Here is a 60,948-nt window from a genome sequence, read left to right on the forward strand (position 1 = left end):
AGGACAAGCAAAATGGTAAGTCTAGGAGAGTTAATATACCATGGATTTTACCCACTTTTAGCTATGGTATATAGGTGTTTTAGGAATTATTTATTAGATATTGGAGTCTTTTTAGCACATTTATAGGTTCAAGAGTGATTTGGAGAAAAGTAATGATTTATGTGCATTTTGGAGATAAAATGAGAGAATCCCGTAGCTGACCATCGAACCAGTCAGAAAGGTCGACATTCAGAGTCAAACATCGATCGATTCACACACTGTGCCATCAATCGACAGCGAAGCGCGCAAAGCCCAATCGGCTTAAAACCCAAGTCAAGACATATTTATAGAAATGCCCTTGGCCGCTTTTAACCTAATATTTATGTGCTATGCCATTGTTCTAGGCAATAAACGCTTTCCAGACGCTTTTTCTACTTTCTAGTTTTACACAATAAACTATTCTTAAGGTTTTTAGTAGATTTGGAGAGAAGATCCAAGACTCCTTCAGATATTTGTATTGGAACTCCAATATTTCTAACATTAATCTATTTATGCATTCTTTTATGTTTATTGTTATAAATTGCTTTGCTATGTCTGATTAGTTCACCTTGTTAGGTTTAGGGTTCAAATAGGATTATGAAGGATTAGCCTCAAATATAAAATTGCTGAGGTGTTTGTGATATCCATCTGTTGAATTGATCTTAATGCTTGTGTTTTAGATTAGCTAACTATAACCCTGATATTAGGATAATTAGGCGCAAACGGAAGCCTGGTCTTTTACCTGAACTGATTCATATTGTTCTAGGATGGCTAGAAATAAACGGAAGTTGATCTAGGAAACCTAGTGAACTACCTGCTCAGTAAAGCTTGCTGGAAGGAACATCGATCTACAACCCTATAGGTGTATTGAACGATGGTGAAAGATATATCGATCGATTATCCATCGATAGCATCGATCGACACTTTCTCCAGATCAACAAACGACAGTTGAGATCTGAGATCCAGACAATAGATAATCTAAACAAACGGAAGTTGATAAAATATTACTTAGTTTGAGTTCTAAAATATCCAATATACAACCCTAACTTGTATACTATTATAATCCTGATTACCTAAATAGAAACCCTAAGTCTAACGTTTTTTCATATTGCTTACAAACCTCAAAACAAACCAACCGAACAACTGCATTGTTCACCCTGCAATTTACTATTTACATTATTTACCTAACTTAATCTTAAACTGTTTAGATTTATTGTGTACCATAGCTCCCTGTAGATTCGATCCCTAAGTACTACAACTGAACCTCTTATTTGAGAGAGTAAAATCACTTATTAGGATAGTTTGAGTGATATCAGATGGGGATGGTCGATGAAAATGATGGATGATGGGGATTAGAGTTTAGAAGGCTGATTGTGCAATACCCTCCTCCTGTTTCAGCGGGTGATTGCTAAGTTTGAGATGGTATGATGGGTTCTGGCTGATTGGTTATTGAACACTCTTCAGTCAATAACGATGGGCGGATAATAGATAGATGGGTGAAATAAATGATGCCAAAAGTCTCTTGGACAGAATTTTGAAAATCCAAGTGATTTTGGCGGTTTTACACACACACACAAAAAGAATTAAACAAAATTACTTTTCTTAGGCAAAAACTCGGTTTGTTTATTGAATTAGGGTAAAAGATATATAGCTGCCACAATACCTTATTTAATGGTCATGTAGTTTTCCCTTCTTGGGGTCTTTGAATCAAGTTACTTTAATTATAAATCTATAATCTAGGAGTAAAGTGGCTAAACATACGCCTTATTCCAAAGAAAAAAATCATAGAAACATGCATAAACATGGGAACAACAAAAATGTTAGTAAAAATAATTGAAAAAGAAATCATAATATTTCTTACTTTGCTCAGGTATTTTGCGTAGGTTGACATTGCCAAGAATTCTGGCTCCTTGTATCTAGACAAGCTGAGAGAGGTTAAATAAGAAAAGTATATACATGCCTTTGATGATCGGCCATATTTTCATGTTTTCATGTGGATAGACTTGCAGATCATATGGTCCTTGGCCAGTTGGATTTTGGCTGAGAATGTCTTTTGGGCCGATTGTTTTCATATTGAGGCTGAGCTTGGTTGGTAAGGCCTTGAAGGTTGAGTTGGGCAGTGGGTTAGGTGAGGAGAACCTATACGGCTTGGTTGAAATTTTCTCACATATCTCTTGTTCCGGACCAAGTCCGGGGAGGCTACTTTATGGTTGGAACTTGGTTGGCCAGCTCGTTTATAGTTTCTAATCTTGCATCATTCTCTCCCTGCTTCATAATAGAACAAGTTAGAACATTGAAAGTAGATGATATCTTAAAATCACTGGGAAGATCGATTTAGTAGGTATTATCATTGATTTTTTTAGGACTTTGAATGGGCCATCTATGCTTGGTGCAAGCTTGGTTTTTCTTTTCTCATCAAAATTTTCCTCTCATGTGGAGCCAAACCCAATTGTTTGTTCAAAGGTGACCTCATTTCTCTTTGATTAGTGTTTTTCTTGGCCTTCACATTCTTCTTCTTAAATTTTCTTGATCTTCTAGTGCAGCTTATGGATCAGCTCAGCCTTAGTTTTCCATCTTGACTGCTCATCTGGTCTTTGTTGGGAATGATGGCCAAGTTTAAGGCTCTTACTTGTGGTACGCAAAGTCGTATGTACGTGCACAATAGACTAAATACGTACTTGTGGTATGCAAGGTGGTTTAATTGGGATTAAATGCTTGAAATAATTCAACTTAAGTGAGTACATTTAAAATGGAAACAGGTGTTTTGGATTATTTAAGCCTATTTTAGAACCGTATCCGAAATTCTTTTGGGTTTCACACAATTTACGAAAGCTAAATCGAACCTGAGTAAATTTGAACTGGAGATTCAAAATTCTATAATACTGAGCTGGGTTAAAATTGTGCTCCCAAAACCTCAACCCGAATTGAATCTATACCAAATCCGATAAAGACATCAAACTGTCTGTAATAACCCTCCCTTCAGGATAAAATGGTCGAAAGAGCAAAACACAGAATCTGGAGCCGAGCGTTTGGAAGTCTAAGTATCAGGAGGAATGTTGAGTTTCGATCACATAAAACTTGACATGATTCGAAGAAAAGAGAAAGTTGGTAGAGGATCAACTTGGTGGTCGAATCGCGGGCGATAAGGATCGATCGGGAAGTTTTGAAGTACGAGGTGGTCGAAGAAGTCATCGTGAGTGAAAAATGACTCGATTAAGCTGCTCGACCACAATTAGAAGATGTCTCAGATTGATCAGACGGACGTTTTGGAAGCATAACATTTTTGGAAGCACGACAGAAGCCGACGGTTTAGAAGCACGACGTTTCTTAACCACGAAGTAATCCGCAAAACTTCGTATCATCGGAATATTAATTCAGAGACAGCATAAGTGGGAAGCAGGATGGGACTTAAGCAGGACGAGAAGTAAGCACGACGGGATTGAAGCACGGCGGGATTGAAGCACGACGGGAAAACCCAAAATCGGGCAAAAACCCTAATTTCGGTATGATGAAATTTTCCGAAGAAACTGGAGACTCTGGAAATACTTTTCATCAAGGTCAGAAATATTTTGGAGTCTATTAAAAAATTTTAGCTCATCAGAACGGGAGCGGAAAAATATTCGGGATTGATCACGGGTCAAAAATATGTCGGAAGGGTTAAAAATCGCGTAAACCGACCAAGAAGCTCGAGGTGTCTCTACGCCTATGGCCAGGACGTGATATCTAGCATCTAAGAAGCTGAGTGTCAACTCAAGGACGAGGTGTAGACGTTCATGGGTGCTAAACATGCTGCTTGACAAGTCGTAGCTCGAGGTGCCGCAGTATCTGCGAACTATGCATGCGGACTGACATGCAGAGGCCGGTGTGTCGCAACGCATGAAGGTTGTGCATGCTGAGGAACATGTGGACGTGGTTGTGTCTCCCTGCATGTGTCTGAGACATGCATCACGACATGTGTGTGCCCGTGTGTCGCCGCGCATGTAACCGGAAGCATGCAGGCTGACACATGAGCGCTCGTGTGGCTCGATGTTACTCGCTGAAGATATCTATAAATACCCACGACCCCCACTTCATTTCTCCATAACCAGACCTGTTCAAAAAAACATAAAAACGTGAGAGAAAGAGTAGGAAAAGAAAGCAAGAGATTCCGAGCTGTTACAAGAGTTTTAGAGAGTTTCTGAGGACCGAAATTCTGCCGGGAAGTTCCGAAATACTATCCAGAAGCTCGAGGAGGCTCTGTCCGACTTCTGATCAGTCCAGTCCAGTCCAATCAAGACATTGACGTTTGGTTTTGGCTAAACACTCTCCGATCAACCAGCTGCTCACCGGCGTAGAACACTGTGAGTTGGATTGTTTGAGTTCCACTTGGAACTTAGGTTAGATCGAGTGTTCATATAGAGTAGAATGCTCACACTGTTGCATGATAGAGTCCTTAAGGTTATTTAATAAACCGGACTCAGTTTAGCACGGGCTAAGCTGAGATGAATGGAATTAAGACTGAGTTAATAACCGGACTAGGACTAAGATGAATGATTATAGTTATTGATGAATCGGTATATTATGATGAATTATGACCTAGTTGAATTGGCTTAAGGATGATATGCATTTCTTGATTATTTATTACTTGGTTGATTAGTTATGATTTAGACATGCCTTAGGGATGTTAGGATGATTGCTGGTTGAGATTGTTTTTTGTGCAGGGATTATGTTAGGAGATTTTCGGCCATATAGGCCGATATCCTAGTTTGTATTGTTTAGTACTACGGGTCCTATGCCACATAGGCCGGGCTACTAGTGCTGGTGGTTAATGTCATAGACTCTTTAAGGTGTTGTTTAGTTTTGGAAAAGATTCTTGTCTCTTAGGTCTTTCCTATAGATAGTGTGTGTTGCCGACAGTATGTGCGTAACCCGCCCATGCTAGGCATGTTGAGTGGTGATTAGTGTTTCTTAACCCTCGTACCTAGCGGGTTCAAGGAAACTCCTTGTTCGCTGGATCGGGAAGACTCAGACGAATGTGGTCATGTCCTATGGCTGAGTATTACACGACGGTGTAATGTGGCATTGACCCGAAAGACTGTGGGCGGTCGCGTGGTGACCCGAAGGACTGTGGGCCGCGGTCGGTTGAAAGTTCCTTCTTCTGGCCTCTGTGGTAGGAAGATAGGATATTGTCGATAGAGAGGATGAACACGAAGTCACCAGGGCCCAAGTTAGAGTGTTGTGTCATCTTAGTGTATTGTGTCGAGTTAGTCTTATTAAGTTATCTTGAGAGTTATGGAACCCTCGAGTTAATGTTAGCACCAAGATACGGTGTTGTCTTTAATCGAGTCTTGATTATTAGACTTGTAAGGGATCCGTTTTAGTAGTTGGCCGTGTAGCCAAGGATTGTTATTATTAGATTAAGGTTGAGCATACCTTAGTCGGTGTGTTTATGGATTAGCCTTAAGCTTTGTTTATTGCACTTAGGCTAGATTGATTGTTATTTTGGGTTGTCGGGCTAGCTATTAGGTTTTGGATAGAGGTAGCCAGCTCACTGAGTGACCTTGCGTTACTCACCCAACTCTCGTTGTCCTTTTTGCAGGAGCCCAGTTTGTAGAGGATTGGACGCATAGGTCACCGGAGTAGATTTGCAGTGCATTTGGCTACGGTTTGATTCTTAAACATTTTATGTTTCCGTTGCGTTTTATTTGGATTTGGGATCCCTAAAATATTTAAATGTTCTTAAAAGACATATAATTGAATTTAAAAAATTATCGGGTCCAATATGATATTAGTTTAGTCCAAACCAACACAACGTTAGGTCTTCGTACGGATTGAAAAGCCGTAGGCCTCGATCTAACGGAACCGTTAACTTTGGGTAAGGGTTGCAAAGCCTTCAGCCTTGAGTCAGCGGGACGTGTTAGTGGACGAACTGGTCTAGGTCGTAGAGTAAATTTTATGACTCTGACCGGATCGTCCCTAGCCCGTCATGTAGCGCTTCCGGACCATGGTGTTGGGTTGGACGGTCAGTCATGTTCTTATTTGATTGTTGGCTGGCCGGTTGGCCTTTCATCTCCAACCCTTGGTGTGGATCGTCCGTCGGTCATGTTTTTGTTTGATTGTTGGTCGGTGGGTCGACCTATGCCTAGAACGGTTCGGGGGTGTTACATTGCATGTGTGCTTAATTCATGGGTCGAGATGTATGACAAGTGTTTTTCCAAATTCACCAGTAATTTATTGTATTACCTAAATAATAAATAATTTGCTTTGAACTATTTTATTTTCTTTGCATAACATAAGAAAAATTACTAAATCATATAGACCCTAGGGCGTAATCACTAATATATAAGAAGTACAAAATCATGGTTCAGGTATATGATCCATTCATGCTGCTGGAGCATAATCATAGATAATGTCGTCTTCGTTGTCGCTATTTTCTTTAGAAATAGATTGAGCATACTCAAATGTCTTATCAATAGCGGATCCATGATGTTTTATAACATGGATCAAATAATTTTTAAATCACTAATAAAAAATGGTAAAAAGAGTGTCAGGTGGGTGTCGAACGCGAATTTAGTGGTGCCACCTTTGAAAATTTTGCCAACATCTATCGAATCTATACAACTTCCCTTTAACAAATTAGAATTTTATTATTTAAGATGTATCAGCTGACTCACCATTATTAACACATGTGGATCCGCCTCTGTGCCTGATCACTGTTGGCGACTTCGGCTCCAACTCCAGTGGAATTTTCATCAATGCACATAACAAATTTCGTGACATAAATCATAGTTCTTTTTTTAATAAAGGGAAAGAGAATATTATATCACTAAAATGTCTATAAGAGCAAATGCTAAACACAGAAGTTTGATGAGAGGACATGAGTTCGCTGGCCTCTTTATAGGTAAGGGCAAAAAAGTTGATGGAGGTTTAGACTCGCTCCCGTCTTACACTGACTTCAGTCAGGAGTGTGACATGTTTATACAAATTGTCGAATAGCACAATTTAAATTATGAATCACAATCAACTTTTTTTACACAGGATTTTGAAATGCCACATACGCTGCACGTATTAATTTACATTTCTTTATCTAGAAATGATATGGAGGAGTACTATTTCCAAGCAATAAAGCAAGAAAAGGTTTAGCCTTTATATCTGATGGGAATATTATTTGTATGCGTGACATAGTGGTGTAAAAGTACTTTTGTCTGTATTTTGTTAAATTATACAGAGGTCTGATTCTTATATAGATAACTGAACATAATAAAATAGAGAGAAAAAGTTATTCGAACTTACTATAATAGAGTAGATTTTTTCTTCGTTGCATTTACTTTAGATTTTCAGTCTCTTTTAGAGTTTAACTCCGAGTTTCACTTAAATTTGATTCTTTTTTATTTACTCCAAATAAATTAATTTTTTTTTTACTTAAATCGATAGCTTTAGTGAAGTTCTTCACTTTTATTTTAGACTGTGTTCTTTACTTTATTTACACTTTTCATTATATTTTTAGTGAATCTTAATTTTTAGATTGGGATTGATATGCCAGCACATAATAATCCCATTTTTTATTAATATAGATATGTATGCGAATTACATTTAGAGAAAAAGACAAAAATAGCACTAAATCAAGTTTTTGTTCCCAAACTAGCACTCAAGGTCAAAAGTCACAAAAATAGCACTTAATGTTTTATCAATAGTCACAAACTTAGGGTTTAGAGTTAAAGGGTGGGGTTTAGGATTTAGGGTTTAGGGTTTAGAGTTTAGGGTTTAGGGTTTAGATTTTAAGGTTAAGGGTTTAGGGTTTAGGGTTTAGGGTTTAGAGTTTAGGGTTTAGGGTTTAGAGTTTAGGGTTTAGGGTTTAGAGTTAAGAAATGAGGTTTTGGGGATAAGATTTCAAATTTTGAAAAATAAAAAAATTAAAATTTTCAAAGTTCAAAGGATAAACTTAAAAATGTGCTATTTTGGTCATTTTAATTTTTAAGTGCTATTTTTGTGATATAAACTTAGAAATGTGCTATTTTGGAGATTTGTCCTTACATTTATAATCAATGAACACAGACAAATATCTTTTGTACCATTATGTCGCCACTACAAATAATATTCCAGTGAAGGCAAAAAACATTCTCTTGCCTATCCTGCTTTGAAAAGGAAATGCAAACCGATGTGTCGCAGACGTGTCACTATAAATTCCCAAGTGTCAAAAAGTTAACAGCGATTCGTAATCTGTATTGTGCGATTCCACGTTTCTTACGAGCATATCACACTCCTTGGCGAGGTCAGTAGAAGGCGGAAACGAGTCCAAAATCTCATCAATTTTGTTCCCACACCTATAAAAAACCAACGATCTCTCGTTCCCTTATCAAACTCAAATCAATCTTCTGTGTTTTTCATTTGCCCTTCTACGCTTGATTGAGCGGTTTATTTGAAAAAAAATGATTAATGTCTGCGATTTTTTCCCAACAATAATATTTCTGAAACGTGCATTATTGGAGGCGTCATGGCTAGTAACGATCAAGCATTTGAGTATGCTCAAGTTCAAGCTACCTATGTCGAAAATGGTGACAACGATGATGACATTATATATGATTATGCTCCAGCAGCCTGAATGGTTATATATATGTTTATGAACAATGATTTTGCATTTTTTTTATTAATGATTTGATGCCCTAGGGTTTGTTTTAAGTTTCTCGACTTAATATATAGTCGAATAAATGGTTTTTTTTTTTCAACCTCACTTTTTCTCCCACTTTATCTTTGAATAAAATAGATAAACCAGATCATGAATTGTTACAAATAAGACCGTTAATGATTTTCGAAATGTTATGGTAATGGTCCTATCCTCGTTTTGGGTATTCGAAAAATCCCCGATAATTTCTAAGGGTTGTCTGCCACACCGAACATCCTCTGCTTCCTAATTAACATACTAACGATAGTATATATGAACTTCTAACAAATCTATCACTAAATGTCGTACATTTCAGTTCAGACAAAAATGCCGTACAGTTACCAAAAGAAGTATACAAACATGCTTTATGTGAGGCGGTTCAGTGATGAACAATGTAAGCCCCCGACCGTCTACAGGCCTCCAACGTCCGCTCACTCCGCCCTTCGGCTCCATCCTGTAAGATGGGTAGTGCGATAATTTTCTTCGGAGGTTTAAAAGTATTGTTTGCTGACCTTACAAACATCAAATGATTACTTCTCGTGCGTAGGCTCGCACGATATCGCAAATGTTTTCTTGATATACCACCCATCATTCTACTACTGCAGCTCAAACATGTTTGATTCTGGAGTTCTAAACGAATGTGTGCCCGAAAAAAGTAAGCGCATTTTGGTGTTATTGGAGCCAAATCAATTATGTTAAGCTTTTCCATATACCACAAATCGGGATGTTATACTATTCACCCCCTCTAACAGAGCGCAACATCCTATTTGCGCACTACAACAAGTCTCAAGACGCCTCTCGAGATGAATAACCAGCTCTGATATCACTTGTAGCACTCCCGACAACCCATGGCTAATGGGCCTCCCGCGCCCGCTCACTCAGCCCGTAGGCTCCGTCCCGTGCTACAGGTGGTGCGTTAATTTTCTGGAGGCTCAAAATTCTTGGTTACTGACCTTGCATTCACCTCATGAGTTTTCTCCGATCTTTGGCCTCACTAGCACGATATCGCGAATTTCTTGCTGGTATGTTATCCACCCTTCTACTACTCCAGCTCAAGCACGCTTAACTCTGCAGTTCTAAGCGAATGTGTTCCCGAAAAGGTAGGTGCACGTTGGTGACATAAGTAGCCAAATCAATTCTCTTAAGCCTTTCCATATACCACAAACCAGGATGTTACAAAAAAAATTCAGTATATTTTAAAGTAGCAGCGTACTAGTAATTTTTCTGTGATCTTAAATACAGTTTACTATGAAACTGTTGACCATAAATAGTACTCATTTTCTTCTACATAAATACAAGACTAATAGCAAGTATCACTGTTACAAAAAAAATAGCGAGTATCATTTGCGCATTCTACATTTTTATACACAGTATATAGAAGGATAGATCACAATATTATAGTAAATTGACTGAGGCTAAAATACATAAAAGCCATCTGTTTGACATGAAAAGACTATTCTATCACTAAACTAGAGGTGGTCATTGAATCCAGATCGGAATAAAACAACCAACAAAAACTAAACTCTTATAAAAGCTCGGGTTGTCTTAGCTAAAGTACATGTAGTTCGATTCTCTGCCCTTGATACGTGAATGATCTTGAAGTCTTGAAACCTACCTTGAATATCTGCTAGCTATGCTAGTTCCGTATAAAAATTTGGTCATGCTTCCGAATCCTTGATCGTTGAGATTATATTCTTGTAGTTTGTTCCGAATTGCTGACATGTTGTATGTTGAATCATATCCTCCAGTGACCAAATATGAGCATCTAATTTTGAGTATAGCGGGATAATTGTCTCTCTTTGTTTTGCAACCGTAGGAATTGATTATTTCCAGCAACATCCAGTCATACCCAACTATATCCACTATAATGTGGTTCCGAAGTCCATGATCCATCTACCAAACAAATACTTTGCAACCATAAGGCTTGTGTATTCTGTGTCTGGTGTGGTGGATGTGCATCATCATTGGTCTTTGAGTTCACGTGAAAGCAAGCATGACATTCACTTTGAGCATGTCTAATTAGCTCTAATGGGTCTCGTGTAATTCCTCTGAACAGTTTATCATTCCTGGCTTTCTAGTAATACCATATAATCTATTGATATGGGTCTCTGTCCAACTCCGGATGTTCTATTTCATTCTTCCTCCAAAATAAATAATCCAGATTTGAATACACACTCGATATAGAAAAAAGGTTCGAACACGATGGTGTCGAAGAAAGGCCCAAGATTGTAAAGCGGGTGGACATTCAAGAATCGCATGATTTACTAATTCATTAGCTTCTCCACATCTTGGACAATGGTTATCACATCGCATATGACGACGAGTTAGGTTTCTTGTTACCGCTAAGTAACCAGAAGCCATTTGCCAAATTAGGTGATGTATTTTTAGGGAGCCTTGATTTTCCAACCGAAAGCTCGTCATTTTGCGATATTGGGCTCAGATACCATAACATCGGAAGTCTGGGAGAGGATATTCCTTGACACCCAATATCCAGATTTTACGGTATACAACCCACTCTTCGTATCAAGTCTTTAGAAGGCTAACGAGAGACAAAGAATCTCCTTGTCGTAAACCTCTATGTGGGACAATGTTTCCTCTAGGTTGACTGTTTAGAAGAACTTGATACTTAACAGAAGAGACGCGTCACATAATCCATTTGATCCACGTTTCTGAGAAACTCATCTTCTCCATTACTTTCTGTTTCAGAGACTCTTGAATGGGCGTATTGTACTATAACCGGTTTAGTAGACATGACCGACATGGTCTAATTTCTTTTGTTTAACCTTGTGTATAAATATTGATTTGTAACAAAATTTGGTAAATTAATTAATTCAAATCATTCATTCAATATTAATTGTATTTATTGTCATCCTGGTCTAAGTTTTCACATATGCAGCTTGAGTGTAGTCAAGTCCGTGATCATTATCCATGGTGTCGTCCCTAATGCAAGCTTCACAATCACAAACATGGTCGTAAGTGCGAGAAAAAATTAGACAGAAAACATCTTCTTTTCTTGTATGATTAATGAACAAGAAAAAAATTGCTAAACAAAGCAAATCGTAAACAAAAGGGCGCTATTTGCGTTTGCTGAAGAGAATAAGGGTTCGTTTTAATATTTCTATCTTCAAGAAAAATAAAAGTTAACAAAGCGTGAGCACAATCTTTCTTCAGTTCACCCAAAGGTCAAGCTCACTACAGAGAGTACGGTAAACTTAAAGTGACAAGTGTGCTTGGTGTTTATAACAAAACTGACTTTTCTCAACACTTTCGATTTGCTTAATTACACAGATTTGACGAAAACATTATGTGGCACCATACGTCGTCTGAGGATCGACCACAGCACTGGATGCATGTTTTGTTACTGTTGTGATAATGCATGTTTCGGTTAATAAACCCTTATAATAACTCTGATTTCTAAACACATGTGTGGCTTACTGCTTGCGAGTCTAATTTCAAATTTTGAATTTTCTCACAACTTTATGAATAAACCAAAAGTTTAAACTTTAAATTCGAGTTTTGAAAAAATTGAATATTGCGTGAATAAGTAAATTCAATAAAACCGCAAACACAAAATCTGTGAAAACAAAAAAAAAGACAAATTCAAATTCTTATAGTACAATATTTATATAGTTAAATAAGTGTTAGATAACTTAATAGATAAAAAATGCGACAGTGACTTTAAATGAACGTTAACTTGACATCCAAAATGAATAGAAAATGTGACACAGTTGAAGAAGAGATGATTTTGTACATTATAGAAGGCTCCTTACATTTTCAGTACATACTTGGCCTACCTAGAGATATAAACTCTCTTTTTATTCTAAATTACATTTTATGTATGAGATGAATCATGCAGGCATAACCATGGCCAATGTCATCGTCATCTCCACCCTTCTCAATAAATGCTCCTATAGAACTGTCCCCTATATCTTCAACACACACTGCAGAAGAACGGTCAAAATTCATGATGACCAAGTTTGCGGCATACATAACTGATTTGTTGTTGATTATGAAAGAAAGAGATGAAAGAAATCAAGATGCCTAAAGAGAGAGAAACAAAGTGTGATGAGCTTTTAAGTTGACGAGGGTTTGGTAGAGAAATAAGAGAGACTAATGAGTCTTTTTATAGATGGATAAAAAGGTAAAGCAAGTGCTGAACTCACTCTGTAGTCAGACTTCCTTGATAGGGATTGTGATTTGCTCATGGAGTGATGTGTTTGGCACACCAAATTTTACCTTTTTTCTCACACATAAGATTGTCTTATGACACATCAGATGGAGAGCTTAGCATGTAGACATACTTTGAGCTATACATCTTTCACTTGGACATACTTGCAGCTTGTGCTGCCTTTGGGCCTTTGCTGGCTTCATTTTGTGACGAAATTGCCCCTTTGGCGGAAGTTGTACGTTTAGTTTTTTTCTTAACGCTGATTTATTAATATCTTACAATTATGATATGAGAAAGATTACATAGACGATTCGACAACCGACAATACTACCTGCTTTATGAAGACCTACGCCTAACTCCATTACTTGAGCCGTCCTATGAAGATCCACGTCTGACCAGATTTACTTGCACCACGTTGAAGATCTCTTGTAAGCCTTTCTTCCGTAGTTTGCATAATTGTTAATAAATCGCTCACTCCGGGACTAGAAACCTGGATTTCCTGTAATCTGCAATAAATTGCATAGTCTGGGATTCGAACCCAGACCTGGGTGTAGAAGCCTTTAAACCTTAACCAGTAACTGCATTAGTTGTTTAATAAGTTGTACGTTTAGTTACTATATCTTTTACTTTTAAAACACTAGTTAGGCTGTTTCTTTGGAATTAATCGTTGGCAGGTTTATTGTTTTTCGAGCTGTTTCCCTAACCGTTAGATTGTTTTATTTTTAGATTAATCTGATGGCTGGTGTTTGTAGAGGCTGAAGTTACATGGTCAGGAGAAATATTGATGTGGACAGGGTTGTAGGTGTTGTGGTAAGGTGACACAGTGTTTTGGTGGTTATTGTGGTCAAGGTTGTTGTAGATTGAAGGGTCCATATGCATATAGTTTGGATTAAAAGTTTTGTGGTCAGGGTTGTTGTAGATAGAAAGGTCTGTATCCATATAGTTTGGATTAGAAGTTTTGGTCAGGGTTTAAAGTTATGTGGTCAGGAGGAGTAGTGATGTGGTCGAGAAGAGGATATACGATTGATCATTACCCATTCTCATCACAAATTCTCTTCATAAATTTCAATGAAACTCCCCAGACATGAAAAAGATATGTGCTAGTTTGAAGAACTTCAGTCCTTAAAGAAGTGATGTGTACCCAAGTGAACAGTCCAAGAGGACCGGAGATTTTGACAACGGCCACAGCGATTGATGAGCATGAAGATAAACCACCAAAAATCCCATGAAATTATGTAGATAAAATTGGATGTGGTTTGTGGTATAAGTATAAGAGTAAAATCCTCCTAAGAGACAATCGAAGCCTACGAAAAATATACGGAAGAACATAAAATGAAGAAGGATAAGAATGGTGAAAGTGGAAAGAGAAATTCCATTGGATAACCTTTTTTAATTTATTTTCACAAAATAGCCTATCAAGGAGGAAAATGACCAAAAATATTTTATTAAGGGTAAAATATGCATTTATACCCCTTGGGTTAAATAATCTTGACTTAGGGTTTAGAGTTAATGAGTGGGTTTTGGGGATGAGTTTCAAATTTCAAAAAATTAAAAATTAAAATTTTTAAAACAAAAAGAGGCTATTTTGGTCATTTTATTTTTTGAGTGCTATTTTGTGATAAAAACTTTAAAATGGCTAATTGAGAGAATTGCCCAAGTGAAAATGAGAATGAGAATTGAATCAAGAGAAGAAATTAGAATTTTATCACATCAGCTTTATTGGAGGACATGGTAAAGCTTGTAAGTATCAACCATGGAAAATTAGTTTCAAAATGCATAGAAAGAGAGAGAAGAAACTAATAATGTAAAAGATGTTTGTGAAAGTTGAGATATTAAGAAAGAATGATTGAATGTGACCAAACCACACATTTTTAACTTATTTAAATTAGAAGGGTTTTTTAGAGAATTCACAAGGAGAAAGTACTATACATGCTGGAAGCATGTCGAGGTGTAAATAGACAAGTTAGAAGTATCTCTAGAAGTAATTTTTTTCCATCAGACGTTAGTTAGTCGATCCATATTCCTTCATAATATTACTCTTTGTCCATTTTAAGTAACTAGGTTAGGTTTCAATCGCAGAATTTATAATTTAATATTTATAACTTGTAAAAAGGAAAAAATTACCTTAAACCACAAATTATTTTAGCATCCATCTCTATAGTTTTATGATCATTTGTATATTTTTATAAAAAAATCTTAAATTATTGATAACAAAATTTTCTGTGTAAGACTATTAATAGTTATAAAATTTATAGTCGTCCTTGGAAATTTTCTGCAAATTATATATTATATATATAATTATTGAATATATATATATATAAATATATATATATATATATGTATCTTATTCTGAATATCTATTAAATAATGTTTTTTACTCATATGGTTTTATGATCATTTGTATCTTGTTATAGAAAAATTGACACAAATACCACATTCATAGTATCAATTTTCATGTTTACACTAATCACTTTTACCTTCAATTTTAATGAAGGGTAAGAGACATTTATATCCTTAGGGTTAACTAATCTAGACTTAGGGTTTAGAGTTGAGGGGTGGAGTAGGTTTTTTGGAATGTGAAATTTAGGATTCTAATAAATATATAAATAAATACTTAAAATATAAAAAAAATTAAAAAAATAGTTTCAAACATAATTTTCGATTTTCAAAAAAAATTTGAAAAAAAATTGGAAAAATAGATTTATTATTTCGAATTTGAAAAAGCATAATTCGAAAATATAAAAAAAACTATTATTTTTTTATTTAAATAATTATTTATTATAATAGAGAACAAGAGTATAAGAGTCTTTTCTCACTTAATGAAGAAAGTATTTTTGAAAATATCTCTTTAGTGGTGGTAAAGATGAATATTGGTACCATGAAAGTGGGTAAACATGAAATTCCCCCCTTGTTATACTAAAAAAATGTAAAGCATTGATCAAAAAAATTTAATGTTGGATTTTTAATAGTTTTAGGAATTTATAGTCATTTTAAAAATTAAAAATGTAACATATATGAAAAAATATTTTTTATTATATGGTTAATGTGATTATTTAATTTATTCTAATAATATAAAAAAATTAAAAAAATATGGAGGATATACAAATCATTATCAAATATTTATTCTTAAAATCATTAATTGTTATATATATTTTAATCATATTTGGTAATTCCGTGTATTTATTTAAAAAGAATGAAAATATTAATAGAAATTAATTTTTATGATTAGTTTAATAGAAATTATAATATATATTCAGATGGACCAACATATTTCATTAGGGACTTTGAGAAGTATTCAGTAATTACACGTGTCATAGTTAAAATGTTGCAATACTTTGCAAATATAGTTGATTATACTAAGAGACATTTTTTTACTTTCTATTACACCTAGAGACACTTCTTACATGTGACACACTTTGTTGTGGGCCAGCAACAGATTGTGGACAATTTTGCCCTTAATGGAAAGGACACTTGTGGATGGGTGATTTGTGGACGAGTGATGCGTGGCTGAGTGATTTGTGGACGGGTGATGTGTGGATGAGTGATGAGTAATGTGTAGATATGTAATGTTAATGTGTTTACAGTAGATAACGTGGACAAACTCTCTGTTTTGATTCCATAAAACTATACAACAATACGTGGACATGGACTCATGTGACTAAAATTATACCATAAAACGTGGACACGGACTCTGTTATCTCCAATACAAACACTTGGCTTCGTCAGCTCAATTGATAAATTATCTGCAATTAAACTTCAATCAAGATGAGAAAGAGATGATATTGTGAGTATGAGCGGTGAGAAAAATCGAAGAAGTGTTTACCTTTTGTCGAAAAGTAATAGATCTTGCATGTCAGAGATTTCTGATCTAAGGAATTTGCCATTTGTCATGATGTGGATGGATGTAATTTTGATTAGAGTTGAATTTAGATCCCGAGATGATGAATGGAATCGAAGGAATATTGTTCAGCTCCACAACTAGTTTATAATTCTGTTAAGATGGTCATGTCCACAACTAATTTATAATTATGTTATCCACGCTTTGGTGTCTACGTCCACATTTTGTTTACACATTAATATATATAATATATATATGAACATGGATCTTAAAAGATAGAAAATTTTATATATAGTTTATTATGACAATTATTTTTGTTTAATATATTTTAGAACTTGAGATAAAAGTAAATAAATACATAATGTAGAATAAGAAAAATAATAAAATGAAATAAGAAAATGAGAGAGATTTTCTTTAGTTTAGGGTCATAAGAGTCTTTTTGACAAAATAAAGTGTGTCTCAAGTGATAAGTGTCTTGTAGTGTAATTGGAATGTGAGAAAGTGTCTCTAGATGTAAAAAATTCATAATATATAAGGTATATCTTCTTGTGTTCTAATCAAAAGATTTTTTTTTAAGTATGCGGTCTTTGTTCTTTAATTTAAAAAAATAAAAGATATGAATTGTTGCCTCTCTTTAGTTTTATCCATTTTTAGTATAAATCAAAGAATTGGAGATTTGGTTCCATGTCTTTCTGATTTTTCTTCGAGTTTAGTTTATATAATTTTATTGAAAGACATTTTCTGGATTATTTTCATTCATAAAATAATCTTGAAAGAGACTTATCATTTGTTTCGAAATGTTATTTGAAATATCCCAAATGCAAAATCCCTAAGAATTTATTCTTGCTATACCAAATCGAAAGGATAAATTTCGAATTTACCACATTGGTTGTACCTTATTTATTAAAAAAACAAAAGACCCTTATACCTTTGATATAAAATATATAAATATAGACAATTAACTAAATAAATAATAATAAAATAGAAAATATTTTTTATAATTTTTGAATTATATGTTTTCAATTTTATCTTTCAAAAAAAATTTGAATTCGAATTTTATGAATTTTTTTTTTCAAATTTTCTTTTTGAAATTCAAAATTATTTTTGAAGCTATTATAAAATTATTGATTTTAATTTTTAGTATTTTTTTTAATCCTAAAACTCCATCCTCCAAAATCCCCCCCCCCCCCCCCCCCCCCCCCCGTCTTACACTGACTTCAGTCAGGAGTGTGACATGTTTATACAAATTGTCGAATAGCACAATTTAAATTATGAATCACAATCAACTTTTTTTACACAGGATTTTGAACATACGCTGCACGTATTAATTTACATTTCTTTATCTAGAAATGATATGGAGGAGTACTATTTCCAAGCAATAAAGCAAGAAAAGGTTTAGCCTTTATATCTGATGGGAATATTATTTGTATGCGTGACATAGTGGTGTAAAAGTACTTTTGTCTGTATTTTGTTAAATTATACAGAGGTCTGATTCTTATATAGATAACTGAACATAATAAAATAGAGAGAAAAAGTTATTCGAACTTACTATAATAGAGTAGATTTTTTCTTCGTTGCATTTACTTTAGATTTTCAGTCTCTTTTAGAGTTTAACTCCGAGTTTCACTTAAATTTGATTCTTTTTTATTTACTCCAAATAAATTAATTTTTTTTTTTACTTAAATCGATAGCTTTAGTGAAGTTCTTCACTTTTATTTTAGACTGTGTTCTTTACTTTATTTACACTTTTCATTATATTTTTAGTGAATCTTAATTTTTAGATTGGGATTGATATGCCAGCACATAATAATCCCATTTTTTATTAATATAGATATGTATGCGAATTACATTTAGAGAAAAAGACAAAAATAGCACTAAATCAAGTTTTTGTTCCCAAACTAGCACTCAAGGTCAAAAGTCACAAAAATAGCACTTAATGTTTTATCAAAAGTCACAAACTTAGGGTTTAGAGTTAAAGGGTGGGGTTTAGGATTTAGGGTTTAGGGTTTAGAGTTTAGGGTTTAGGGTTTAGATTTTAAGGTTAAGGGTTTAGGGTTTAGGGTTTAGGGTTTAGAGTTTAGGGTTTAGGGTTTAGAGTTAAGAAATGAGGTTTTGGGGATAAGATTTCAAATTTTGAAAAATAAAAAAATTAAAATTTTCAAAGTTCAAAGGATAAACTTAAAAATGTGCTATTTTGGTCATTTTAGTTTTTAAGTGCTATTTTTGTGATATAAACTTAGAAATGTGATATTTTGGAGATTTGTCCTTACATTTATAATCAATGAACACAGACAAATATCTTTTGTACCATTATGTCGCCACTACAAATAATATTCCAGTGAAGGCAAAAAACATTCTCTTGCCTATCCTGCTTTGAAAAGGAAATGCAAACCGATGTGTCGCAGACGTGTCACTATAAATTCCCAAGTGTCAAAAAGTTAACAGCGATTCGAAATCTGTATTGTGCGATTCCACGTTTCTTACGAGCATATCACACTCCTTGGCGAGGTCAGTAGAAGGCGGAAACGAGTCCAAAATCTCATCAATTTTGTTCCCACACCTATAAAAAACCAACGATCTCTCGTTCCCTTATCAAACTCAAATCAATCTTCTGTGTTTTTCATTTGCCCTTCTACGCTTGATTGAGCGGTTTATTTGAAAAAAAATGATTAATGTCTGCGATTTTTTTCCCAACAATAATATTTCTGAAACGTGCATTATTGGAGGCGTCATGGCTAGTAACGATCAAGCATTTGAGTATGCTCAAGTTCAAGCTACCTATGTCGAAAATGGTGACAACGATGATGACATTATATATGATTATGCTCCAGCAGCCTGAATGGTTATATATATGTTTATGAACAATGATTTTGCATTTTTTTTATTAATGATTTGATGCCCTAGGGTTTGTTTTAAGTTTCTCGACTTAATATATAGTCGAATAAATGGTTTTTTTTTTTCAACCTCACTTTTTCTCCCACTTTATCTTTGAATAAAATAGATAAAACCAGATCATGAATTGTTACAAATAAGACCGTTAATGATTTTCGAAATGTTATGGTAATGGTCCTATCCTCGTTTTGGGTATTCGAAAAATCCCCGATAATTTCTAAGGGTTGTCTGCCACACCGAACATCCTCTGCTTCCTAATTAACATACTAACGATAGTATATATGAACTTCTAACAAATCTATCACTAAATGTCGTACATTTCAGTTCAGACAAAAATGCCGTACAGTTACCAAAAGAAGTATACAAACATGCTTTATGTGAGGCGGTTCAGTGATGAACAATGTAAGCCCCCGACCGTCTACAGGCCTCCAACGTCCGCTCACTCCGCCCTTGGGCTCCATCCTGTAAGATGGGTAGTGCGATAATTTTCTTCGGAGGTTTAAAAGTATTGTTTGCTGACCTTACAAACATCAAATGATTACTTCTCGTGCGTAGGCTCGCACGATATCGCAAATGTTTTCTTGATATACCACCCATCATTCTACTACTGCAGCTCAAACATGTTTGACTCTGGAGTTCTAAACGAATGTGTGCCCGAAAAAAGTAAGCGCATTTTGGTGTTATTGGAGCCAAATCAATTATGTTAAGCTTTTCCATATACCACAAATCGGGATGTTATACTATTCACCCCCTCTAACAGAGCGCAACATCCTATTTGCGCACTACAACAAGTCTCAAGACGCCTCTCGAGATGAATAACCAGCTCTGATATCACTTGTAGCACCCCCGACAACCCATGGCTAATGGGCCTCCCGCGCCCGCTCACTCAGCCCGTAGGCTCCGTCCCGTGCTACAGGTGGTGCGTTAATTTTCTGGAGGCTCAAAATTCTTGGTTACTGACCTTGCATTCACCTCATGAGTTTTCCCCGATCTTTGGCCTCACTAGCACGATATCGCGAATTTCTTGCTGGTATGTTATCCACCCTTCTACTACTCCAGCTCAAGCACGCTTAACTCTGCAGTTCTAAGCGAATGTGTTCCCGAAAAGGTAGGTGCACGTTGGTGACATAAGTAGCCAAATCAATTCTCTTAAGCCTTTCCATATACCACAAACCAGGATGTTACAAAAAAAATTCAGTATATTTTAAAGTAGCAGCGTACTAGTAATTTTTCTGTGATCTTAAATACAGTTTACTATGAAACTGTTGACCATAAATAGTACTCATTTTCTTCTACATAAATACAAGACTAATAGCAAGTATCACTGTTACAAAAAAAAATAGCGAGTATCATTTGCGCATTCTACATTTTTATACACAGTATATAGAAGGATAGATCACAATATTATAGTAAATTGACTGAGGCTAAAATACATAAAAGCCATCTGTTTGACATGAAAAGACTATTCTATCACTAAACTAGAGGTGGTCATTGAATCCAGATCGGAATAAAACAACCAACAAAAACTAAACTCTTATAAAAGCTCGGGTTGTCTTAGCTAAAGTACATGTAGTTCGATTCTCTGCCCTTGATACGTGAATGATCTTGAAGTCTTGAAACCTACCTTGAATATCTGCTAGCTATGCTAGTTCCGTATAAAAATTTGGTCATGCTTCCGAATCCTTGATCGTTGAGATTATATTCTTGTAGTTTGTTCCGAATTGCTGACATGTTGTATGTTGAATCATATCCTCCAGTGACCAAATATGAGCATCTAATTTTGAGTATAGCGGGATAATTGTCTCTCTTTGTTTTGCAACCGTAGGAATTGATTATTTCCAGCAACATCCAGTCATACCCAACGATATCCACTATAATGTGGTTCCGAAGTCCATGATCCATCTACCAAACAAATACTTTGCAACCATAAGGCTTGTGTATTCTGTGTCTGGTGTGGTGGATGTGCATCATCATTGGTCTTTGAGTTCACGTGAAAGCAAGCATGACATTCACTTTGAGCATGTCTAATTAGCTCTAATGGGTCTCGTGTAATTCCTCTGAACAGTTTATCATTCCTGGCTTTCTAGTAATACCATATAATCTATTGATATGGGTCTCTGTCCAACTCCGGATGTTCTATTTCATTCTTCCTCCAAAATAAATAATCCAGATTTGAATACACACTCGATATAGAAAAAAGGTTCGAACACGATGGTGTCGAAGAAAGGCCCAAGATTGTAAAGCGGGTGGACATTCAAGAATCGCATGATTTACTAATTCATTAGCTTCTCCACATCTTGGACAATGGTTATCACATCGCATATGACGACGAGTTAGGTTTCTTGTTACCGCTAAGTAACCAGAAGCCATTTGCCAAATTAGGTGATGTATTTTTAGGGAGCCTTGATTTTCCAACCGAAAGCTCGTCATTTTGCGATATTGGGCTCAGATACCATAACATCGGAAGTCTGGGAGAGGATATTCCTTGACACCCAATATCCAGATTTTACGGTATACAACCCACTCTTCGTATCAAGTCTTTAGAAGGCTAACGAGAGACAAAGAATCTCCTTGTCGTAAACCTCTATGTGGGACAATGTTTCCTCTAGGTTGACTGTTTAGAAGAACTTGATACTTAACAGAAGAGACGCGTCACATAATCCATTTGATCCACGTTTCTGAGAAACTCATCTTCTCCATTACTTTCTGCATAAATATCCACTCAATGGATCATACGATTTACTCATATCAGTTTTGATGGTCATTCTCTTGTGCCGCCCACCTGGTTTTGTTTTAAGAGTATGAAAAGTCTCTTGAGCAATCATTATGTTATTAGTAATTGTCCTACCCGCAACGAAAGCTTATTGGGTTTCCGACATGCGATCTGGTAGAACTTTCTTTAGCCTTTGGCATAAGTACTATCTTATAACTCACATTGCACAAACTGATAGGTTCAGATTAATTCATAAATTTAATCTAGCTTTATTGGCAAAACAACTGTGGATACAATTCCCATATTCTCTTCTTGCAAGAGTTCTTCGCCGAAAGTATCATTGTATATGCTCGCCTTTGCGAGCAACAAGATCTGTATCATCTTCTTACGTCTTGACAAGCTTGATGGCAACAAGACCTTTATTGACACTAGGGATCAGACAAATTGTACATTTGGGTTAGCAGACACAAGTTTGGAAAGACCCTTGGATCCCTACAATTCCTACTAGGCCAGCTAGACCGGCTGTACCAGTAGCTCAATCACGTTTGACAGTGGCTGAGCTCATCCATGCTTCCATATATAAAAGTATAGAACGTTGAAATGTTAGAGCAATTTGTGGCTTAAGAAGATATATCATGTACCTAAGCATGATGTAGTTTTGACTGGCCAAATGGAAATGGTTATATAGTTCTCTGCTTGAGAGGAAGTGATCATGGACATGATCTACGAAGCGATTCCTCAATCAGGAACCACTAAACTACAACCTTTTTGGTAGTTACAAAAAAAAAATATTGAGAGAATAATTTGTTGCTATTACAAAAAAAAAAGAGAATAATTTGTTGTACATGCATTATACAACGAAATTAATTAGATAAACGAGATAAAAACCTGAGGCACAAAATCATTCAAAGAAATGCAATTTTTTCATTTTTTTGTATTTTAATTAAGCCAATTATCTACACCTATGATGCACTCATGCTACTGGAGGAAAGTCATTGATATTGTGTATATACCGGTTTAGTAGACTAGATAACCGACATGGTTTAAGTTTCCTTTTGCTTAACCGTGTGTATATATATTGATTGTAACAAACTTTGGTAAATTAATTCATTCAATTCATTTCGTTCAATATGGTAGCTACATGGTTAATTAATGAACTGTGTTTCGAAGAAGATAGGTCAAAGTCTCCTGTTTATTTCGACTGCTGAATCAATCTAGAAGAACATATTATCACGTTTTAAACAGGAATATGCTCCGCATGTGTATGAGATTGAACATCAATTAAGTCGCTTACAAAAAGGTTCCATGGATATTAGGGCCTATTATACTGTGTTGGTTACATTGTGGGAGGAATACAAGAATTATGTTGAGTTCCCAGTTTGCACTTGTGGCCGTTGTGAATGCAATGCAGCAGTGTTATGGGAAAGTCTTCAACAGAGGAGTCATGTGACCAAATTCTTGATGGGACTCAATGAAGTGTATCAGCCTACTCGTTGCCACATCTTGATGATCAAAGCAATACCATCGATTGAAGACGTTTTCAATCATTTAATTCAAGATGAGAGGCAGAAGTCTATGAAGCCATCTTCAACACCAGCTAATGCAGTGTTTCAGAGATAGGGTCCTACTGAGTCTTTCTACCTTGATGCTTCTCAGACTGAAAACCCTGTGCTTGTTGCTACTCATTCAAATGGTGGTTTTCGTCCAAAGTCCAGACCTCTTTGTACTTACTGTGATCAACTCGGTCACGTTGTTGCTAAATGTTTCAAACTTCATGGCTATCCTCCTGGCCAAAGAAACAACAAGTCTTCTGGTCCTTCGACTGGATATCCTCCATCATTTGGCTTTGCACCAAGAGGACAAAACAACTATCAACAACCGAGACCGTACAGGCTCAGAATAACTTCGTACCTCAGCAATAATAATACAACAATCCTAATGTTGCTGTGAATGTTCTCACTGAGCAAACAATATAAGCTTCGGGTCAAATGGATAGAGGACAGCTACAATCTCTTATTCATCAGCTACAGGTTTTCATGACACCAATTGTGAATGTTGTGACTACTCAATAATCTACGGTCAGTGAAAATGGATACATGGCTGCTCAATCTTCAGCTGGTAATGTCTCTTTTACATCTCATTCTCTTTTTCCATCAAACATTGTCGTTTCTTTTCCATCCACTAGCCTTCGCTTTGATAACAATATCCTCACCTTCCAACATCAATGTTTTTCTTCTCTTTTTAAAGCAATGCCTAATGGTACTTGGATAATTGACAGTGGAGCAACAACACATGTATGCTCAGATTTGTCACTGTTTACTCAGACTTCTTTAGTATCTAGTGTTACAGTCTCTCTCCCTAATGGCATTAGGGAATCCATATCTCGTACTGAAACTGTGAAACTGTCATCATCTCTTATATTGAATAATTTCCTGCATGTTCTATTTTTTTTAGGTTCAATCTTATTAGTGTGTATACTCTCTTGCGTGATAATCATTTGTCTGCTCATTTCTATCCTGATCATTGTTTGATACAGGAGTCTACTCGGGGGTTGATGATTGGTAGATGGAGTTTATTGCACAATCTCTATGTCCCTGAACCTGCTGTTGGCTCTTCTATAAAATTCTGTGGATCCTTGCAAGTAGATGGGAACCTATGTCACTAGCGCCTTGGACATCCATCAACTTTCAAGTTAAAGTCTTTTATTGGTGCATTACCTATTACTACGTCTAGTTTACATAAGTCTGATGTCTGTCATGTCTGTTTGTTAGCTAAACAAAATAGATTACCATTTGTTTCAAATAATATGTCAAAATCTGCTTTTGATTTGGTCACCTAGATGTATGGGGACATTTAGCTATTGAATCGGTAGAAGGATACAAATATTTTGTTACATTGGTTGACGATTGTACACGAGCTACTTAGTTTATATGATGAAAAAAAAATCTGATGTTTTGACTGTTTTCCAATTTTTCTTAAGCATGTCAAGACTCAATATAACTATGTTGTCAAAACCATTCGTAGTGCCAATGCACCAGAACTTGCATTTACAAAACTTCTTCAAGAACATGGCATTTTTCATCAATTATCGTGTGCTTATATTCCCCAACAGAGCTCTGTTGTAGAAAGAAAACATCAACACATCCTTAATGTTGCTAGGGATTTGTTATTTCAGTCTAACATACCGCTAGTATACTGGAGTGATTGCATATGTACTGCTGTCTTTCTTATTAATAGAACACCTTCTGCTTTGTTAGCGAAAAAATCGCCATATGAAGTCTTGATTAAGAAAGCTCATGATTTTTCGTTTCTCAAAATTTTTGGTTGTCTGTGTTATGTGTCAACACTTCTTAAAGATAGAAAAAAATTCTCTGCTAGAGCTGATAGGTGTGTCTTCTTAGGTCATACGAGTGGTTATAAAGGGTATAAGGTTTTGCATCTTGATTCCAATTACATCACTATTACACGGAACATTTTTTTCATGAAAACACATTTCCATTTGTTGATACATCTTTTTCTATTCCGCCTTCTGTGGATTTCTTTGATAAGACTATCTTGCATGCACTTATACCTGTTGCACTTGATTCTGTGGTTCCAACACCTATAGTCCCTAATGCCACGAATACACATAGAGAGACTGTTCAAGTGGCTACGGAGCAAGGACAACTACTCGGTGACAGACCTAAGCGTCATCATACAAGAGCTCCTGGTTACTTATCTCAGTAATATTGTGCTCTTGCTTAGAGTAATCTTGCTCTTACCCCTTCAACTTCATCTTCTCCTCCTGTTTCTTATCCTATTTTTACTGTTTTAGCCTATGATAAACTTCAATCCCTCTATAAATCCTATGTTATTTCATACTCCCTTGAGACAGAGCCAACATCTTTTAAGCAGGCCATGTTATCTATTAATTTTCGCAAAGCCACGATTGAAGAGTTGCAAGCTATGGAAGCAAATAAGACATGGACAGTTGAGTCTTTACATCCTGGTAAAAATGTGGTAGGTTGTAAATGGGTTTATACAATTAAGTACAACGCAGATGGCATTGTGGAGCGTTACAAAGCTCGCTTGGTGGCTAAGGGGTTCACACAGCAGGAAGGAGTTGATTTAACTGATACATTTTCTCTGGTTGCAAAACTTGCTAGTGTCAAACTTCTCCTTGGTCTTGCAGCTATACAAGGATGGAGTATATCTCAGATGGACTTCTCCTTGCTAGTGTCAAACTTGATAGTGATTTTAATTAGGAAACTTTTATGAGCATTTCTCAGGGTTATGTACCCGCTTATGGCTATCTTTCTCCAAACCCAGTCTGTCTTCTTCATAAGTCGCTCTATGGTTTGAAGCAAGCCTCACGTAAATGGTACCAATGTCTATATGTGGTCTTCCTATCTGCTGGTTACACTCAATCTCCAGCGGATAACACATTATTTTTCAAGCAACATATCTTCACTGCAGCTCTTGTGTATGTGGATGATATAATGATTGTTGGAAATAATGATGCAGAGGTTGCTCTCCTCAAAAAGACTCTTAGCTCCCATTTCAAGATAAAGGACTTAGGACCATTGCGGTTCTTTCTTGGTTTTGAGATAGCTAGATCATCTGAAGGTATTTCTATATCCCAACGGAAATATGCATTGAGTCTTCTAGCTGATGCTGGTCTTCTCGTATGTAAGCTGAGTTCGGTGCCAATGGATCGTTTGGTTAAGTTGAGTAAAGACTCTGGTGCTAAGCTTACAGATCCGAGTAGCTATTGAGCTCTGATTGGTCGTCTTCTATATTTGACAATCACTCGTCCTGACATCCCCTTTGCGGTGCACTGTCTCAGTCAATTCATGGCTTCTCCTACAGATGTTCATCTTGAAGCTGCACATAAGATTCTTCGATACATCAAGAATAAACCGGGACATGGACTCTTCTACTCTGCTTCATCTCGACTGTGTCTCAATGCATTTGCTGATGCTAATGGGCAACATGCCCTGATAGTAGACACTCTCTTACTGGTTATTGTGTCTACATTGGGAACTCCTTGATTACATGGAAATCGAAGAAGCATGATGTGGTTAGCCGCAGTAGTACCGAAGCTGAGTATCTAAGCATGGCGCATGCTACTTGGGAGTCACTCTGGCTACAACAACTTCTCACGAGTCTTCACATCAAGGTTTCAACGAATGCAAAGCTTTTCTGTGATAATAAGTCTGTAATGCATATCACAATCAATCCCATCTTTCACGAACAGACAAAGCAAGTGGAAATAGTTTGTCACACCGTTCGTGATCAGATTAAGAAAGGCTTCATTACCCTGATGCATGTTTCAAGTGCAAACCAGCATGGAGAAATCATGACGAAGCCTCTACACTTTGGACCGTTTCATTCCATTCTCAACCGTTTGTCCATATCAAGTCTCTTCCTTCCCCCTGATGGCTCAGTTTCAGAGACTTGACTGGGCGTATTGTGTATATACCGATTTAGTAGACTAGATGACCGACATGGTCTAAGTTTCCTTTTGTTTAACCTTGTGTATAAATATTGATTGTAACAAACTTTGGTAAATTAATTAATTCAAATCATTTCATTCAATATTAATTGATATTTATTGTCATCCTGGTCTAAGTTTTCTACATATGCAGCTTGAGTGTAGTCAAGTCCGTGATCATTATCCATGGTGTCGTCCCTAATGCAAGCTTCACAATCACAAACATGGTCGTAAGTGCAGAAAAAATTAGACAGAAAACATTTTTCTTTGTATGATTAATGAACAAGAAAAAATTGCTAAACAAGCAAATCGTAAACAAAAGGGCGCTATTTGCGTTTGCTGAAGAGAATAAGGGTTCGTTTTAATATTTCTATCTTCAAGAAAAATAAAAGTTAACAAAAGCGTGAGCACAATCTTTCTTCAGTTCACCCAAAGGTCAAGCTCACTACAGAGAGTACGGTAAACTTAAAGTGACAAGTGTGCTTGGTGTTTATAACAAAACTGACTTTTCTCAACACTTTCGATTTGCTTAATTACACAGATTTGACGAAAACATTATGTGGCACCATACGTCGTCTGAGGATCGACCACAGCACTGGATGCATGTTTTGTTACTGTTGTGATAATGCATGTTTCGGTTAATAAACCCTTATAATAACTCTGATTTCTAAACACATGTGTGGCTTACTGCTTGCGAGTCTAATTTCAAATTTTGAATTTTCTCACAACTTTATGAATAAACCAAAAGTTTAAACTTTAAATTCGAGTTTTGAAAAAATTGAATATTGCGTGAATAAGTAAATTCAATACTAAACCGCAAACACAAAATCTGTGAAAACAAAAAAAAAGACAAATTCAAATTCTTATAGTACAATATTTATATAGTTAAATAAGTGTTAGATAACTTAATAGATAAAAAATGCGACAGTGACTTTAAATGAACGTTAACTTGACATCCAAAATGAATAGAAAATGTGACACAGTTGAAGAAGAGATGATTTTGTACATTATAGAAGGCTCCTTACATTTTCAGTACATACTTGGCCTACCTAGAGATATAAACTCTCTTTTTATTCTAAATTACATTTTATGTATGAGATGAATCATGCAGGCATAACCATGGCCAATGTCATCGTCATCTCCACCCTTCTCAATAAATGCTCCTATAGAACTGTCCCCTATATCTTCAACACACACTGCAGAAGAACGGTCAAAATTCATGATGACCAAGTTTGCGGCATACATAACTGATTTGTTGTTGATTATGAAAGAAAAGAGATGAAAGAAATCAAGATGCCTAAAGAGAGAGAAACAAAGTGTGATGAGCTTTTAAGTTGACGAGGGTTTGGTAGAGAAATAAGAGAGACTAATGAGTCTTTTTATAGATGGATAAAAAGGTAAAGCAAGTGCTGAACTCACTCTGTAGTCAGACTTCCTTGATAGGGATTGTGATTTGCTCATGGAGTGATGTGTTTGGCACACCAAATTTTACCTTTTTTCTCACACATAAGATTGTCTTATGACACATCAGATGGAGAGCTTAGCATGTAAACATACTTTGAGCTATACATCTTTCACTTGGACATACTTGCAGCTTGTGCTGCCTTTGGGCCTTTGCTGGCTTCATTTTGTGACGAAATTGCCCCTTTGGCGGAAGTTGTACGTTTAGTTTTTTTCTTAACGCTGATTTATTAATATCTTACAATTATGATATGAGAAAGATTACATAGACGATTCGACAACCGACAATACTACCTGCTTTATGAAGACCTACGCCTAACTCCATTACTTGAGCCGTCCTATGAAGATCCACGTCTGACCAGATTTACTTGCACCACGTTGAAGATCTCTTGTAAGCCTTTCTTCCGTAGTTTGCATAATTGTTTAATAAATCGCTCACTCCGGGACTAGAAACCTGGATTTCCTGTAATCTGTAATAAATTGCATAGTCTGGGATTCGAACCCAGACCTGGGTGTAGAAGCCTTTAAACCTTAACCAGTAACTGCATTAGTTGTTTAATAAGTTGTACGTTTAGTTACTATATCTTTTACTTTTAAAACACTAGTTAGGCTGTTTCTTTGGAATTAATCGTTGGCAGGTTTATTGTTTTTCGAGCTGTTTCCCTAACCGTTAGATTGTTTTATTTTTAGATTAATCTGATGGCTGGTGTTTGTAGAGGCTGAAGTTACATGGTCAGGAGAAATATTGATGTGGACAGGGTTGTAGGTGTTGTGGTAAGGTGACACAGTGTTTTGGTGGTTATTGTGGTCAAGGTTGTTGTAGATTGAAGGGTCCATATGCATATAGTTTGGATTAAAAGTTTTGTGGTCAGGGTTGTTGTAGATAGAAGGGTCTGTATCCATATAGTTTGGATTAGAAGTTTTGGTCAGGGTTTAAAGTTATGTGGTCAGGAGGAGTAGTGATGTGGTCGAGAAGAGGATATACGATTGATCATTACCCATTCTCATCACAAATTCTCTTCATAAATTTCAATGAAACTCCCCAGACATGAAAAAGATATGTGCTAGTTTGAAGAACTTCAGTCCTTAAAGAAGTGATGTGTACCCAAGTGAACAGTCCAAGAGGACCGGAGATTTTTGACAACGGCCACAGCGATTGATGAGCATGAAGATAAACCACCAAAAATCCCATGAAATTATGTAGATAAAATTGGATGTGGTTTGTGGTATAAGTATAAGAGTAAAATCCTCCTAAGAGACAATCGAAGCCTACGAAAAATATACGGAAGAACATAAAATGAAGAAGGATAAGAATGGTGAAAGTGGAAAGAGAAATTCCATTGGATAACCTTTTTTAATTTATTTTCACAAAATAGCCTATCAAGGAGGAAAATGACCAAAAAATATTTTATTAAAGGGTAAAATATGCATTTATACCCCTTGGGTTAAATAATCTTGACTTAGGGTTTAGAGTTAATGAGTGGGTTTTGGGGATGAGTTTCAAATTTCAAAAAATTAAAAATTAAAATTTTTAAAACAAAAAGAGGCTATTTTGGTCATTTTATTTTTTGAGTGCTATTTTGTGATAAAAACTTTAAAATGGCTAATTGAGAGAATTGCCCAAGTGAAAATGAGAATGAGAATTGAATCAAGAGAAGAAATTAGAATTTTATCACATCAGCTTTATTGGAGGACATGGTAAAGCTTGTAAGTATCAACCATGGAAAATTAGTTTCAAAATGCATAGAAAGAGAGAGAAGAAACTAATAATGTAAAAGATGTTTGTGACAGTTGAGATATTAAGAAAGAATGATTGAATGTGACCAAACCACACATTTTTAACTTATTTAAATTAGAAGGGTTTTTTAGAGAATTCACAAGGAGAAAGTACTATACATGCTGGAAGCATGTCGAGGTGTAAATAGACAAGTTAGAAGTATCTCTAGAAGTAATTTTTTTCCATCAGACGTTAGTTAGTCGATCCATATTCCTTCATAATATTACTCTTTGTCCATTTTAAGTAACTAGGTTAGGTTTCAATCGCAGAATTTATAATTTAATATTTATAACTTGTAAAAAGGAAAAAATTACCTTAAACCACAAATTATTTTAGCATCCATCTCTATAGTTTTATGATCATTTGTATATTTTTATAAAAAAATCTTAAATTATTGATAACAAAATTTTCTGTGTAAGACTATTAATAGTTATAAAATTTATAGTCGTCCTTGGAAATTTTCTGCAAATTATATATTATATATATAATTATTGAATATATATATATAAATATATATATATATATATATATATGTATCTTATTCTGAATATCTATTAAATAATGTTTTTTACTCATATGGTTTTATGATCATTTGTATCTTGTTATAGAAAAATTGACACAAATACCACATTCATAGTATCAATTTTCATGTTTACACTAATCACTTTTACCTTCAATTTTAATGAAGGGTAAGAGACATTTATATCCTTAGGGTTAACTAATCTAGACTTAGGGTTTAGAGTTGAGGGGTGGAGTAGGTTTTTTGGAATGTGAAATTTAGGATTCTAATAAATATATAAATAAATACTTAAAATATAAAAAAAACTAAAAAAATAGTTTCAAACATAATTTTCGATTTTCAAAAAAAATTTGAAAAAAAATTGGAAAAATAGATTTATTATTTCGAATTTGAAAAAGCATAATTCGAAAATATAAAAAAAACTATTATTTTTTATTTAAATAATTATTTATTATAATAGAGAACAAGAGTATAAGAGTCTTTTCTCACTTAATGAAGAAAGTATTTTTGAAAATATCTCTTTAGTGGTGGTAAAGATGAATATTGGTACCATGAAAGTGGGTAAACATGAAATTCCCCCCTTGTTATACTAAAAAAATGTAAAGCATTGATCAAAAAAATTTAATGTTGGATTTTTAATAGTTTTAGGAATTTATAGTCATTTTAAAAATTAAAAATGTAACATATATGAAAAAATATTTTTTATTATATGGTTAATGTGATTATTTAATTTATTCTAATAATATAAAAAAAATTTAAAAAATATGGAGGATATACAAATCATTATCAAATATTTATTCTTAAAATCATTAATTGTTATATATATTTTAATCATATTTGGTAATTCCGTGTATTTATTTAAAAAGAATGAAAATATTAATAGAAATTAATTTTTATGATTAGTTTAATAGAAATTATAATATATATTCAGATGGACCAACATATTTCATTAGGGACTTTGAGAAGTATTCAGTAATTACACGTGTCATAGTTAAAATGTTGCAATACTTTGCAAATATAGTTGATTATACTAAGAGACATTTTTTTACTTTCTATTACACCTAGAGACACTTCTTACATGTGACACACTTTGTTGTGGGCCAGCAACAGATTGTGGACAATTTTACCCTTAATGGAAAGGACACTTGTGGATGGGTGATTTGTGGACGAGTGATGCGTGGCTGAGTGATTTGTGGACGGGTGATGTGTGGATGAGTGATGAGTAATGTGTAGATATGTAATGTTAATGTGTTTACAGTAGATAACGTGGAGAAACTCTCTGTTTTGATTCCATAAATCTATACAATAATACGTGGACATGGACTCATGTGACTAAAATTATACCATAAAACGTGGACACGGACTCTGTTATCTCCAATACAAACACTTGGCTTCGTCAGCTCAATTGATAAATTATCTGCAATTAAACTTCAATCAAGATGAGAAAGAGATGATATTGTGAGTATGAGCGGTGAGAAAAATCGAAGAAGTGTTTACCTTTTGTCGAAAAGTAATAGATCTTGCATGTCAGAGATTTCTGATCTAAGGAATTTGCCATTTGTCATGATGTGGATGGATGTAATTTTGATTAGAGTTGAATTTAGATCCCGAGATGATGAATGGAATCGAAGGAATATTGTTCAGCTCCACAACTAGTTTATAATTCTGTTAAGATGGTCATGTCCACAACTAATTTATAATTATGTTATCCACGCTTTGGTGTCTACGTCCACATTTTGTTTACACATTAATATATATAATATATATATGAACATGGATCTTAAAAGATAGAAAATTTTATATATAGTTTATTATGACAATTATTTTTGTTTAATATATTTTAGAACTTGAGATAAAAGTAAATAAATACATAATGTAGAATAAGAAAAATAATAAAATGAAATAAGAAAATGAGAGAGATTTTCTTTAGTTTAGGGTCATAAGAGTCTTTTTGACAAAATAAAGTGTGTCTCAAGTGATAAGTGTCTTGTAGTGTAATTGGAATGTGAGAAAGTGTCTCTAGATGTAAAAAATTCATAATATATAAGGTATATCTTCTTGTGTTCTAATCAAAAGATTTTTTTTTAAGTATGCGGTCTTTGTTCTTTAATTTAAAAAAAATAAAAGATATGAATTGTTGCCTCTCTTTAGTTTTATCCATTTTTAGTATAAATCAAAGAATTGGAGATTTGGTTCCATGTCTTTCTGATTTTTCTTCGAGTTTAGTTTATATAATTTTATTGAAAGACATTTTCTGGATTATTTTCATTCATAAAATAATCTTGAAAGAGACTTATCATTTGTTTCGAAATGTTATTTGAAATATCCCAAATGCAAAATCCCTAAGAATTTATTCTTGCTATACCAAATCGAAAGGATAAATTTCGAATTTACCACATTGGTTGTACCTTATTTATTAAAAAAACAAAAGACCCTTATACCTTTGATATAAAATATATAAATATAGACAATTAACTAAATAAATAATAATAAAATAGAAAATATTTTTTATAATTTTTGAATTATATGTTTTCAATTTTATCTTTCAAAACAAAATTTGAAACTTTATTCGAATTTTATGAATTTTTTTTTTCAAATTTTCTTTTTGAAATTCAAAATTATTTTTGAAGCTATTGTAAAATTATTGATTTTAATTTTTAGTATTTTTTTTAATCCTAAAACTCCATCCTCCAAAATCCCCACCCCCCCCCCCCTCCCCCCCAAATCTAAACACTAAGTCTATATGTCTATATTAGTTAATCCTATGGTTATAAATGTCTATTTACTCTTTTAAAACTAAGGGTAAATATGGTTAATGTAAACATGAAAAGTGATACTAAAAAAGTGGTACATTAGGAGATTTCCCAAATCGAAACCACTATCTTTTTCTTTTGTTGGTTCCTTTGTATTGGACACACGTAATTTTGACAAACTCTTTCATATGGTCGAAGAGACTTCTAATTCTATGCCCAAATTGATGAGCCGATTCAAACAGAATGTTAACAAACACTCGGGCAATAACACAGAGATGGACTGTAACAAACGATTTAGTTTATGAACTAGATCATGAAGCCAAGACACTAAAAACAAAAACTGACAACTAGTTAATGTTCTGGCTTACAAATCGATTTATCTCCCTGTTTATGTATTATCTATGGTTCTTCTTCTTCTGCTACGAATTGGTGAAAGGTTTTATATCCGGTATGCATTTCAGTTTTAATAATTAACTAAATCATGACCTGCGGAACAGCGCAAATTTTATTTTAAATTAATTAAATAAATTTTATAATTAACTGAATAATATATGTTTTTATGCGGCTTAATTAAAATTATTATAATTATTTGAAATAATTTTTTTCCTAATAATTTGGTTCATATTATAATCAATTTAAATTTTAATCAGCTTAAATTTGGTTCATAACAGATATAGATATAAGTTGAGATTTGGTACATCTGATTTTTTTATTATCCAATTCTAAATTGATACCCATCTTCTAACAGCTTTTTCATTGAGAAAAACAAATAACCGTTCATGTAATCTTTAGTGTGTTTTTTTGTTTATGTTGGAACCGCACGACCACACAGATTATTTGTTGTTTCAATGTTATAAACTGTTTTAATAGATTTTTTAGTGCAGAAATTACTTTTTGAAGAAAATATAATTTACGAAACCAAAAAGTTTTCATATTTTTATATATTGTATTTATTAAATATGAAACTGTATAAGATATTACTTAATTTAATTATTAATTATTTCAACTCTTTTCGATAATTTTTAAAATAATATCTCTGTAATTTATTTGATTAATTGGATAATATATTTTGATACTTTATTTCATTTTATTTATATACAGTATTTAATTTAATATGAAAGTTTATTTAAATTTAAATGAATGTAATTTTTATTTATAATAATATATTTTTAGATATTTTTACTCTTGTTCGTTATGAATTTATAATAAAATCTACGTAATTTATTTGATTAATTGTGATATATATTTTGATAAAAAAAATAATTATAAATTTATTTAATATCAGTTTATTGTATTTTATTTATATAAATTTAATTCAAATGAAAGTTTATTTAAATTTAAATTAATTTATTTTGTATTTATGAAAATATAAATAAAAAATCATTTAATTTAATTTATTTTATATTAATTGAAATTATTTTGTAGTATCAAAACGTGCAAGAATAAGTTAAACTTATTTTATTAGAGTTTGATCCCCGCATCCACGCGGATATTTGTTTTTGCTTTTAATGAAGAAATATTTATTTGTTTAAGTAATATTTATAGACATAATAATTTTATAGTTTATATTGAGTAATTTTATGGATGATTTTGTTGAATATTCATAAGAGAACACAAAATAAAGAATATAGCCATAAAACACTAAGAGCCAACTGATAGGACAATTTGAACACAGTTTTGACCTTATTCTCCCTGGGGTGCGTTCACGTGCAGCTCATACATTATGCAAAAACATATTATAGAGTACTATATTATTACGTAGATAGTATATAAAATCTGATTTGGTATATATTATTTAGAAAGGAAGAGGAGCAAAAGCAAGAAGAGGAGTAGGGGAATGAGGAAGGATGATGATGCGGAGGAGGAAGGAGGAAGGTGGAGGAGGGAAGAGGAAGAGGGGGAGGAGAGAGGAAGAAGAGGAGAGGTTATACTATTTCGGTGAATAGAATAGTTTACTATAAATATTAGCAAATCATTGTTTTGGATATACGTTTAAATCATATATAGTGTTATATTTTAATATGATTCAGATATGGTGTATTATAATATTTGTCCGACATTGCTTTAAAAATGTACTACATAAAATATACAAAATATACAAATTACTCTAGCTTAATTTTCGTACAAAACATGATTGTAAATAAACAAAAGGTATTAGTTTTGATTTATGTGCTAATTACTCTAATGTATATAATTTTATGTATAAAAATTATTTTTAAAATATGTGGCTTTTAATATGTTATTTGATCCTAACAATCTCATAAATAAACTTCAAATCAAAGTGATTTTTAATATTGGAAGCATTATATATATATATTATTTCATTCAGATTAAATATATTTTAGTCTTGATTTTTATTCTTAAAAAGCTTTAAATGAAATATCAAGACAAGATTCCAATCACCTATTTTTGAGTTTTTCCGAAGAATGAGAGATTTGATCATTCATATAATATTTGTTTATCCCTAATATCCTATCTAACTATTATAATTCTAAGAATGAGAGATTTGAACTATGTATAATAAGTTTTCTTTTTTATCGTTTGATAAATCAAACAATTCTTACTTTATACATAGTCTACATATACTAGAATGGTAAAGTATTATATATTTTTTTATCGGTACACTCCTAAGTAACTAAACCTCAAAAACGTAGGCTGATAAAAGAAGTAATTTATTCTGATTGACACTTATACTATTCACTGAATTCACAAAAAAAAAAGTTAAAAAAAGAAACAAAACTCATATCAGTGAAACAGGAATGAGAACGAAAGCACAATTTTATAGAAGTAGAAAATGAAATCACTTTTGGAGAGTCAATAGTAAACAAATCGAGAGCAGAAAACCTAATCCATTTTCGTCATTTTACAATCGATGTTGCCTATCTGATTTTTGTGATTTGTGTAAGCCGCAAAACTTAATTTTTTTTTGAATATGAAATCTTAAAAATAATTAAATTGAGTTGTAATACATTAACTCTTCAAAAATGATAATATATTTAAGAGACCAACATTTGTATTCGTGATTTTACAATCGATAAGAGTTGTAGTACTGCAAAATGTTAAAACCATTTAATGAACAGACATTAGTATAAAAAACTCACTCCGCGCTTGCGCGCGGGTTGTCATCTAGTAAGATAGATATTGTTTGGATCCAAATTTAATTATTGTGTTGTTTGGAAAGATAGATAGTAGTATAACACTGTTTCAATAATTACTTTATAACAGATGGGGTAATTTAAAATCTTATAAAAAAGTTGTGTCAAAGGAAATATTTATATTTTAATAAGACCGATAGAGTTAGCAAAATAATATAGTGTATTTGGGGCCAACGAAACATTTTATTGATGTCGACAAAAAAAATCTTGAGAAGTAATAGGCATATGTACCAATGTTATTCTAGTGAATTAGTTGATACAGTAGTACAAAATTTTAGGTTCAAAATAACAAAATCGACAATGGAAGATGTTGAGGGTAAATCCTCTCCATGTTTAATTCAAATGTAATAATGTGGGATAAATTCTCTATTTACTAAATGCTTTCTTACCGTTTCACTACGAGGAAATTTGGTATTCTTATACTTACGACAGGAACATAACATCTTACTGGTTTCTTGTGTGTGACGTGTATTTCCGGCCTGGTAAATGACTATCTCTACCTCGTTGAAAAATTTATTTTTCATTATTCCATCGAAATCTTTATGTACATACTTCCAACTTCATATCTCGTAGATATTGCCACCATATGCCATTTTTCTTTGAAATGATTTCTTTTTGTGGATTTTAAGAAAGAGAGGAAATGCATATTTATAGAAATATTTTTGAACTTTGTTAAATAGGTATGTTATCGCGAATTTACAACCAAATATATTTTACAATGCCTTAACGACTTCACTATGACCAAAAGTCCTTTTCTAACCAACCAAACACACACACAACAAACACGTTTTCACCAACCATCTATTTTTATTCGTATTTTACTCGTTAGTTGATTGAAAAATATTTGGATGTAATAATATTGTAAATTAATAACTACATCACGACTACTTATAACTGTCGTCTTTAAATGGTCGTATTCGTTGGTAAATTACAACTATACTACGACAAATTATTTTTTCGTTGTAATGTTGTTGTAAAATTGACATAATTATACGATGACAAATATTTGTCGCTAATTTTCGTTGTTATGCGCTTGTTTTCTTGTAGTGGTAGATGCAAAACAAAAACAATAGAGAGATTGATGAGTATACAGATGAGAGATGTCTGTATTTTCATGGTTTTTTAAACAACAATGTAATGTCTTTTTTTTTGTTTAGAATTCTTATTTCAAAGAGAGTGATTTTATCTTCTTGATATTATGAATATAAAGCATGATGTTTAAATAATAATCCAAAATCTATTGTTTCATAAAATCATTATTAAGAAGTCATATATATAATCATTAATCACTTAGATTGTTAAATGTTTCTATTTTATCCAAGATATTTTTTGTGTAGTTCTTTTTACGAATTATTTATAAATATTACAATGTGTATATTTTTGATTACCAGACATTTAAAAAAAAAACAATTAAGAAAAATTAAACACCAACAATTATATTCTATTCTAAAACAAACATATTATGACATTTGTAGGGTCTTAATGAAAATTACCTCTAAAATTAAACTATTAGTTATTATATTTATAAGTATGTGTTCTTAGATAGAAATTTTTACCTTAGGAATAAAATTGTATAAAATTTTTGAAAATAAGTTACTGATTTTGTAAGATCTACAACTTAAATAAGTTACAGATTTTGTAAGATCTACAACTTCTACCTAATTGTAGCTTTTTACAATAATTTGGTACAGTTTACATTTTTTTCTATTATTACTTATCTATAACTGTGCTTATTTATACTATTCAGAATATATTATTAACTTATAAAGTTTAATCCTAGAAGTTTATTTTAATCATAATATTTACATATTTTTAATGTTTTTTTATTTAGTTTGCATATAATTATATTCCTATTTTAATGAATATTAAATAATGTAATAATCATTATTAATATATATATATATATATATATATCAAATTATACATTAAATTATAATATTGAAAAATAAATAATAGTGATTTCTTAAGATTTAAATTTTAACATATTTCTAACTATTTAAAAAATTTCTTTTAAATTTTAATTTTACTAGTTTTGATATTTATTGGTTGGTTTATTTTTTATTTTTTTTCTTATTTTACCTACTATTAAATTTATGTAAAAACTATTTTATTACAACTTATAGAATTTTCCATAATGATTATATTTATTTATTTAATTTAATTTTTATTCTATTTAAATTATATTAAATTAATTAATTGTCATAACTAACATGTATTAAAAATTAAAATATAATTTAGTATTTAATGGTTTTAAATTAGGAGATACTTTATATCGAGAAAAATACTGTTATCTTTTTTTTTTTGAAGAAGAAGAACGGCTTTCAATTTAAAAACATAAAATATTATAAGAGAAAACAAAGGGTCCTATAGAGACGAAAGGTCTTATAGTTGGATAAAATTTACATAAAAAACAGGTTTCATGAATGAGTGAATCTCAACCCCTGAAACAACAAAAATGGAGTCTAGAATAAACAACAATACAATGAAAGCCAATAGCTAGTGATAAGAACCACGACCGCGGCGGCCAAACTTCCCTCTCCTTCATATCGTCTTCCATTCCATTTCTTGGTATTTGATAGGGAGTTTTGTCTCCCTCCCACCTTTTTCAAGTTGATTGAGGAAGATGCCTTTGTCACAACTTCTTCCACATCTCCTACCCCTTGGAACTGATAAGGACTCTCAAATCCAAAAGTGATAGGTTTTGTGGTTAATTGGTATAAACGACTAAAGTCTCACGTACCTCAGTGTTGATACAGTTGATGGACAGGACTCCATAATAAGTTTCTTCAAGTGAGTATCTTGATTAATCACTAAAGTGGAAAAAGTTGACAAAGTTTGGCGACAGCAGTAGTGTTCCTCGTGGCTGAAAGGTAGCGGCAGAGCTGGAGTGGTTTTTCAAAGTTCGATAGGAGACCTTCTATCTCTTTAATCTTTTTCTGAGGCTCAAGGGACACCACCATCTATGCTGTGTTGTTCATCGGCGTGTAAGACCTTCTTCATGGATAGTGGTGGAGACAGCCAACATATCCTAGTGCGGAATGGTATCAATATCCACTAAAGGGCTAACATAGCTAGGTCTATTTAGAAGGTGACTGGAGGCGAAACCCTGAGCAGTTTGATGAGGTACAAGACACCTCATCTCTTTATGTCCTAGATTTCCAACTCTCACACCACGATGGAATCCATGTAACTTCAATATTAACAAGGAAAATGTTACCTTGTCACTACAAGAAAACAGCGGTATTCTGACGGACATTCCGATGGAAAATGAAATCCTCGGAATATCCCGACGAATTTCCGAGGAAATTCCGAGGAAGCACAAAATTGGGTTTCCTCGGAATTTCCTCGGAATATACCGACGGAATTCCGAGGAAATATCTATCCGTCGGAATATTCCGAGGAAATTCCGAGGAAAATGGTTCCTCGGAAAAAACCGATGAATTCCGAGGAAATATTATAGCCGTTGGAGAGCCGTTGGGGATTTTACAAAATTCCGAGGAAATTCCGACGAACTAGCCTTTTCCGTCGGAATTTCCTCGGTCTGTCGGCAGGATTTAAACTATAAATACAAGCACTCCTCTTCCTCTTCATTCACTCATATCTTCATCCTCCCTCTTACTCTATTTACACACGAATTTGATTCATAAAAATATGTCTTCTTCAAATTATTTTCGTTCTTGGATCGATCGACCTCATTTGGATCCGAACACGAGATTGCTTACGGAAGAATACCAACGAGGTATAACCGAATTCATGGGGTTAGTTCACCGACAACCGGAAGAAAAAACAGGTATGTTAAGATGTCCTTGCTCTAATTGTAAAAATAGAAAGGTTATTAAAGAGTGGGATGTTTGGACTCATCTATATTTGAGTGGGTTTACACGAAGTTACAAAATTTGGTATCATCATGGGGAAACTGATTATGAACATGGTAGTACTAGCGAACCTCAGCCAGCGGTTAGATTAGAAGAACCAATTAGAACGGATGTAGATTATGGTGTAGGTACTGAGCAGATGGTAAATGATCATTTTAGAGGGGAAGATTTACCCAATGCAGAAGCTAGGAGATTTTATGATATGTTGGATGCTGGAAAGCAACCATTGTACGAAGGTTGCAGAGATGGTCATTCAGCTTTATCATCTGCTACAAGATTGATGGGCATTAAAACAGATTATAATTTGGCTGAAGACTGTGTGGATGCGATTGCTGATTTTGTAAAAGGTATTCTACCCGAGGATAATGTAGCTCCTGGTTCATACTACGAGGTTCAGAAACTCGTAGCTGGTCTTGGTTTATCGTATCAGGTAATAGATGTATGCAGCGACAACTGCATGATTTATTGGAGGGCGGATGAACAGCGGGTTACATGCAAATTTTGTGGAAAGCCTCGTTATAAAGATACGAGTGGAAGAGTTCCAGTGCCATATAAAAGGATGTGGTATTTACCTTTGACGGAAAGGTTGCAGAGGTTGTATCTGTCTGAACGCACAGCGCAACCAATGAGATGGCATGCGGAGCACTCAACAGATGGTGAGATCAGACATCCTTCAGATGCAAAAGCGTGGAAGCATTTCCAATCAAAGTATCCCGACTTTGCGTATGAGAGAAGAAATGTCTACCTTGGATTATGTACTGATGGTTTCAGTCCGTTTGGCAAGAGTGGAAGACAGTATTCTCTATGGCCCGTCATTCTTACACCATACAACCTACCCCCAAACTTGTGCTTGCGACGAGAGTTTTTGTTTCTCTCGATTCTCGTTCCCGGACCAGAGCATCCTAAGAGATCACTTGATGTGTTTCTTCAGCCACTAATATATGAGTTGCAACAACTATGGGCTCAAGGTGCTGAAACATACGATGTTTCGTGTAAAGAAAACTTTCAAATGCGGGCAGTACTAATGTGGACAATAAGTGATTTTCCAGCATATGGTATGTTGTCTGGATGGACAACGCATGGAAGGCTATCATGTCCATATTGTCAAGATAACACTGATGCTTTCCAACTAAAACACGGAAGGAAAACGTGTTGGTTTGACTGTCACAGGAGATTCCTACCACCTGATCATCCATATCGTAGGAGTAGGAATTTGTTTACGAAGAACAAGAGGGTGTTTGACAGTCCACCTCCGGAAATTTGTGGGAAAGATTTGAAGATACAACTAAGAGATTTTGGTGCAGAAAGGACGCCAGACGTCGGTGGACATGAGCGTTTTCCGGTAGATGCTGTTGGAGAACTACATAACTGGCACAAAAAAAGTATTTTCTGGGATCTGCCATACTGGGAGGATCATCTGCTAAGGCATAATTTAGATGTCATGCATATTGAGAAGAACTTTTTTGACAATCTCATGAACACGATCCTTAATGTTCAAGGTAAAACAAAGGATAATTTGAAGTCAAGACTGGATTTAGTCGATATATGTGCTCGTTCAGAACTTCATGTTGATGAGAATGGTAGGGCTCCTTTTCCCATATACCGACTTGATGCAGAGGGAAAAGATGCGTTCTTTGATTGGATTTCAAACGATGTGGAATTTCCAGACGGTTACGCATCAAATTTGCGTAACTGTATCGACAGAAAGGAAGGAAAGTTTACTGGCTTGAAAAGCCACGATTGCCATGTAATGATGCAGCGCCTCCTTCCGTTCGCCTTCAAGGAACTATTACCACGAAATGTTCATGAAGCAATTGCAGGGATAAGTGGTTTCTTCCGCGATTTATGCACGAGATCAGTGACTCTTGAAGGTATTGAAAATTTGAAGACTAACATAGCCGTGATTCAGTGCAACCTTGAGAAGATATTTCCTCCCTCATTTTTTGATGTTATGGAGCATCTTGTTATTCACCTGGCAAGAGAATTGGAACTTGGTGGTCCTGTGCAGTATAGATGGATGTATCTGTATGAGCGGTATATGTTCCATTTGAAAAAGATGGTGAAAAATTTAAGTAGGGTGGAAGGTTCTATAGTCGCACAGATGATCAATGAAGAAACTTCAAACTTTGCCGAGTACTACTTTCCAGCAGAAGTTCAGACCAAAAACAGAAGACCTGCTCGGCATGATGATAGAGGCGAACGGGCAACATATCATGTTACGGTTCCAGACATTTTCACAGACGTTGGACGACTTAGCGGAAAACCAAAGGACCGTCGACTTACTGAGCAGGAGCGCAGTCATTTGCAAACATATTTGCTCACCAACTGCGAAGACGTTCTTCAATATGAGAGGTAAATAAATGAGCTTACAAATTTTTATTTTAACAAGTTGAAATTTAAATCTTAATTAATTACATTATTGTCATCATATACAGGATTTTCATGGCAGAAAAGCGGTTCGAGTATAGATACGCCACAGAGGACGAACTAGAAGAAATGAAGCAGAGAGAATTTACTGGATGGATGTTTACTTATGTGAGTGCTTTAAACAAATTAAAATATATTTTATCACATATTTATACTAATTCACATTTATTGATATAACATATATATATGTGCTATTAATAGGTGTCTGCTGGTTTGGCCAGAGGTGAAACATTTGACGATTGGATACGTGAGATGGTCGTTGGACCAAACTTTGTTGTGAAGTCATATCCGAGATTTTGTACTCGAGGATATGCATTCACAACTCAGAAGAGGAGACGTTCGAGTACGACTTATGATGCTGGCGTTTGTTCTGCATCAGGAGATGATGTATACTACGGACACATACATGAGATTTTGGAAATCAAGTATTTGGGCATGGTTGGATTGCGCTGTACTGTTTTCTATTGTGATTGGCACGACAACACTCCAGATCGAGGTGTGAGAACAGATGCATTTGGTGTTACATCAGTAAATTCGAGGCGAAAGCTGCAATATTATGATCCTTTCATTCTTGCTTCTCAGGCCGATCAGGTAATTAAATGTTAATTATTCAGAATGATTCATCATCATGTGTATTAATTTAATTTTTTTAAATGTTACAGGTTTGTTATATCAAGTACCCCCGGGTAAGGAACAGAGATGATCCATGGGTTACTGTTACAAGACTCAACCCGAGAGGCCGAGTTCAGGGAAGTTCTGAGCTGGAAGACCCACTACAACCAAGCACATCCGGCAACTTAAGTGCAGCAGAAGATTTAGCTGGAGTTGGCCTTGTAGTCGATTTAACCGACTTTGGAGAGGAAGCCGTCGTTCACGTAGAGGATGAACCAGTGATTGGAGAGTTTCACCAAGATCCAGATTCAGATTCATCTGGTGATGATGACTCGGAAACAGACTACCATTGATTTTTTTTTTTTTTTTTTAAGAAATACCGAGGAAATTCCGAGGAACACTTGATATAACCTCTTTCCTCGGATATTAGTTATTTGGTTTATCTAGCAAGGCAAAGCTGAATACGAATTAAAAACTACTCAAAACACAACCAAATAAAACGAAGAAACCATGTAAAAGAAATACGAACTCATAATTAAGAAAAAAAAACTAAGTTCAAAATTAACAGAAAATAAGACCATAAAACGTTAGAATAAAAAGAAAATAAAATAGCGCGGTCGGAAATCAAATGGCAATACTGGCCGGTGATAGCTCCTACTCCTCGTCTCCTGCTCCAGATGTTCCTGCATCGTTGGGTCTCTTGGACCTCTTTCTTACCCTGTGTGTACCACTCGAACCCGAACCAGAGCTGGATGGAGAGTTGTCCCGATGAACTACATCATCCTTTTGGCAACGACACGGCCTGATACGTGAAATGGCAGCCCAGATCTTGTGTAGCATGTCGTTGTTTGTCTTTATGCTCTGATCTCTCCAATGTTGTTGCTGGCGCGAAGTGGCGTTCGGTGGAAGCTCTTGCAGCTTGTACTGGCTGGAGTCTGATGGGAGTAGCTGATGGGGTTGTGAATCATCTGGAATGGCTTGTGCAGCCTCATCTTCTCCTTCTTCATCAACCACGGCCTTGCCTTTGGTCTGATATTTTGGCGTGAAGAAGGATGGCTTGTCTACTAGTGCGGTAGCAGGGGGTAGGAACTCAACTGCAGCCTCTGAAAGTAGAGCAGTCAGGCCGATCTGAGGCAGGTGGCAGTAGAGTGTTTTCTTCGCTCGGTCCTGGAATACGTAGACGTAAGGACCATCCCGATCGATCCTCGAGTGGGGACCAGCTATGAACTCCTTACTTACTAGAGAAATGACATCCAGGTAGTTCCAAGCAATGTTGTTCGATCTGTCCAGTGCTACCTGCTGGTTCTCGCAGTCTACACCCACATGTCTAAGGATCCGAGTAATCACTGCACCAAATCCACATGCATTGCTCTTGGATTTGGTTACTTTCCCCTTGTATCCTGCTAAGTTTGCGGCCAGCACCGCTCCCATGTTGAAGGCAGTAGCAGGTGGGAATGTAGAGTTTCCAAATGCCGGTAGCAAATGCCTCACACCTTGGTACAGGAGGCACAACTCCCATTGCGTGACTGATGCGGCTGTGGTTGTCCCGTATAGCAATGAGCCAATGAGGCGTGTCGCATATCTCAGTACTGGGCTCCGGATAAGTGACTCCTTTGCCTGAGAAGATCTATAAACCCCTGTGCCAATCGTTTCCCAGAAGTTCAACAGCTCTGAAGTCCAATAAAGACCAGATGTCCTCTCCCCGCACTCAATCCAAATAGTCCGCAGAGGTCTGTGAAAGATACCTCATAGTATACTTTCTGCACTACGAATGCCAGAAAACCTTCCTGATGGCTATCATCGGGACGGCTGACGTATGCGGATGCTATGAACTGGCGTACCAACTCCGGATAAGTGGGTTCCTTGAGGTTGCATAGTTGGCCTAGACCCATGTTCTGGAACAGCCCTTCAATGTCTGCTTTGATTCCCAATATTGTCATCGTCTCAGGACATGCTAGTTGTGTAGCCGGAACGGCTACCTTCTTCATGTTGCTGTAGTGGGTCGTATCAGACTTATCCCACTTCTTTGGCCTTTGCTTCTCTCGCTGAGACGAACCCTCTTCTTGTGTGTTCTTCTTTGCTGATGTTTTCGTGCGCTTCATTCTCTACAAAATAGAATCATTGCTCTCAACATGGTTATAATCAATTAAGAACTCAAAGCAACATGAAAATGAAAGGCGAAATCGAGTTGTGATAAAAAAAAAAAAAATTGAAAAAAATTCTCAATCCCTAAATCATCTCAATTGTGTTCCAAACTCGTTGATCACAGACAATTGTGTTCTATTCCATGTTTAAACATCTGTTTCATGCATATTTGATCAAGGAATCAACACGGAAATAAGAAATTCACAAAACCCAAAAATTGCTCAAGAACACGATTTCAGAATGTGGAGATTCGCGGAGTATACCTGTCTTAGGGTGAAAACGAGTGTAGGAATCAGGTAGAGCTCGAAAAATCAAGGGGAATAGAGCCCAAAATTGTTCAAATCGGATGATTATAGAGAGAGAAAGGGGGGGGCGAATTATAGGGGAAATCGGAGGGGATGAGAGTTCTGAGGTTTAGATCCAAAAAAGGTCGGGTTTTGCCTTATAATTCTGTTTCCCGCACACGCATCGATCGATGCGTTTTTGAACACATACGATCGATCGATCACATTCTTACGCCCGGTGCATCTTAGTGATCGATCGATTCGTTTTTATACATATAGCGATCGATCGATTCGTTTATAAAAAACTCACAAGATTTTCCGAGGACATTCCGAGGAACACTTGAGATTCTCGATCGATCGATGGGATAATCTCATCGATCGATCACATTCTTACGGCCCGGTGCATCTTAGTGATTGATCGATGCTTTTGGATATATATCCATCGATCGATCCGTTTATAAAAAAACTTACAAGATTTTCCGAGGAAATTCCGAGGAACAATTGAGATTCTCGATCGATCGATTGGATAATCTCATCGATCGATCACATTCTTACGGCCCGGTGCATCTTAGTGATCGATCGATGCGTTTTGGATATATATCCATCGATCGATCCGTTTATAAAAAAACTTACAAGATTTTCCGAGGAAATTCCGAGGAACAATTGAGATTCTCGATCGATCGATTGGATCATCTCATCGATCGATCACATTCTTACGGCCCGGTGCATCTTAGTGATCGATCGATGCGTTTCTGGATATATATCCATCGATCGATCCGTTTATAAAAAAACTTACAAGATTTTCCGAGGAAATTCCGAGGAACAATTGAGATTCTCGATCGATCGATTGGATCATCTCATCGATCGATCACATTCTTACGGCCCGGTGCATCTTTGTGATCGATCGATGCGTTTTTGAACATATATCCATCGATCGATGCGTTTATAAAAAAAAAATTGACGTTTTGAAACCCCAAACACTAGTTCCTCGGAATATTCCGAGGAAATTCCGAGGAAGAAGAGAGTTTCCTCGGAGTTCCCTCCGAATAATCCGAGGAAATTCCGAGGAAATATGGTTTTTAAACCGAAAACAACGTTTTGCGGTTTGAATAACACCTATATAACCCTTATTAAGTGTCTTACGTTCATTATGAAGTCAAATATTTGTTCCTTACCGTATAATTAACACTTTTCCGATTGTATGAACGAAATCCCACAACATAAGAGAAACACTTATACCTTTTAATGAACGGTAAAGGGAATACTTTCAATTAGTTTTGAAATTTGTTATTTCATGGTTTATGCTCATCAATACAAAGAATCCTCAATGGTATGCATTACAATTGTATAAGAAATGAAATACGGCAAAAAAAATTGATGTTTTGAAACCCCAAACACTAGTTCCTCGGTATTTCCTCGGAATATTCCTCGGAAATTCCGACGGATATTTTACTATCCGTCGGAATTTCCTCGGAATATTTTCATTTTACCGGGCAAATATTTCGCGAAAATTGAAATTAGAATTCCGTCGGACCCTATGTTTTATAACCACGAGCCGCTTCTTCTTCCCCATTTATCTCTTCTTCCTCTGCGCGACTCATCTCTCCTTTCCGGCGATTTCCCCCTGAAATCCGACGATATCTCCGGCGATCTCCCCCTTCTCTTACACAAATCATGTAAGGACCCTATCCCACTCTCTTAGGTTCTATTTGTTAGGTTTTTGTGTAGTTTTGATAGATTTTTGTTAGGGTGATTGGTTAGGATTGTGATTTGGTTGTATAATAGGTTTAGAATTATGATTTGGTTGAATAATTTGTTTTGTTGAATTGATGTAGAATTTTTTTATAATTTTTTTTATTTTTTTGTATTTATAAAATCGATTTTTGTATTTTACAAATCGATTTTTGTATTTTACAAATCGATTTTTCTATATAAATTCGATTTTTTTGGATTTTACAAAAAATTTTGGTATACAAATTCGATTTTTTTGGATTTTACAAAACATTTTAAATATCTATAAAACTTTTTTTGTGACTAAAAACTATTATTTGGGATTTAAAAATATTTTTAATATATATATATTATTAAAACTATTTTTTTTAATTATTAAACTATTTTTATTTATTAAAACTATTTTTTGTTTATTAGAACTATTTTTATATATTTATTAAATATTTTTAATATATATAAATCTTTTTTGTGACTATATTATTTGGGATTTTTTTAAAAACAAAATTAATTTATATATTTCTCTATTTATTAAATATATTTTTTTAATTTACAGGTCTCATGATGATCAGACCCGGCCTCGACAGCGTCGTAGTCGTGGTGGTACGGGGAGCCAGTCTCGGGATTCCAGCCATTTTCAGGATTCCCCTTCGCCCCACAGCTCCAACCATACATCTCCCTCTGCTGCACCCGCTCCTGCTCCTCTCGCTCCCGCTGCTGCATCCGCTCCTGTTCCTCCGGGTCCTCCGGGAGTGATGCGTGTTGCGGAGTTGGTTCAACAGCCCGGTCGTGACCATCTTCCGTATCTCACTCCGTATCCACATGGACGGGGTCAAACATGGTAATTAAACATTTTTTTCTTTAAATTTGGATTCATTATTAACCGTTTATTCTTTTTATTAGGTTCAACCGATCCGGGAACGGGATCAGCGCATGGATCAACCGTATGATGTACTCGGCCCTCGACAGTGGACATCCGACTTTCACTCACTTCCCTACCGAGAAGCAGGTTCTGTGGTTTCGTCAGTTTGCGGTAAGTATTCTAATTTACTTATATTTTTAATCTTTAATATAATTTTTCTACTAATTGTGTTTTTTTTTCAGCAAGAGTTCAACTGGAATTCCGATGAGACGCTCTTTATCTATCACCACTTCGTCCATAAAGTAATGGACAACTATGGGAAGCAGATCCACGAGTGGAAGAAGAAGTGGGAAATCAATAAGGTTCGATTTAATTTATTAAACAATTTTTTAATTTATTAAACTATTTTTTAATTTATTAAACTATTCTTTTTTTTTTTATTAAAAGGTCCCAAAGTCGATGAACGACACGGTCTGGAAGGAGTTGTGTGCGCATTGGGATAAAGAAGAGACGAAAGAAACTTCTTCCACCAACTCCACCAACCGCAGGAGCGACCGTAAAGGGAAGGGCATCTACAAGCATAACTTGGGTGCTCAATCTATTGCCACTCTGGGAGATCGCATGGTAAGTTCAACCGTTTTTTCTTCAATTATTTGAGTTTCAGAATTTTAATTTATTGTGCATTTCTTCTAATTTCTAATGTTTCTTTAATTTATGTTTTTTTTCAAGGCGGAAGAAAATGATGGCGAGCCGGTTGATGATCTCGCCCTAATGAGGAGGGCGTATACCAACAAGAAGACCGGCCAGATTGATGACGGTCTTGTGAGGGACGTGGTCGACCTGGTCCAAACTCAGGTGGTAGACGAAGTGTCTCAGCTTCAAACCGAGGATGACGCTTCGACGGCTTCGACCAACTTGTCCCGGTTTCGAATCAACGAAATCGTTGAATCCGTAAGTTCTTTTTTTTTTAAAGTTCAATTCATTTATTTCTTGGTTTAAATTTGTAAATTTGGCTATTTTCTATTCAGTCGGTTCCAAAGAAGAAGGGACGTTTGGTCGGTTTGGGTCGTCGCACCCGGTCGGTTCCTCCTTCTTCTGCACCACCGCCCTTTGTTGATCCAGAAGTGCTTACGGCTCAGTTGAAGGACAAAGATGATCGTATATCTTTGTTGGAGACCCAGATGGCGGCTCAACAGGCGGGCTATGAGGCACAGAGGAGGCTGAACCAGCAAATGATGGAGATGATGCAGAGGATGTACCCGAACGAGGTCTTCCCGGACGTGCCAGACCCGTAGTTTTTTTTTTTTTCCAAAAACTCTAAATGTTTTATTTTTATTTGTGAAACTTTGAATATTAATTAATATGATTTCAATTTTAATTTTAATTTCATATTTTCGAATTTAAATTTCAGAAATTTTTTTTTTTTTTTAATTAATATTTTTTACATTCCGAGGAAATTAATTATATTTTTTACTCGATCGATCGATGCGTTTTTGGACATAAATCCATCGATCGATCTGTTTATAAAAAAAGGTCCTCAGAATATACCGAGGGACACATTCCTCGGAATATTCCGAGGAATATGTCCCTCGGTATATTCCTATCGATCGATGTATATATGCCTAAAAACGCATCGATCGATGAACGTCCGAGGAAGTATCCCGACGAAGTTCTCCTTCGGTATATTCCGAGGACCTTTCCGACAAACTAGTGATCCTCGGAATTTCCTCGGAAGTTTGTTTCCTCGGAATTCCGTCGGAAAATTCCGAGGAATTTCCGAGGAAAGAAGAAATTCCGAGGAATTATTTCCGACGACTTGTTTCGTCGGTATGTCGTCGGAATAACGATATTTCGACGAAATTCCGATGATTTTTTTCCCTCAGAATCCTTGCTGTTTTCTTGTAGTGTGTTTATCATCCAGAGAAATAATCTTCGAAAAGTTTCTATCCAACTCCATCTCGACTAAAACCTTTGCTTCGCCCAAACTGGTAGGATCAAGTCGAGGTTTATGCGTAAGAATGGGTTCTCCAAGTCCTGATGAAACATGCCTTATTCCTAATCTCGAGTAGCAACAATCTAGGATGTTCTTCAAAGTGGCCCAGATTGGAAGCGTGGAGATTTCAGAGACTTTGAAGGAAGCTTCTGGAGTCCATGGCAATACAAAAAGTAAGCAATCATTAATGTGACATACTCCTCGCTGAATGAGCGAGTAGGTTGGTGCGGGATATGGAACATTAAAGATGAATCACCAAACTTCTTACAATTGATCTTACAACTTCTTCGGCAAATTTTATTTACCACAGCATGTACTAAACCACCTGGCGGTAGAGAACATTTATGGAACTTTCCAATGATGTACTTGTCCTTATTCTCGGTACCTAGCCTAAAAGGAATAGATACCTCAGGTGTGCAATCAAGAAGGTAAGTTGGTGTGTCTGCCCGGTACAGATTGCGCGATTGAGCGCTAGATCTCGCAGTCCATGGAAAATGGAGGCTCCCATCAACTTTTATTTCCGGTGGTGGAAGCTTTTCAATAGGAGGCTGGATAGTACGGGATGGATACTTACCCTTTGGTTGCTTGTTTAAGATCTCGTCATTTAAAGTCGGCCAGAGAGCAGCTAATTGATTCCCGACAATCGTTGGATCATAGTCTCGAGGAGTACTAGGTTTGGAAGGTGTGACCGGAGATTTGAAGAAAAGCGGTTTTGCCCATGTTCCCAAAGATGGGACAAATTTTTCTGGAGCTTGAGCAAGATCATCAGATGGATTTGTTGGTGATTTAACCTCAGGGATTGGAAATTGCTGTAACTGACTTGGTCCAGAAACCAGGGATTGGTTGTTACCCTCAATAGAAGCAGGAACCACCCTACTGCCATCGTGGGTGGTTGAGAAAAAGGTCTGAGGTGGAGCTATCTGTGCTGTAACAGATTCGAAAGTCGGAGAAAGGACCACAGTTTCTGAAGTCCGAAGAGGACCAACTAGTTCGAGCAAAGCGGTTTCGCTCGTCAACATCGCCGGAGAAGAGGAAGTATGAGGAGAAGGATACGACGAGGATAGAGTCTGACCAGTTCTAATCTTCAACTCGCGACCAACAGAGGCGATGAAGACGAAGGAATGAACAGATAGAGATCACTGCTTGAATTCCAAAATGGTGACAAATTAGGTGGATGAGGTTCATCCAACTCGCCCGTTGGCGAGTTGGACGAGGTCGCTCGCCCGTTGGCGAGTTGGAAGAGGTCGCTTGCCATCGGGCGAGTTGGGTGAGGTCCATCCAATTTGTCTGATGGCGGGTTGGACGAAGCCGGTTCAGTTGTTTCGTCGCTCGAGAATCGTCTGCTCGAGAGATTAAATAATCTTTTTCGAGGAACTTGTCGTATAATATTTTTTTATGAAGTTTTAGTTTCCCACATTTTTATTTCTTTTTTTAGAGAAGAAAGGTTTCTAGGAAACTTTCCGACATTGTTTTCGTCGTAACCGATTTTGACCCCAACATTCTGTAAATTTCAGATAATTTATAATTTTCCCAAGCCTAGTACATATTGTCAGGTTGAATAATGATAATAGTGAAAACAAAGGTTAAGTATGTATTTGGGTGTCTAAATGTGAACATATTTTTTTGGTTCTCTAAATTTTATTTTGGTCATAGAATATTGTTTGTTTGGTGAAGATGAAATTGGGAGAGTTGGGTTCAAAATTTCGTTTGGTATTAGATAGATAAGCCGGAAACCTCTCAATTTAATGTGGGATATAAATTTTTAATGTGGTATATGTGCGTGCTTTACCCGAATGCCTCTCTCTTTCCACCCTAAACTTTAAGTTTTTCTTTTCATTGGATATTATCATACAAGAAAAAAGTTGAAAACTGGTTTCCACCCTAACGAATTCTCGATGAAAACTGCTTTGTCAGATCTTTATCATCGGAAAAATATCTGTCTGGAATTCCTTGAGATTTCTGACAGTTCCTGATAGATTCCGACAGACACATCTTTGACAAAAAACCGTTGAAATAAGCCTCAAAAACAAGCATCAGAAATTTTTCAGCTGATATTTCCGATGAATTTTGTTCGTCGGTAATTTATTTTTGACGAATTTGGTGTGTTGTTAATGTATTTCTAGCGAATTAGATTCGTCTGTAATATTTCATACGAAGAAAAGCTGGTTGCCAATATTTCCAACAAATTAGGTTTGTCAGAAATATTTTCGGGGAAATTAGTTCGTCGGAAATATTACTGATGAAAATTTGTCGAAAATATTGGAATGTTTTTCATCTTCAAAGTTATATTTTTAAAATTAATTTTTTTAATTAATTAATTTTTAAAAATTTAAATTTGGATTGAAAAGCATAACTAAAATGTAAATATATAAAAAAGTTTTAGAAAACAAAATCAACATTAAAAGGTTTAAAATCTATAAAAAGAACTAAAACACATGGAGAAACAGTTGATTTATGTTGTCTATATATGCACCATTTGAACCTCGTTTTCCGCCATTTGAACCTAGTTTTCCTTTTGGGTCTCCAAAGCTACTATCCGCTCGTCTTTGTTCCTCAACTGCTCCACAATCTCGGGATCAGTGGTGGAAGGCTGCAACAATCCAAATCTTAAACTAACATATAAATCCTATAACTATAAACCAAATCTAATAAATTATCCATTCTGATTCCTAAAACTATCAATCTAACCACCTAAAACTATCAAAACTATTCAAAACAAATCAAAACTTACACGGTTTTTATGGAAATTGGGATGAAAGTTGACTGTTATTTGCAATTGCTTTATGTTGTCTATCATCTTCTGGTTCATTCTCTGTATATGCACCATTTGAACCTAGTTTTCCATCATTTGAGCCTAGTTTTCCTTTTGGGTCTCCAAAGCTACTATTCGCTAGTCTTTGTTCCTCAACTGCTCCACAATCTCGGGATCAGTGGTGGAAGGCTGCAACAATCCAAATCTTAAACTAACATATAAATCCTATAACTATAAACCAATCAATAAATTATCCATTCCGATTCCTAAAACTATCAATCTAACCACCTAAAACTATCAAAACTGTTAAAAACAAATCAAAACTTACATGGTTTTTTTATGGAAATTGGGATGAAATCTGACTGTTCTTTGAAATTGCAAAGAGAGAGAGAGAGAGAGAGAGAGAGAGAAACTCGGTTTATGTAATAAAAAATACCAACATACCCGATTCGGTAAAACTTATTATTTGGTGGTTCACATATTTTTAGATGGTTCATTTTCTAGGGTAAATTTCATTCCCCGATGAATTCTTGACAAAACGTACATGTCAGCAGAAATTCGTCCATAGTCCCATCGTACTATTTAATAAAGTAAATTAATTAGAAGATTGACCAATTGTCGAGAATAGAATATGCCGGACAAATTTCCAACGAATTACAGATGGATAGGGCATATTTTGTGCATGTTGCTTGATTGGTCAGTCAACATATATAAACCCCCAAATTTGTCAGAAATTACAGACGAATTTGGGTTTTAGAGTTTCAAAACCTAAGACAACCACACCAACAATATCAATCTATCGTAGATATGAGATTTTATGAGTCTTATAATCTTAACATAGTTTGAAAACACTTTAAAAAATTAAAATTGTAAAGATGAATCAACATAAAGTGTTTGCTTAAGTATATAGGTATTATGGAAAAGTTAGTGATTCACTCGATATGTTAAGCTGGGAATTTTAAAAATTTATAAAATAAATAGCTTGTTACACCACATGCCATTAGACATTTATTACATAACCTAGTTCTCTTGTAGGAACCCGATATTACTTAATAGATTTAATATAAGCTAGTCCACTGTTAGCCTATTCTGATGTTAGCCTATTCTGATGTTTTGTGTGATTGATCTTTCTTGATCTCAGTGTAGATCCTTGGATTGGTTTCCTTGCTTCAGGTTCTATCATGCTTACTATTGAGTGGATTGTTTTCTTCTGAGATATGCAAGAAGGCTCTCTCCGCTGCCATGTTCATATCTCAATCCGTCCAATTAGGCAAGCTAAGTTTGCAAGTTTCTTTTTTTTTTCTTCAGGAATGTCACTACAAATTGGCTAGGGTTGGCAATTTTAGATTGATGGGTTTATAAATCTGTCTTAATAGATGAGTCATTCGATACTGATACCCTGAATAACTTTTATGGTTGACACCGTTTTACTTATTGCCGAGGAAATTGAATCATAGCTTCTCTGCTTTTGTTGATTTCTAAAGCTTTAAAATTGTGGTTAGCATTAATTAGTTCTTAAAAGATCCAGAATCTGTGCCTGATTTCTAAAAAAAATTGATTAATTTAGTTTCACTGTGTTTATGAGTTGAGCTTTATCGTTGATTTTTCCACATAAATAGTCAGAGTTTTTTTCTGTTGTTTATTTGGTAGGAACAGTTATGTTAGCATAGTGATATGATTATTGTAATCAAATTTTATATTATCTCAGGAAGAGAAAGATAAAGTGTGGGGGAATAGTCATTGAGTGATGAATCTAATAAAGAGTATATGACATCGAGTATAACTGAGGAAACAGAAACGCCCAAACCTGCAAACACGGACGCAAGGTTCGTCTGCATCCATTAAGTGTGAAAGAAAGGGTAAGGAATGATGTAGTATATTGGAAGTGTATCAATGATGAAACGGTCATATACATGAGCTATCGTTCCGTTTTCGAGCCTCTAATGTTCCCCACTACATCCACATTTGGTAATAGTTACTTAATTTTGCAGCTTCTTGATCAAATGTAATCCCTGATTTTATTTTGCTGAGCTTTCGTATGCCTATATATAGTGTGTTTAGCCATGTATGCTGAACGAAGGAGGTGTTTGATCAAGGGGTGAATGAAGATGCTCTCTCTGTTGTTAGTGGAGTTCACTGTAAGGCATGTTGCTGAATCGAGAGAGCTGAAAAAGTACTTAACAACTAAGGTACAAGCTTTATTTGATAAACATTGTCCTTTCATTCGCTGATGGAAAGCTATATGTTTGTTTGGTTATAGGAATCTTACTGCTGGAGGTCGGGTTTAGTTTTGAACATGTTCCGACATTTGCATGGCCATTTCTTTTCAATCAAACCTTGAGAAAGATCTACGAAAGAAGGTAAATGGCTCAATTTCCTTTCTAACCAATGCAAATGTGATTTTTAGAGAAGTTTCTTAGCCTCTTAACAAGCCTCTTTTGAAATCGAAAATTTCATACGTTACTTTTAGAGATTTGATGCACCATTCTCCCGGTTTGGAAGGAAAGATCCTCAAGTGGTGCGTCCAAAAAGATGACTCTCTCTGTACTCTCCTGGAGGCTTTTGAGAAAGTTGAGCCCAAGCTGGGTTTCAACATCGAGCTCAAGCTTGACGACAATCTTGTCTATTCCTCTGACCACCTCTCCCGTCTTCTCCTCCCGATCTTGCAGGTACAAATACTTGACTTTGAATGTCATTACTCATTAGGTTGGTTTGGCTTCATTTGCCTCACTGGGTTTACAAACGAATGTGACAGGTGGTGTGTGATTATGGAAAAGACAGACCCATCATCTTCTCCAGCTTTCACCCTGATGCTGCCCTCCTCGCCAGGAAGTTGCAGAGCATCTACCCTGTAAGTAGCCTTCATCTTTGTTTGATCCAAAGAGCTTTAGAAACTTTCCACTCAACTTATGTGCCTTGGGATGGAAAAAAAACAGGTATTCTTCTTGACAAACGGAGGAACAGAGATGTACTACGACGTGAGAAGGAACTCACTTGAGGAAGCTATCAAAGTATGTGTAGAGGGAGGCCTCCAAGGGATTGTCTCGGAGGTGAAGGGTGTTTTCAGGAACCCAGATGCCGTCAACAGGATAAAAGAATCCAGACTCTCTCTCTGATGACATACGGGAAGCTCAACAACGTAGCCGAGGCGGTGAATATGCAGCATTTGATGGGAATAGAAGGAGTCATGGTGGATCATGTGGAATAGATAACAGAGGCTGTGAGGGAGATGATGAAGCCATCCAATAGAGATGCTCATGATACTAAGCCAAACTTCTCTGAGAGAGAGCTCTCCTTTCTTCTCAAGCTCATTCCTGAGTTGATACAACACTGAACTCTTAACTCAGTTAGTTACGTATTACGATATGTTGTTTTCCCAAAAACTGACAATGTGGGGATGGATGCTACTATCGTGAGAGCCCAAATGTTATAGATTGATAACAGTACCACCATCACCAAGTTACACTTTTGATTGATGAATCTAATTGTGTAAATATGTTCAAAAGGGAAAAGTGGGGACTTGGGTGAGGAGACCGTGCTTCAGGTGATAGTGGAGACGAGGCAAGAGAGGTCTGTAAGGATCTTCCTCCCTTCTCTGCTTCACAAACTTTATGCATCTCTCAACCTCCTTCTTCACCTCGGCGAACACTTCCTTTGCCTTCTCTCTGTCCCTTAATTCTTCTTCCTCTCCCGTCTCTCTCTCTTTCCCAAAGTAGTAATAGTATCTCCCAGGACACTTGGGGTATCACTACTGGGAAAGACATATATAATAGATGTTCTAGAATATTATTATATTTTTTGAAATATTTTTATATTTCATATTGCTTTTTTTTGTGAATGGAAACAAAATTTTCGTTGACATGATTATCATAGAATGAGTCCTTCTTATGATAATTATACCATACACTATTATAGATCTCAATTACGGTTTATTCGACAAGTCTTGAGACAGGTAAAATGAATTTAAATAAATTTTCTATTAAATTGATGATAAAAACTCACAAATAAAAAAACATATGTAAATATTATAATAATAATTTAATTGTTAGTAAAATATTTATTTGTTAATTGTTTATAAATAACAAGTTAATCATAAATTTGGTTTCACTTTTGTCTTTCTATTATAGAAACCGAGAAATTATGCTTCTTCCCACACATAACCTAATGAAAATGGCTTGCCCAATAACAATATTCAAAGAACAAAGTCGTTGAAGTGGTAATTAAGAATTAATAACTGAATAATTAAGTGGACTATATCTATATATATAAAAAAATGTTTGTCTCCCTCCTGTTGCGCCACCTCAGCATCCATGTCACAAAGTCGAGTCCTGAGAAGCCGACACGTATCCCTTCTATTAATACTATTCGTTTCATTTATAGAGTGGGTTGCTGCTTTCAGTTTTGTTATAGAGTTAAGCCGAAACTGAAAACATTGTCGAAGCTCAATATTGACAATCTTGCAATCATTTATTTTTAAGGTTTCATGATATTCTTCAAACTCTGATTTGTTAAACCGACCATGGAGTTTCGGATAGGTTATGAGAGACGAATTTTACGGCCAATCTTTGGTAAGAGCTGTCATTTGTGTCGATTTGTTTGTATTCCTTCTCAACGGCAAAGGGAAACCGGACCGTTAAGGGATGCATTCAATGTTGCCATTGACAACCTTCTTAATTACCCACCCTTCCATGTTTCCTCATTCAATGAATATCTTTTTTCTTCCAGTCGTTGAATCTTCTGCTATAAAAGGTGAGCTTGGAACCCGTGAACATCATCATTTCATTCCACACAACCATAAAAAAAATTCTTTGAGCAGAATGTGAAAGAAGAAGGTAGAGAGGCGTACATGAGTCTCACTGGAAGAGCCTAAGCTTGATGGTCCAAGTTCGCCCGAAAATAAATTGGAAGCTCAGGTCTCGAACCTTGATTTGGTTGGTCAGACTGTTGTTCTCAAAGAAGTCGACGAGAGTTACAGGAGAGTTACAGGTTGGGATCGACATCTGAGTCAAATCTTGAAAGGAGAGTTTTGATCGATTAAGGAGGTATGAGTGAGATTCGCGAATCTCTCTCAAGCTGACTCAACCGAATATGGATGTGCTTACCACGGAGATAAAATCGTCGGAGGAATACAAAAATTAGCGACGAACCTTGATTTGGTTGGTCAGACTGTTGTTCTCAAAGAAGTCGACGAGAGTTACAGGAGAGTTACAGGTCGGGATCGACATCTGAGTCAAATCTAGAAAGGAGAGTTTTGATCGATTAAGGAGGTATGAGTGAGATTCGCGAATCTCTCTCAAGCTGACTCAACCGAATATGGATGTGCTTACCACGGAGATAAAATCGTCGGAGGAATACAAAAATTAGCGACGGGAGACGCATCGGGATCGACTGGATTTTTGACCATCTAGTAAGTCGGGCCTCTATAGAAACGGAGTCGCTGATATTGTCATCGCAACAAAATCAGATAAGGAATAAGAAGCTTAGCTTAAGTCAATCTCAGATGGAGACTAAAGATTGTTGGAGATGATTAGATTTGGAGTTCTGTTGAGACAAAACAGTGGCAACATATTTGGTGCTAGGATGAGCTTGGAAGTTAACGAAGATGAGGAAAAGATTAGGTATGAAGAATAGAGGAAGACGATTGCTCAAAAAAAAAAGAATAGAGGAAGACAAAGGAGATTTTGTTTGACTCTTTGTGTCGAAAGAGAAAAAAAAATTGTCAGGTGACTGTTAGTGGGCCTCGGCTCTAGCTTTATTACAGCAGCCCACTCGAAAGCCCACTTCTAGATACCTGCAAAAAGACGAGTTTGTTAATTTTGTACGTGAAAATAGAAAAATAGGATGCAAGTCATACGAGTTTACGAACTTTAAAAGATATATGTTTCTCTTTAAAAGATATTTAAAACATATAGGTCCTACTTTGCACATAAAGCACATATATGTTTCTCTTTAAAAGATATTTAAAACAAGTTCACATTTCATCAAATCAAAGTCTACGAAAATTTAAAATAAGTGAATATGTCAGTTTTCTTTTAAATCATTAAAATCAAACCAACAAAATATAAAGAAAAACCACAACAGATAATTGGAAAACATATAAACCAGATATAACAAAAAAAAAACATAAGAACAAAAAAAAGAAAAAAGTTTGTATTAATATAAACAAAAATATTTATTCAAATAAATGTGTTAAAAAAACACATGAATTCCAAAACAAAATTAACCATATATTCTATACTGATATAATCATAATTTTTTTATATATTTGCATGGCCAGAAGTATAGATGTAATACCAAAAAATGACAAAATAAATAAAAGTATAAATAAATTAAGATAACCTAAAACAAAACTAATCAATACAACACCAAAATAAGTTTAATTAAATAAGTATTACTATATTTATTTAGTTTTAAATTTTAAAAAAATATTTACACTAATTAATTTTTCATGAAAATAAATTGGTCTAACTCTAAGCTAAATCAGTTATAATATAATTAAACAAAAATAAAATTTAAAAAATAATTAAATGTTAATTTTAAAATACTATATAAATATTTTAATAATATCATAAATAATAATTAATTTTTAATTTAACAGGAAATGATGTTCTACAATATATTTGTTTGAGATTATAAAATTATTTTTTCATGAAAATAAATTGGTCTAACTCTAAGCTAAATCAGTTATAGTATAATTAAATAATTTTTTTTAAATAATTAAATGTCAAGGAAGTTGTTATATTCCCAAACAGGAAAACTGGGATCACCTGATTTGAAAGTGAGATAACTTTTTCATCATAACTCCTATGAGATTTATTCCACTTCCTGGTGATTCTCCACTACTTTATATATCCAAATACA

At 35.1% G+C, this 60,948-nt stretch overlaps 1 protein-coding gene and 1 pseudogene across 1 annotated transcript; one reads left to right on the forward strand and one right to left on the reverse strand.

Moving 5' to 3' along the window:
* Positions 1-51,161: 51,161 nt before the first annotated feature.
* On the reverse strand, positions 51,162-54,870 carry LOC106374288. Its single transcript, XM_048766582.1, has 3 exons — positions 54,416-54,870; positions 54,067-54,276; positions 51,162-53,925 (listed from the first exon to the last, which is right to left on the reverse strand). The coding sequence occupies exon 3, from the start codon at positions 52,352-52,354 to the stop codon at positions 51,431-51,433; it is 924 nt and encodes a 307-aa protein (XP_048622539.1). The 5' UTR covers positions 52,355-53,925; positions 54,067-54,276; positions 54,416-54,870; the 3' UTR covers positions 51,162-51,430.
* A 774-nt stretch (positions 54,871-55,644) lies between these two features.
* On the forward strand, positions 55,645-60,169 carry LOC106374289 (annotated as a pseudogene).
* The last annotated feature ends 779 nt before the right edge of the window (positions 60,170-60,948 follow it).

Source organism: Brassica napus, chromosome C8, assembly GCF_020379485.1.
Source record: "Brassica napus cultivar Da-Ae chromosome C8, Da-Ae, whole genome shotgun sequence".
In the NCBI taxonomy this organism is placed as follows: Eukaryota; Viridiplantae; Streptophyta; class Magnoliopsida; order Brassicales; family Brassicaceae; genus Brassica; species Brassica napus.

Coding starts and splice junctions, on each gene's coding strand:
- LOC106374288 (XM_048766582.1), bottom strand. CDS start 52,354: ATGTTGACGAGCGAAACCGCTTTGCTCGAACTAGTTGGTCCTCTTCGG.